At 39.7% G+C, this 72,089-nt stretch overlaps 2 protein-coding genes across 3 annotated transcripts in view; one reads left to right on the top strand and one right to left on the bottom strand.

Moving 5' to 3' along the window:
* Nucleotides 1–2,062, top strand: part of LOC103278669 (inner centromere protein-like) — a 5,082-nt gene extending 3,020 nt beyond the window's left edge. For both annotated transcript variants that reach the window (XM_062969731.1, XM_008109396.3), the window contains exon 2: nucleotides 1,977–2,062. In XM_062969731.1, the coding sequence (XP_062825801.1) occupies nucleotides 1,977–1,988 (12 nt within the window). In that variant the 3' untranslated portion in view covers nucleotides 1,989–2,062. The remainder of the gene's footprint in view (nucleotides 1–1,976) is intronic.
* Nucleotides 2,063–25,440: 23,378 nt separating this feature from the next.
* On the bottom strand, nucleotides 25,441–60,750 carry lrrn1 (leucine rich repeat neuronal 1). Its single transcript, XM_003217788.3, has 2 exons — nucleotides 60,478–60,750; nucleotides 25,441–28,537 (listed from the first exon to the last, which is right to left on the bottom strand). Exon 2 carries the CDS (start codon nucleotides 28,320–28,322, stop codon nucleotides 26,172–26,174), a length of 2,151 nt encoding a protein of 716 aa, XP_003217836.1. The 5' UTR covers nucleotides 28,323–28,537; nucleotides 60,478–60,750; the 3' UTR covers nucleotides 25,441–26,171.
* Between the last annotated feature and the right edge of the window lie 11,339 nt (nucleotides 60,751–72,089).

Raw genomic sequence — 72,089 nt, 5'->3', positions numbered from 1 at the left:
TAGACCCATCTCCCTCTTGAATATTGATTACAAATTATTTACGACAATCTTGGCAAACAGATTAAAAACCTTTTTGGAAAATTGGATAGGAAGGGAACAAAATGGCTTTCTTCCTGGAAGACAATTGCAAGATAATGTTAGATGTATTCTAGATGTTATAGAATATTATGAGTTCAACCATCAGAGAGAAGTGGCACTTCTGGCAATAGATGCAGAAAAGGCATTCGATAACCTTAATTGGAACTTTTTCAAATTACTAGGCAGAGAACTTGATTTGGGTTACAACTTTATGAATGCCATAGAGGCGATTTATAATAAACAATCAGCCAGAGTGATAATTAATGGACACCAATCAGAAGAATTTAACATAGAGAAGGGAACCAGACAGGGTTGTCCCCTGTCTCCCTTGATTTTTATTTTTGCAGTAGACATATTAATAAGAAATATTAGGCGAGATGAACAATTAAAAGGTTTAAAAATAAAAAAGGAGGAGGTTAAAATTAGGGCCTTCGCAGATGACTTAATCTGCGTAATAGAAGAACCCAAAAATAATCTAAATATTTGGTTAAAGGAGATTGAGAAGTTTGGAAAAGTAGCGGGATTTTATATTAATAAAGAAAAGACTAAAATTTTGACGAAAAATGTTACAAAAAAGAACAAGGAGCTTATTCAAGAAAAGTCGGGGATAAAAGTAACTTCAAAAATTAGGTACTTAGGAATATGGATTACTGCTAAAAATGCTCAACTATTAGAAAATAATTATTTAAGTAAATGGCAAGAGATAAGAAAGGACTTGCAACAATGGCAACATCTAAAAATTTCATTATTAGGAAGAATCAGCCTAGTAAAAATGAATGTCTTGCCAAAATTACTATATCTTTTTCAAAATCTACCGATAATAAGAAACCAAAAACTTTTTAAAGAATGGAAGAGGGACATCTCCAAATTTATTTGGAAGAATAAAAAACCTAGAATAAATTTTACTATTATGAAAGATTCCCCTAAAAGAGGGGGCTTTGGCCTCCCAGATTTTCAGCTGTATTTTGAGGCTTGCGCCCTACAGTGGATTAAGGAGTGGGTCACCTTGGAGAAAGAAGATTTACTAAATCTGGAAGGCTTCGACTTACGCAGAGGCTGGCATGCTTATTTAGGATATGATAAGAGGTCAATTGAAAAGAACTTTGGGAATCACTTTATTAGATCTGCTTTAATAAAAATTTGGGAAAAATATAAAGTTCAGTTCTATTACAATAAACTACCACTCTGGATCTCCACTTTGGAGGCGAATCAGAGAAAACTGTTAGGCTGGTCTGTGTGGCCTACATATAAAGATGTCTTAACTAGAATTCAAGGAACATACGAGTTAAAATCTAAGGAAGAAATCAAACAGAAATTCCCTAATATGTCCTGGTTCCAATATGCTCAAATAAAAGAACAATTTTCTAAAGACAAGATAAATGGATTTGGTAGTTTAAATAACGCATGGGACAAAATAATATCTTTAAAGGGAAAGATGATTTCAAGAATTTACACCATCGTACTAGAAGGGTCTACGCAAATGGTGGGAATTAAGAATTGTATGGTGAAATGGGCTAGGAATATCGGACGTCCTATAAGACTAGAGGAATGGGAAACAATATGGAATAAGAAATTAAAATATACTTACGCTTCAGATTTGAAAGAAAACTGGTATAAAATCTTTCATAGATGGTACATAACGCCGAAAAAATTAGGTAAAATGTATAAGAATTATGATAATAAGTGTTGGAAGTGCAAAACCCAGATAGGGTCCTTTTATCACACGTGGTGGACGTGTGATAAAACGAAAAAATTTTGGAAAATGATTCATGCAGAGATTCAAACCATATTAGATAAGCAGTTCCCGCTTAAACCTGAATATTATTTATTAGGAATAACGGACACAAGCTTGAATTTTGACTCAAATGATGATATTTTATTTACATACTGTATTACAGCCGCAAGAATGACTTTCGCAAAGCATTGGAAAAATGAGGAGACGCCGAAGAAAACTAGTTGGTTGAACAAACTGAATGAAATTCGAGACATGGATAAACTTACCTTTTTATTGAGAACGACAAGAGGAAAAAGTATTAGAGAAACTAACTGGGGAAAAGTGGAAGAATATCTTAACAATTATTAATTTTGTAATATTAACTATGTAATAGGTATGAATGAATTTATGCAAGTACGGTGACTTAAGGTATAGTTTAGATAGGGAAGTGTGCTTCCCAAAGAAAGACATTTCCGGGTATTTCTTTTCTGTTTATTATTATTTTACTGAATTGTACGTTTTCCTTGTCCAACCCTCCATCCCCCTCCCTCCCTTCCCAATACTTATTTCCCTCTTTTTCTTTTTCACCCCACCCTTATCCCCCCCTTCCCATCCCTTTGGTTCCTCACTATACCCCCGTTTTTATATGCTCGCACTGTATTTGGAAAATTTCAAATAAAAATTATTTTTAAAAAAAAAGAAAAAAAAGAAAATCATATTACATGAAGAGTCCTGGAATGGATCCCTTGCGTAATAAACAGGTCTACTGTACCACAAGTTGTCTTTCATATTCAGATTAAATAGTAATTTATGATGTTTACTGCTGCAGTGACTTTTAAAAAACCAAACAAATATTATGGGCCCTTAGAAAGAGAAAGAAAAGGAAAGAGAGAGAGAATATATTCTTAGAGGCCAGCTGGATACAGAATCCTATTAAATACAATCTCCACACTTTTCCCCTTCAATCTAAAGAATGCATTTTATGGAAAACTGGAATTGATTCCTGGGTCACTTTTGATTCATCAGAATGATTTCAGTCAGGGGTGGGGGTTGGTGGAAAGTAGAGAAATGATGATTCTGAAACTCATCACAGTTGTCTATTCCTAGATTTGAAGCAGTGCATGATGTTCATTCTAGCATGGTACAAATAGTTATTTCCTCTCCCTCCTACAGCAGTAGTCTCTTTTCAGTAAAAACCTTATAATTGTATTTCCTATCACATTGGCATGGAAGTCGACTCAAGGTTTTACATGTGTAAGGCAGAGTCAAATCCAGGAGTCTTTCCAAAGTGCTTTGAAAAATTTAATGTGCTGTCATAGCAGATCTCATGTTAAGTTGTAGTTTCTTACTCTCTGGCACTGTCATCAGAACATTTTCTCCAGTTCACAGGTTGCTGGATCTACTCACTCTACTGCTTTTGGCAAGAAAAAAAGGAGTGCTGTGATGAACTGGAACTCTACCGGAAGTGTGTCTTTTAAAATCAATCTAACTGCTACTTAACTTCTCCAGAGTCGATGGGAAGTAAAGGTTGGTTAATGGATAATGTCAGGAGGCTTTGGCATCAGCTTTGGAGCCCAGATGTCTTTTACACGGATGTTGTCTTTCATTAAGGCTGAATTTACACAATCATTTTTGACAGAAAGAAATCATCTTGTGCATATTTGCTGCTGTTCTCTCTTGATTTTTTTTTATAACTGCTTAATCTAAAGTAAAATAAGGTAATCAAAACTGAGCTTTCAGGAGTTGGTGAAAGGAGACATTATATCTACCAGGAACCCCATGGGAGTTGATGTCCCCAGAAGATGTTCTCATTCTTCTAGATTTAAACTGGCTTTGTGTTATATTAAGTGCACTGAAGTTGGAATCTTTCAAAAGCCATATACTACCTATTTGATCTGGCAGTTTCTCATGCAGATGCAGATATGGGCTATAACTGAATCAAGATACACAATTACCTGTGCATCAGCAATGGTTAATTATAGTGACTTATTTTATTTATTTATTTATTTATTTATTTACAGTATTTATATTCTGCCCTTCTCACCCTGAAAGGGACTCAGGGCAGATCACAATGCACATAGGCATGGCAAACATTTAATGCCATTAGACATACAACACATATAGAAAGACACATATAGACAGACACAGAGGCAATTTAACATTCCAGCTTCCGGCTTCATGAGTAAGTAAGTAACTTTATTTTTCTATCCCTCCACCATCTCCTGGCAGGGACTCGGGGCGGCTAACACGGGACAAAGGCCCGAAAACACCAGACAAAGTAGAACAATTAAAACATATTGCAATAAAAACACAGTAAAATCGACATTATACAAAACAATTACATTAAGCAAGACAGTACATTAAACCATAAAAACTCATTCAACATATATAAAGAGTTAAAAATCAGATAAAATAAGATGGACCACCAGGGTGGTGGAGGGGGATAGCGTGGAGGGGCCATTTGAACTAAAGTGCAATAGTATAGTTCTAAAGTCCTTTGGGGCCAAAGGACAAAGTGCAAACATTTCATGACCGAAGGGGTGGGAGACGGACATCCAGTTTATTATAGGAAAAAGTGACCTGTGTGAAAGAAGGTGTATTGATTTAAATTTCGGTCATGGGGACTGAATTATTCAAATGGGCAGCGAAAAAGCCAGGTTTTAAGCTGCTTTTTAAAAGAAGCAAGGGTGAGTGCCCGTCTGATCTTCCTAGGGAGGGAATTCCAGATCTGGGGGGCCACAACTGAGAAGGCCCACTCCCTCATCCCCGCCAACTGAGCCTGCAATGGAGGTGGGAGCGAGAGAAGGGCCTCCCCGGATGAATGACGAGAACATACAGGATCCATGGGGGAAACACGGTCACGAAGGTAGGCGGGTCCCAAACCGTTTAGGGTTTTATAGGTAAGAATCTGCACCTTGAATTAGGACCAGAAAATAATCGGCAGCCAGTAGAGCTCCTTAAACAGGGGAGTTGACCGCTCCCTGTAATTCGCTCCCATTAGCAACCTGGCTGCCCAACGTTGGACTAATTGTAGTTTCCAGGCCGTCTTCAAGGGCAACCCCACGTAGAGTGCATTGCAATAGTCCAGTCTAGAGGTGACTAAGGCATGGACCACCGTGGCCAAGTCAGACTTCAAGAGGTACGGTCGCAGCTGTTACACAAGTTTTAGTTGTGCAAAGGCCCTCCTGACCACCGCTGACACCTGAGCATCAAGCATCAGGGCTGAGTGCAGGAGGACCTCCAAGCTGCGGACCTGTGCCTTCAGGGGGAGTACGACCCCATCAAGCACAAGTTGCCACCCTATACCCCATTCAGACATACGACTGACCTTGAGGACCTCTGTCTTATCAGGATTAAGCTTCAGCTTGTTCGCCCTCATCCAGCCCATCACAGCAATCACGCACTGGTTCCATTTCCAAGGGGCTTCCTTGGAGTTAGGTAGAAATGAGTAGTAGAGTTGAGTGTCATCTGCGTAGAGATGGCACTGAACTCCAAAACTATGGATGACCTCACTCAGCGGTTTCATGTGGATGTTAAAAAGCATGGGGGATAAAATGGAACCTTGCGGGACCCCACAGGTTAATGGCCAGGGATCCGAGCAGGTATCCCCCACCTTCACCAACTGGGAACAGCCCTCCAGGAAGGACTGGAGCCACTGGAGCACAGTGCCTCTGAAACCCATCCCAGAAAGCCGTCCCAGAAGGATACCATGGTCAATGGTATCAAAAGCCACTGAGATGTCCAAGAGAACCAAAAGGGACACACTCCCTCTGATGAAAGGAGGCCCCCCGCAGACCTGCCCGGACCTCCACAGGCCTACTGCCTGCCAGCACAGCAAGATGACGACGCTGCAGAGAGGTCTCCTGGCCCGGAGCCGTCCGTATTGGAGGCCACTTAGAGGCCACATGGAGGCTGCTTGTGTCGCTCGAAGGCCCTCCAAAGGCCCTCCTCTGACCCTGGGGATAGAAGAGATGGGGACAGGAGGGGAAAACCACCCAGTTTCCCTGCGCCTTGATTCAATGGGCTGTGACGGCTCAGACTCAGGAGGTTCACGACGAGGGAGAAAAGCGGCCAGTGCGATGGAATGGCGGCCGCGTGAAAGCTTCCTGGTATTCCTCTTCTTCTTACAGTCCTTACAGCTCAGTCCAGCAGAGCAGACCCTCACTGGGGGGGGGGGGGCAACTCCCCAACTCTCAATATAGGGTTTGGGGAGACAGGGAGTGGAATGGGTGAGCTATTTTTTGGCAATTTTGATCTTCTAGCTATGGAGCTTGTCAAGGCTCCTGTTGCCGTACCGTCATCGTGGAAGCTAAAGAGGTATGCTTGATTCCGGCCACAGGGGGAGCTGCCACTTCACCACCCACTTGTGACACCAAGTCCATGATGGAGTACTTCCTCATTCTTCCACACGCCGCTGGAGATTTTATGGCATTGTAAATTAGTTAAATTAGCCTCCCCGCATAAAGCGGTACCTAAATTTCCTATTTGATAGATGCAACTGTCTTTTGGCTGCATAGGTCAACAGCAAGCTACTTCACATGTTTGTAAAATATGATGGCTTCAAAAATGTTTAAAAGTGGTTAATCACACTAGCGAGGATAGCTATTGAATACCTATACACTATTTTTTGCAGCATATTGGATTTACCTGTAGTCTTGAAAAATCTGACCTAAAGGATAAGATCCAACTTGAAGTTTACAGAATAAAAAGTTTCACCAGCTTAGATATGCTGAAATCCAGGGGGGTCAAAGATGAAGGGAGACCTGTGAAAAGGGAGAGCAAAGACAGTCAATTGGCAGAAGCCAGAGCTCTGGCCAGGGGCTGCCCAGTAACACCAGATATCCAGTAAAGATGTTGCATAGGTGGATAATTGGAACCTCTCTTCATTCTTGCTTATATCACCAACCTGTCATCTTTATCAAACTACAGTGTTATAGCAATATATGCAACAACCATGGCTGTATCCTGTGGACTTTTGTAGTTTAGCAATAGCCAGGAGCTTTCTGGGTGAGAACTCTAAATGCTGTCCCCTAAACTGCAAATCCCAGGATCCTGTAAGATGTTGTCATGGAGGTCAAAATGGAATATAACACTATAACAGTAAGTAGTGTGATAAGTCAATCAATCTACTATGGGAAAAATTATCAAGGTAAATGTTGCTGGCCGACAGTTCAATATCCATGACCTTTGACTATGTTGGATGGAACTGACAGGAGCAGGATAAGAGCAGCCTTCTGGAGAGGTACATGGTTGGTCTCGCAGACAGAAGTAGTGAATAGAGGAAAAACAGTTGTTCTTCTTTTTCTTCAAGTGTTCTTCTGGGTGTCCCCTTACAGCCAACTTTATCATCAAGAGAAGGTAGGGAACTGCTTTGGACAGTTGATTTTATGTTTTATTGGGAGGGGGCAAATTATTTGTTATTCAATTGATTTTATTGAATTTTAATGCTCTGAAGGGAGAGAACCAGATGTAGAATTTTCTGCCTCGGAGGGCAAAATAACATAATTAATTGTGAGCATATCTACCTTCATTTAGATGCATTGGCACTATTAGCTACTCTTTCTCAGGTGACAAAGCTTTTTAGGTCACCAGTGATTTGTATTAGAAAGTTGCTGTCTCCTGGGCATTTTTCCCCCATTCTATATTGCAATCAGTCAACAAGGAAACAATATGGAAAATGTTTATTCTATTTAAAATTGCAGCCTTCCAAATAGACTTTTCTTCATACTTTTAACCAGGTTATGGATCCCTGGCATAGTGACCTTTAAAGTAATAACATTTTAATATTATTACAGCGGAGAGCCTGATTTTTTATGTCGGTCAAAGAAAGGTCATTGGAATGGTGATGGAAATCCCAATGCTTTGTATACATTCATATGTTATGAATTGTATTTTTGTAGAAATAACAGCTGATAGGACCCATCATATAGTATCTGTTCAGAAAAATAAACTGACAGTTGAAAGATTTGATAGTTCAAGCAATGAAAATCTGTAAGGAATAAGAACTTGTGACTAATATCAGTCACTTTCTAAGTGCCATTTCAATAGCACATCCTTCTTTAGATGGCCTCAAGACATTCTGACAACCCAATCAATGAAACCAATATATAGCTATAGTAGAAATATATTTCTGAGATAGAGGGTTATTTGTTCATTGCAGAGTTGTTAGAAAAAAATGACAAGCAAGTGGACAAAAATATCCTGACTGTTGACTTTATTACACGGGACATTTCCCCCATCCTAGGATGCTGCTAAGCCACAGCCAGGACAGAGCCCTGCAGAGCCCCTCACATGACACAGGCTACTTCTGGAGGGGTCCCGTCCTGGCCGTGTCTCAACAGAATGCTCAGAGGCAGCCCTGAGAACACGGATTACTACCCATGTTCTCATTCACTAAGCCAGGAACACCATGGGAGGAAAACAGGGGCAGTTGAAAAAGTCATGTGATGGCAAGGGGAGAAAGTGATGCACTGCCCCATGGTCTTCCCCATTGCTGCACAGATTCCCCCACTTTCCCCTGGCTTATGGACCTCTGTGTGATTAGGTCCATATAGGATGGATTCTCTCTCTGCCCCACAGATTTTCCTGCTTATAAACCTTTGTCTGATCAGGTTCTGAGTCTATGTTAGTGTAACCCTTAGCTACACTACTGGAAATATAGGCCGAACTCCTGAATCATAGACTTGATCATAATGGGGCTACTTTTCTGACCATATATGTAACCCTGTTGTTGGTAATTGCAATGATGAACAACAGAGCACTGTGTAACATGTTCTGTTGTGTAATAGGATCCCCGCTGCACAACAAAAGGTGGGGAAATTTTACCAGTTGGGTACATGGGACCCATGACTTTCTGCTGTTCTTCATGCTGAATTATCAGTGCTCTCTGGCTTTGTTGGGGGACATTCGATTCTTTCTGCTGTGTTTGTGCATACTACCTGTTATACAGTGACCACACTATTCACTCTACTTGTGAAATGATCCTAATAGTGCAATTACAACAATGCTTTGCACACTGCTGCAATTTTAAACTGGAGTCATAAAATGGATTACAACACTGCAAATTCCCAACAGGAATTGTTTTCAATATGGAAAAGTTTAAACAATAATTATGCAATAGTTTATATAGGCAGTGGAATGACTGCCACATGGCAGCTAGCACAGTTGTTATCACTCTCCAACTCAAATGATCAAATGGCTACTGCTTGGCTGTGTGGATACAGTGGAAATTTCCTTCATGCTCTCCCAACTGCTGGCCGTTGTCCTCCCTCTCCAGCACCTGGACCACTGCATAAGTATGTTCACAGAATATTATGCTCAGTCAATTTCAAACAGAATCACAGGCATTATGGCTGCATCTGTTATCTCCAGTATAATTGTTTCTATATCTAATTGATTTAGCCATTGAACAAATCCCCTCACTTAATCAGCAGTTTCATAATGACAAGGAAAGCTTTCTGAAATAGAGGGAAATCTAATATCAGATCATTCAGCCCAGTTCCAGTGGATTTCTGTGTTGATAACTTGGAGAAGGGCAACCGAGGCCCCTTCCACACTCCCCCTGCATCCCAGGATCTGATCCTAGATTATCTATTTATCCCGGATTATCTGGCTGTGGGGACTTATACAATCCGGTTCAAAGCAGATAATCTGGCATGAGATCCTGGAATATAAAGTAGTGTGGAAGGGGCCCAAGATGTTCAAAGGTCTGGAACCAAGCTTCATGAAGAATGATTGAGGGAGCTGGCTTTGTTTAACTTGGAGAAGAGAAGACTGAAGGGATGTAATGTAGAAGATGGAGCAAACCTGTTTTCCGAAACTCCTGAGATAGAACACAAACTAACTTATTCAAATTGCAAGAAATGAGATTCCATCTAAACATTGCAGAGGTTTCATTACTTTAATAATGTAATACACTGACTCAGCTGGTGGTGTAGTCTTTATCTTTGGAGGTCCTTAGAGCAGTGGTGCCCAACCTGTGGGTCTCCAGATGTTTTGACCTTCAACTTCCAGAAATCCTAACAGCTGGCAAACTGGCTGGGATTTCTGGGAGTTGTAGGCCAAAACACCCGAGGACCCACAGGTTGGGAACCATTACTTTAGAGAGATATTGAATGGGCATATTTCAGGAGTGCTGTGGCTGTATGCTCCTATGTGGCAGGGATATGGACTAGATGACTCTTGTAGTTACTTCCAACTCTATGATTCGCCTCAGTAATGCTGGAGATATTACACAAGAGAGGGTGCAAGTGAAACTGAGTGTAGTATGGTGAAAGCAGAGTAGAAAAATGTAGGAAACTGAGATTTAAATAGAAATGTATGTTCTAATTAGAGTAAAGCCATTGAATTAATGAAACTTACAGAAGTGTGAATTTACTGTTTTATTTGATTCAACGGGTCTACTTTAGTTGGAACTAACAACTGGGCTTAGGTTGCAGGATCCAGTCTGCCAACCCCCTATAATAAATGTTAGACTACAGCTGAGATTCGTTTAAATGATTATTTTCTAATCTTGCTATCTAGAAATGAAGCAGTTCAACTGATTCCATCAGTGAAAGAGGTGAATGACATTTTTCTTCCTTTGAACGGCTGCTCAGGGGTGGGATTTTTCTCTTCCAGATTTATCTTCTGAGTTAATTGTTAGCAGTTTAGTCGCTCTCCCATCTCCAGCAATTATTACTTGCACTCCTGAGAGAGAGGTTATGGAGATTGCAAAGGTGTTCCAAAATATTTGAAAAATATTATGATTAATGAAGTCTCTTGAGGTATTTTTTCTCCATGGGGGGAAGAAAAAGATGAGTTGATAAGGCTTTGAAGATCTTTCCTTTTGTCCCTTTCAAAAGAGAAAAAAAAAACCCCATGGATTTCTTTTATGACTTTGGGCCTTGGGAATATTCCTTCTTGTGAAACTGTATGATGGTGATAGTTATAAGTATTCAAAGAAAAAAGAGAGAAAGAAGCAGGACATCGAAGGTACATGGACAAGGAAGGAGGAAAAAACCCCTATTATTAAAATATTCAACATTTATCAAATATTTTTCAAGTTTTCAAATCCAGATTAGGATAATTAGGGCTGTGTACATTGGCTATAATAAGATTTGAATGCCACTTATGCTTTCCCCTTAAACCTGATGGAAATTTTCCTTCTCTGAACCATTGCTAGGTCCGAACTGTATCCCTGTTGTTTTTAGACAGGAATGGCATCCATTCCTGGAATGCGTAAGTCTTTTTAGAAAGCATGTCCTTCTAGATACACTGTCATTTTTGGCAGATCCTTGAACAACAGATTTCCTGTAAAAGGTAGGCCAACAGTCCATTTTTTATTTTAGACCTCATCACATTGAGGTCCAAAAAGTGGGTGACCGTGGGGGGTTCACCAGGCAGTGTTACGGATCCGGTGGGTAGTGGGGGAAACCATCACCCCACACCCTGCATCACCAGCATGGCTGTTTTCCCCATCACATGGGGGAGAAATGCCGTTGCCCAGCTTCACTTACCCCGTTCTAATAAATGAAAACACAGGAAGCCTCCCGTCCTAGGATGCTTCCAGGACAGAGCCAGGATGGAGCCCTGCTTGAAGTAGCCCTGTGTCATGTGACCGGCTCCAGCAGGCTCTGTCCTGGCTGCATCCTAGGACAGAGCCAAAGCCCAATGTAATGAAGTCCTTAGTTTCTAGGAGAAATGTGCAGGTTGCCCAACAACATCCAACAGCATCAAGCATGTACATACCTGATCTCTAGCATTTTCATTGAGGGTTTGGGAGGGTGACAGGTGCTGTTTGATCCCAGCTGTAGAAGTACATGTGAATGCTGCTTGGATGCCCCAAGCCTGATTTATTTATTTATTTATTTCTCACATTTATATCCCGCCCTTCTCACCCGAAGGGACTCAGGGCAGCTTACAGTAATGGCAGCAATTCGATGCCCATACAAAATCAGTATCAAACAATGCGTAAAACAGTTAAAACTATTAAAATACAATATAAATTACAAAATATAAATTTCAAACATAAAATCAGATCCGTTCATCCTCATGCTTTGTCTGCAGTTCAGTCCGTGTCATCTTTGCCATTTATTGATTAAAAGCCTGGGCACACAGTCTTGTTTTTAGGGCTTTTCTGAAGCCCAACAAGGTTGGAATTTGTCGTATATCTCTTGGGAGGGTGTTCCACAGCCAGGGAACCACCACTGAGAAGGCCCTGTGGATGGAAGAGTGCATTCATACCCTTTGCTTGTATACTAAGGACTCAGCAACCACTGGAGCCATGATGGTGCAATGGGTTAAACCCTTGTGCTGGCTGGACTGCTGACCTGCAGGTTGTGTTGCTGACCTGAAGGTTGCCATTTCGAATCCCGTCTGTTGGCTCTAGCTTGCAGGGACACAAGAGAAGCCTCCTAGCAGGAAGGTAACACATCTGGGCATCCCCTGAGCAACGTCTCTGTAGACAGCCAATTCTCTCAACACCAGAAGTGACTTGCAGTATGTTCTCAAGTGGCTTCTGACATGATTTTAAAAAAGCAACCATTGTGCCACACATAGAATCATAGAATCATAGAGTTGGAAGAGACCTCATGGGCCATCCAGGCCAACCCCCTGCGAAGAAGCAGGAAATCACATTCAAAGCACCCCCGACAGATGGGCATCCAGCCTCTGCTTAAAAGCCTCCAGAGAAGGAGCCTCCACCACACTCCGGGGGAGAGAGTTCCACTGTCGAACAGCTCTCACAGTGACGAAGTTCTTCCTGATGTTCAGGTGGAATCTCCTTTCCTGTAGTTTGAAGCCATTGTTCCGTGTCCTAGTCTGCAGGGCAGCAGAAAACAAGCTTGCTCCCTCCTCCCTATGACTTCCCCTCACATATTTGTACATGGCTGTCATGTCTCCTCTCAGCCTTCTCTTCTGCAGGCTAAACATGCCCAGTTCTTTAAGCCGCTCCTCACAGGGCTTGTTCTCCAGACCCTTAATCATTTTAGTTACTCTCCTCTGGACACATTCCAGCTTGTCAACATCTCCTTTCAAATGTGGTGCCTAGAATTGGACACAGTATTCCAGGTGTAGTCTGGCCAAGGCAGAATAGATGGGTAGCACAACTTCCCTGGATCTAGACACTATACCCCTATTGATGCAGGCCAAAATCCCATTGGCTTTTTTAGCAGTCGCATCACCTTGTAGGCTCATGTTTAACTTGTTGTCCACGAGGACTCCAAGATCTTTTTCACACGTACTGCTGTCGAGCCAGGCATCCCCCATTCTGTATCCTTGCATTCCATTTTTTCTGCTGAAGTGAAGTATCTTGCATTTGTCCCTGTTGAACTTCATTTTGTTAGTTTCGGCCCGGCCCATCTCTCTAGTCTGTTAATGCACACAATGCAAAACAAAGTGTCAGTAAATATATGATACCTTCTAGAACAGGCATGGATAACTGCAGCATGATAGGGGTGCACATAGCCCTGCTGGAGACTTTGTGGGATGCATCCAAATCATGTATACACTTTGCTAGAAAAAAGTGGTTTGCATGTCCCCCAATGCCTTCTACCGTGTTTCCCCGAAAATAAGACAGTGTCTTATATTAATTTTTGCTCCCAAAGATGCTCTAGGTCTTATTTTCAAGGGATGTCTTATTTTTCTATGAAGAATACACATTTATTGTTGAACAAAAAATGTGAACATTTATTATATACTGTACAGTAGTTGTCATCACAAACAAGCATAACCAGATAAACTGTGAATCCTATCAAGAATTTCTTGTTACTACAATTATTTCCATGTACAACACTCTATGGTATGTACATTTACCGATCCTGCATGCTCTGGTGTTCTGTTCGGAGGTCATGCTTCCAAACAAAACCTTCGCAAGGTCTTACTTTCAGGGGAGGCCTTATATTTAGCAATTCAGCAAAACTTCTACTAGGTCTTATTTTCTGGGGATGTCTTATTTTAGGGGAAACAGGGTAGGAGCTTTGGGGTGGAAGCATAAAACAATGTTTTAAGGAACCCAGGGGCATTTGGGCCTTTTTTTTCCTAAATGAGAAGTGACTAAAAGTTATTTCTGCTATTAGGAAAGGCTTTCCTGGGTCTAAAATTCCCCAGCAGGTGCTAAAACATGGTGAAAATGTTCCATAGATTGTGTTGGGAAATATTTGGGTGTCAGAGTCTTGGAACATATGGGGGCATTTGATTCCCAAAGGCCAAAGGGATCATAAAAATGGCACTGGGGGATGCATGCAGTTCATTAGTCACACTCTACCCACACTTACTCTAAGTGTTGTTGAACTACAAGTCACAGCAGCCATAGATAGCATAGTGAAAGGTGAAAAAGGCTAGGAGCTTCATGTTGCCAGCCTTGCTTTATGAACATGGAGAGACCTTGTGTTAAGAATATGGAGAGCCAGAGACTATTGCTGACTGTACTTATGGAATAGCCTTGGTGCAGAGCAAGTGTAATATAATGTTTTGAACACAGCACAACAGCTCTGGAGACCAGGGTTTAAATCTCCACTCAGCCATGACAATATACTGGATGACCTTGGGCAAATCATACTCTTTTGGCCTCAGAGGAAGCTAAAGGCAAACTTGCCTCTAAAGAAATCTTGCTAAGAAAACCCCATGATAAGTTCACTTTAAGGTCTCCATGAATCGGGAATTACTTGAAGGCACACAATAACAACAACTTTGTTTGTTCACTGAATACATGTTGCTTAAGTAACATTGAGACATAAAACTCCTCAATCAAAGGACCATCACAAATTCATGAATAATAAAAATAGATATATGTACTGACAGAAACATCATTTACTGGAATACGTTGGGCCTGTTGTACGTATATTCCATGAAGTAACCTCTTCTGACCTGACTCTACTCCGTGCCAAATCTGATGAAAACATCATTCACCCATGCCCTGTCACTGGCAGAACGGACTGCTTTCTCTCCATGCATCTGGTTCCTAGTAAGGTAGTTTTGGAGGGGGGTTACAGCTGGGGCAATAGTGCCAAAATTATGACTAAGTAGCAATCCTGAATAGCTTTGGATGAGTACATCTAGGTAATTCTTTTAAATTCACAATTGCTATGTAGTCACAATTATGGCACTATTGCCACAATTGTAAAACTGCTCACAACCTACTTTACCATTAAAGTGTACATAATATTTAATATATTTATCTCCTAGTAAGTCAACTTCATTTGATCCTCTACAGTTACTAATGGCTTATTTGTACAAGCATTCAATGACCTTTAGCACCCTAGTCTAGCTAACATATTCAGTATCCCTACACCATGAAGTTTGCTGGCATGCTATTGATTTAATGAAGATGCTCTTGTCAAATAGATAATGAATAAAGTTTTTACATTTTTTGTTCTCTTTATCATACATCTTCCTTAGATTTTTTTTCAGGTGCTGAAATTCCGAACAATAAATGGATGGCCGCTGCACCCTGCTAGGATAAACAATTAACTGGAATTAACTGGCTTTAATTCAGAAAAATCTGCCACATCCCAGCCTCGTGTCTGCACATAGTGAATGCAGTCACTAAGCCACAAATAGATAGCTTTCAGTAAATCCGTCCTGTTACCATGCTGAATATTTATTGAAATGAGCCATTAGGGGCTGTAGGGCAATATTAAAAAAACATGTTCTGTTAAGAGTGTTTTAATAGTTTAATATTTGTCTCAAACAGCTGCTGCTAGGGAATAGATGGTGAAAAAATGTGAGTTTTATTCTCTGCTTTTGGACATCATATAATTGCAGTAATTCTTAGAATATTCAGATGGAACCTATAATTGCCATTTATATATATTAATCCTAAGCTGAAATGAAATTCAGAGGATTGACTGTTTCTGCATACATTCCTATTGTTGCAATTTTCCATGGTTGGACCTGTTGGACCTGCAATTTCCCATAAAACCCAATTCAGGAACCCTAACTTTTGAAGAAAAGTAGGTGATACCCTTTTAAAAAGATTAATGTAGCTGAAGAGTTGCATAGATGTAAACCTGCTTAAGATTTAACAGTTCAGATATTAGCTACTGATGGTAATACCGTATTTCTTCAATTCTAAGTCATGTTTCCGATACAAACATCTCTAAAAATTGAGTGCGTCTTAGAATTGCACGTGTATCTTATGTATTTTTGGTGGTAGTACTGAAATTAGGGTAGATCTTACAATTGATGGTGTCTTATAATTGAAGAAATATGGTACTTCCATACTAGCAGTTGAACTTTTTATGGTGTAGTGCAAGGGTTGATCCCAATTATAGCTGTACAAATGGCATTCTGCCACCATAACCACTGTGCAGATAGTTGTACCATTCAAAACATTACATAAGTGCATTCACTAACACACTTTGGCTTCAATCCTGTATGGCTCAGCATAGCATTGTAGTTCCACGTATATCACATTATCACACCAGGGCTTCAAAGTGGGGAGCCCTGCATTTCTGCCACCTGCAGAATTCTGGGAAATGCACTTTGGGAAGGCAAAGACCTTTGTAGCTGAGAATTCAGAAGCCCCCCCCCCCCCAAACTACATTCCCCAGAATTCTGCACACATCATAAATGTGAAGCTGCCCATTTTAAAGCTCTGGTGTTATGTCGATAGACCTATTCCAAGCTGAGCCATATATCATCCCCATGAAGCCTTCTGCCTGGGTGATTGTTCCACATCTCATGGGGAGCAGGCAGGATAGCTAGATGCAAAATCATTACATTAGCACTGAGAACTACCAAGGTCATGCTTTCATATCTGGCTACTGGGACATAGGTGTTTTTCAGATGTGCCCATTTGAGTTGGCACAGGATGGCAGTGAAAAGAGGGTTCAGGAGGTAGGTCTGGGTAGGTATTTTTTGGTACTGTGGAGGAAGGAAATTTGTGCATACCCAAAAAAGGACTTGGGAAAGCATAAGGGAAGCTTATATATATGTATTCCTGTCACAGGATGCCAGCCTTGCACAATGGAAACATGACTTGGCATGATGCGGCTTATGTGAACAAAACAATTTATTATACGAGTAGTGTAGCACAATCATGGCATGACTATGCCGGTATAACTTTCTATCCTGCAATCCCTCTATTGACTGGTTGTTTAAAAATACTAGATTCAAGCCTTTGGCAAGATTTACTGTGGGAATGAACATGAGATTTTGATGTTTCCTTAGTAAACTGTCATTCTGAATTTATTCACACATTCTGCTTCCAAATCTATGACTGAAATGGGACTTTTGCAGTAAAGGAGTAGAACATACGGAAGACACAGAGGAGCTGTCAACAAAGTATAATGGCTTGGGTAGGTTACTCAGGTATTGATCCATGATGTATGAATCAGGGCTGCTACAAAATCACATCAAATGCTGTCTTCACAATGTTGGAGGATATGGATGTGATACTGATAACATTACATTTCTGATAGGGGGCAGGAGTCATTTCCTTTTTACATTTGCATCATTTTTCTGTTTTCCATGCAAATTGACCATGAGCTGGTAGATAAGAGTCATCACTTTCTATTTTGATGCAGTACAGCTGAGGGCAGTACTGACTGAACTCGGCTTTATCTTCCTTCTGTTAGCGGAAATTAAATGTTGCTTTTCAATAAAGTTATGGCTTCTCTCAGGAGTGCCTCAAATTGCAAGCGAAACTACTGAAAAATGTGGTCAACTCTGAATTGCAAACTTAACGTTAGGTTAGAGATGGAGTGTAAAATGAAAAGGTTTGGATAGAGGAGACTTTTAACACTGTAAGTTCTGACCAGCAACATCATCCAAACAACAAATGCTTCCCATCCTTGCCACAAGACTAGCAGTTTACGAGAACTAGTATAATTCACAACATTATGCTTTTATTAATAACCCCCAAAACACTTTCCCAGTAGCTTTCATCTTTAACAAATCAGCTACTCTGTGGCATTTATGAGTGGCTCGATAATATATTCTCTGTATTTTAATAAGTGCTTAAAAGTTGTCAACATCAACTGCATGGCATTTTATGCAAGAAGCTCTGTAATTCAGTGGCAACAAAATAAGTTAATTCCAAAATAGGATTGCACTTGCAAAAAGATAGGAGAGAAAAGATTTGTGCATAAATATATTCCTTGCTCAGGGTCAATGTTTAAGATCACTGAATAGCCTGAATCCTATTGGTGTCTTATGCTTGTCTTCTGTAGGTTGATTTCTTCAGCTGGACAGTTCTGAGTCGGTTGACATGTTAGTGACTCTAAAAAGAACATTTTCTATGGCTCTGTATCTCAAGTATAATTTTATGACAAATTGTTCCATGTGTATTTCCTTACATTTCTCCAAGTTGAAATTAATTTTGTTACTTTCGGCTCAGCACTCTGATCTGTCAAGGTCACTTTGGATTCTGATCCTGTCCTCTGGAGTATTAACTACCCCTTCCAATTAGGTGTAATCTGCCAATTGGATAAACATAACTTCATTCCATTGTCCAAGTCACTGATAAAAATGTTGAATAGCACTGGGCCCAGAATAGACCCCTGTGGCACCCCACTGGTCACTTCTCTCCAGGATGAAGAGGAGCTATTGGTAAGGCTGAGCCTTTGGGTTTAGCCAGTTAACCAATTCCCAATCCATCTAATAGTAGCATTGTCTAGCTCGCTGTTAGCTCAGTGTTGGGGTTGTAAAATATGGCAACAGTAAAGGGTTTTTGAACGTCATCTAGTGTCTGTTTTTGACATTTACACAAATCTTAGCAACAACATGTAGTATTTACAGTGGACTCTGCAGAATATGTTTCAGATGTACTTCCAAACTGGAAAATCAGTCTGTTTAGCAAGTCTTGCAAACACCGGTTTATTATTAGTAAATGGTCTGATGTTCATATATCTGAAGTTACATAAAAGTTTCTTGGGCAGAAAGGGTCACAAGTGGATTTTTTTTTTAAAAAAACCCTGAACTATCTTACAGTTAATTAGTTTATTTGTGAGAATATCATGGGGGACCTGATTGAAGGCCTCACTGAAATCAAGGTTTGCTACATCCAAAGCATTCTCTTCAGCTACCAAGCTTGTAATTCCATAAAAAAAAAAGAAAAGAATCAAACTCCTATAACTTGGCTAACTGTACAGAGAAGCAGTTTGGTAGTGACATGTAGGGTAGGCCAGAAAATTACAGTATCACTTGAAGCATCTTATATAAATACACAATGTCCAGATAAGGGCTATAAAGCTTATTGTGTGTAAATTAGCCCTGTGCTTGAAAAGTTACCTCCACAACCCATTTGCTCTTCAGCAATCAATGGCCACTTCCAACACTTATGCTTTAAAGTTTATTTTACAGAGGGTTTTTAAAAATTAGCTTCAGGATAAATGAACAAAATTACATTGGACCTAATCTCATTTGGTGCATCAAATTACATTGTGTTAAAAGTGGTATTCGGGGAGATACCTTTCATTTAGTCCATGTTGAAAAAAACGTTGGTGGCAAGATAGATTATGGTGAAGGTTAAAATTAAAATTCCACTTGCTGTGTTGCTTGTGCTTGATTTGAATCATACTGACATAATCATCAGTGGTCATGGTCTCCAAAGGAGAGCCCTTGCAATATAAAGAAGGAAGTTGCTGAAGGATTAGAAGGGGAAACAATCTAAAACAAAATATAAATAAGTCATTAACTTTCTGTACCGCATGCTGTCTTGCAGAGCTGCTGACTAAATCCTGCTGGGAGAAGGTGCAGGTCTCCTTAAAGAATATAAGAGCAGGAAGGTCAGTATCACTAAAAACAGAACCTCTGTAAAATAAACTATTTTGTGAGTTAAAGGATAAAATGACAGTCTAGAAACAAAACATAAATGGTTCTCACTTTTGTTTCCTTGCTCCTGCCTGCAGCAGTCAACAAAACAAGCTATTGAATCTCTCAATGGTATAATGTCATCATTACTAGGCATTTAACAGCAAACCTTTTCCTAGTAGAGAGCACAATAAAATGTTGAATTACATGCATTGTTCTACCACAATGTGGATTACCTTTCTTCACTCCAGTGCTCATTCTAAATAAGGTGGCATCTATACCAGCTGAAATATTCTGGAGCAATCTGCTCTGCAGTGTTTCAGATACAGCACAAGAGTGTAGCTAAATCCTTTTGGAGTCCAGGCAGCTAGCTTGGCAGCCAGCCAAAAGTAGCTCCCTGGTAGAGCCTTATTGGTGATGTTACTTCTGGTGAGGTCACAACAGGGTTCCCAGTCATGTAACTCACTAGAAGCTACATCGCAAGGAGGGCTCTGCCAAGAAGCTGTTCCTACCAGACAATACAGCAGTGGGTCTTTTTTGACATATGGCTACTGGATTGCCATGGATAGATCCTGATCTAGCTATCGACACCTTAAAATCATTGTCAGTCCTGGGTTTCTTGGAAGCTGTGAGCAACCTTTTCTCCTTGTGCTAGATTAACTGCTGGAAGCAGTGCTTTTGCTGCAAAACCAGCTATACATCATGTGGACTACTTGCAGTAGTTCCAAGTTTTATTTGGTCCATGTAAACACAGTCTAAGACTTCTTAGATACATTTCAAACATGGTTCTCATCCACTTTTATCACTGAAATTGCTTTTGTTGGGAAGACATAGGAGTCTGTCCCAATTACTATTTCTTGATCTATCGCTGGCGTGTGATAACATTGACATCTTATCTTTCTACAGCAGTAGTTCTCCAGATGCCTTGGGTTTCAACTCCAGAGCTCCTAAGCACTGACCAAATTGGCTGAGATTTCTGGGAGATGACACCCAAAACATCTGGATGATCAAAGGATAAGGGCCACTGTTCTAGAGTCTCTCTGAGCTAACATAGCTATTATGTTCAATTGGTTTTAATTGCACCTATATGTTTATTGTTTTATTGTCTAATGCTTTTATTGCTTAAAGTGTTGTTTGTTTTTGTATTTATAATGCAGCACTGAATTTTGCCATAAAGCTGCTCTGAGTCCCCTTCGGGATGAGAAAAACGGGGTATAAGTATAGTAAATAAATAATAAAATAAAATAAATTTCCTTTGTAATTTGTAGACTTTTTAATCCATATATTGTTATACATTGCATGTTGCAATGGTGTAAATTGTTTTCTGGTTGCATAATAGGGGGCTCTTGATTTATTTATTTTTCCACTCCACATCTTAGCACATTCTCTAAATAATACCTAACTGGTTCCCACATCCACTTAATTGTTGTAACCTTTTCAATAATATCTATATTGTTTCATTTGCAATTTGTTATTTCCACAACATTAAGATTGAGATTGATATTGCAAATATAACTTCTGTAGTTTGCTGTAGACATTGCATGTACAAAGAGTGGAGTGTGGGAGTGGGATAAAACATTAAAACAACAATAAAAAAGCATAATAGGGGGCTCATAAATTTAAACAAATCATCACATATTTGGAACCCACTATCTCAACTCATAATAGTTACAAGGCAGTGTCAATAATTTCATTTTAATAAAGGGGAAGTCTTTCCCAAACAAAAATAGAATGGAATGTAAAGAAAAGGTATGGATTTTTAAGAAAAATGTATTTGGTTATAAATTAGGATTGAAAATGAAATATTATTTCAGTACATTAGGAATAGGAGGGCAGCTAGTAAAGATTACAGAGAAGGTGAATGAATTGTTTGCATCTGTCTTCACTGTGTTCAGTCGTGTTGTCGAAGGCTTTCATGGCTGGAATCACTGCGTTGTTGTGCATTTTTTGGGCTATATGGCCATGTTCCAGAAGAACATGGCTGTACAGCCCGGAAAATGCACAACCACCCAACATCAAAATCATAGAACTTATTGACAAACAAAATACCAAATAAATTACCAGCGTTTCATCCACACTAGATAACTATTACCATTTAATTGACACAGTCTGCAATTCAGTGAGGCACTGGAGCACTATAGCTGATAATTGTAATAACCTCCCTAAACAGCTAATCCCAGAATTACACAGAACACAACCATGGAAATTTAAACTGGAATAATATCAGTATAATATTACTAATGTGGACATTCTAGATCAGGGGTCCCCAAACTAAGGCCCGGGGGCCACATGCGGCCCATCAAAGCCATTTATCCGGCCCCCACGGCACAAAGGCAGAAGGGGGTTGGGCTAAATGACCCAAGGGTTCTCTTCTTCTCTTCCAACTATTATTATTATTATTATTATTATTATTATTATTACTATTTTATTATGACACAGCAAACAAGATAGATATGCTGGATTTCATATCACAAAATCACAAGTCGAACACTTCCCAAGTGTCTAGGACCCAAAATGAACAGTCACAGAAATATACAATGCCAGAAAACTGCACAATTATTATTATTATTATTATTATTATTATTATTATTATTATTATTATTATTATTATTAACATTGAGGCTGGGAGGCCATTTGTCAGGGGTGCTTTGCTTGTGCTTTTGGTGCCCAAAGACAGAAGGGGATTGGACTCAATGGCCCAAAGGGTCTCTTCCAACCCTATTTTTATTATTATTATTATTATTATTATTATTATTATTATTATTATTATTATTATTATTGCTTGGTGGCCAACTATAGACCGGCCCTCCAACTGTCCGAAGGATCGTGAACTGGCCCCCAGTTTAAAAAGTTTGGGGACCCCTGTTCTAGATCCTTGTCCTTTGTTATGTATTAAAAAAGCTAAACAGGAACTGACTGCATGGATTAGTAGTTAATGCCTCACCAAATGAAGGCAGCTAATGCCTGTGTAAGGCCTGTCTTACCCAATGCACTGGATGTTGCTGTGTTCATGTATGTGTTTTAATGTATATTTTAATCTGATTTTATTTTTAATGTTCAATCTTGTTTTACGGTTTATGTCCTGTTGATTTTTAATGTCTCTTTTGTAAGCTGGGAACTGGGCCTAGGTTCAGAAAGTATATATTGGAGAGTCCTTAAGGAACTCAAATGTGAAGATGTATCCAAAGCGATGTATTTAGCGAAGAATGACCCAATTTTTAAAAAGAGATCTGGGATACTACCTACTGGTCTGCACAGTGTCCGTTCCAGGTAAATTACTGGAAAACATTCTTATAATTACCACAAATCCTGACCAGGTCCTGCCATAAAAGAACAAATATGGCTCTCACAAAAGGGAAGCTCTGCCATTGACTTTGTGAGTTCTCTGGGAGAGAGAGCCAGTAAGCATGCAGATAGCAACTGCTACAACGTTTTTATTTTGAACTTGAAAACTTGCAGATAATGAGTATTTGGCATAAATTATCAGCTCTGTCAGTGAAGAGAATTTAAACAATGAGATTCATTTAGCATTAATGCTAAATTGTAAATCCTTATGAAATTAAATGGCCTTTTGGTCTGTTCTATTACTGTATATGCATGTATTTGACTAAGTTTCTGCGGGATCACTACTTGTATATGTGTGTGTTAAGAGAAAAACACCTGGTCAATTACAACTCATGATTGAGTAATTGGAACAATCAGGGCTAACAGGCTTGAGCCACTCCCTGAATGGGGTATAACTTTGGGAAATGTTTGTAATGTCTTTTGGGGGACTTACTGAGAGCCTACTATGAAGATGCATGAGTTTAATGCAAGGAACTTTATGTGAGTTTTGTTGCTGAAAGTTTTATTGTGTTTCTTTTTGAATCTGCTACCTAAGAGTAAATTTTTGATTTTCTCTTCCATTTTCGTGGCTTGTTTTCTTTTGCTCATTGTGGACACAGCAAAGGACTGGATAAGTCTGGACAGGACTACACGCAGTTTGTTTTTCAACAAACCCGTAACATGTTCTAGTAAAGTTCTTCTAACTATAGGCTGTATGCTATAATCTTTGTCTCCAAGAGTAGTTCCCAAATCAGGAGATTTTTGCCTCACTGTACATCAGTGGCATTACCTGTTTTGCTCTAAAAAGAGATCTTCATTTCATCATGTCACTGAATGACTTGTCTGCAATCCCTACTTACACTAGTCTTCTGCTTCATGTCAGGGTCAGGGAATCCGAGGGCTTTGCAGATGATGCCTGATTCCAACTTCCATCAATCCTTTCCAGAATGGCTCATGGCCAGTGACAATAGAAAGGGTTGATGGAAGGTGGATTCAAGCATCATCTGGAAGACCCTCCAGATTCCCCGACCCTGGAATACAGCATGCATTGAAGACAATTTCCAGGTCAATATAGTTTGGAGCACAGTGATCTAATGAGTACAACACAACTGGCAAGAGAAGATTACAGGACTATGTAAGGTTCTGAGCATGACTTGGAGAAATTTCTGAATTCCATACAAAAGAATATAGCTGATGTGCTATGAAAGAGTGTAGGCACTTGGTCATTCTGGACAATAGAGTACAGCATATTAAAACTGGGAATTCATTTGAACACTGAAGAATGATGGAGTCATAAGAAGGCCTAACTGGAATTTCCCTGAGCTTAAATCAAGAAATAATCGTAAAAGGCACAGTTAGAAGGAATATAACTAATTACATTTAAAATCTTCCAAATATCTTACTTTTAAAATGGCTTCAAATGTAATTAATTCGCATTTTTGCTTTTAAAATATGGTTATTTTCTACTCTAAATCTATTTATGCAGCATTTATGTGAAAAGTTTTTAAATTTACACATTTTTAGGCCAAAGTTTAGCTCATAGATATTTTTTATAAATAGACAAAGCACTCTCTTTTGACCCATTACACGTATCAATGAAAAGAATGACCCAATGCCCCCTTTTTATAGCACATGTGTCTTCATTCAATTGGGTTAGCCAGAAGCCTTCCTTCTAAAGGACCACCACGCCACAAATTAAAGCATTTAAAGCAGGTGTGGAGTTGTATGAGAGTAGTCCCATAATAAGTCTTTGTATACATGACTTACTGTCCCAACTACTGAAGAAAGAGTTTGAAAGAAATGGAATCTCATACATAACCCATGGGTTTATATTAAAAGGCTTCCAATGAGAAAATACATTCATTGTCCGTGAGTCATCAGTCCAACGTGCCTCATTAGAAGACAACTGCCTCTTAGTAAGCCACATTCACTTGCCCTCTGCTACATAAGCGAAATAACATGTGGAAAGATATTAGATCTCATAACAGATACTGGAATTTGAAAACTGCAGCACATTTATATAGAATTATGACATGTTTAAAACAAGATACAACTTGTGCCATGAAATAATTGCACAATAGTAGAAACAAACACTATTTATTTTGTTATATAAATGTGTAAGTGCAGAGCAATCCTAAACCTGTCTATTATGAATGAAGTTTTATTGGGTTGATTCCTTAACATGTTTTTAAGGTTGCAAACTGAAGCCATTTTTACTGAATATGCTTTCATCTTTAGGGATCTCAAGGACAGTTGGCACATTTTCCATGTGCTGCTTATTTCATAAACTATGGAAGTAAACCCTATAGTGCGGTAAGTGTAACATATCATATTTTGTGCATCTGACATAGATTTCTATTACTTCTCTACCTCATTCTAATGAATTTTCACCTACCATTTTTTTAAAATATAGAAATATTCTCTATTTTCATAACACAGTTTTTATAACACAGATATTTTAGGGGGGAAATCTAATTTGACCCACAATTTTGTATTTTGGAAATACTTTAAGTCAAAACGTAATCACGAACTAAAACTTGACAATGTAACTAAAAAGATATTTTCGGACACTTCTTTAAAAAGATCCAAAATAGAACAAAAACTATAATTTATTATATTTCTGTCTTCATTCTATGCCAAGTGTTGGTGGATTACAGGAAAAAAATCTAAGTTTTCTTTAAAAGTTTCTACTAAATATAATAAAAGAGCAACTGACATTTAGTTTGTTACATTGAAAAAAGATGTACATACTTTAATTGCTTTGTTAGCTTTACCTAAGTCTCTTCAACTATTAAAAAAGAAAGAAAATAGTTCATAGTCAAAAAAACAAACTTTCAATCAGTTGATACAACATTACAGTACAGCCAACTAACATTGTTCAAAATCTCGTCATTTTATCTCAAGTTCAGGAGTCCTTCGACTAGATTATGACAAAGCTGGTTTAATGTATTTTCAAGTTGGTATAGTTAGATTTTGCAGGACACTGTACTTTCTGTTGATGGCTTCAGAAGAAAGGGATCATGTGACTTGTAAATCAAAGGGCAATCCCAGCCTTTCCTTATTTTTTCATAGTTAGAACAGCATTGTTAAATTAAGCACAACTAAAAAATAATTGGAAGCTAGGTGAAGCTGCCATTTGTGTGTGTCAAAACAATTGCGATACGCTATACTAAAAAAAATTGAAATATCCACCTGTCCTCACCACTCTGCCACAAAACTAGCAAAGTCAAAAATTACAAAAGTCTTCAAACTTGTCACTTTTGCAGAATAAAGCAAAAAAGTCTTTGTGCTCCTTACTACCAGAAGCAAAATATCATCTGAGTTACCACATGTAATAGCTTCTGGATGTGTCCACTTGAGTTGGCTTGGTTTCTGCGGAGCCCTCCTTTTCTTTTTCACTGTCACCTTCCCAGAGGTTAATAAGTGGAGGATAGAGTTCATTCAGGGGAATAGAGGAGGTCTTTTGCATATACTTTTTCAATGAATGGTGATAGTTTTTCCTCTTAAACCTTTTAGCAACATAGACAGAAACCGAGGCAAGACTAATAACTGCAAACATTGATCCCATGACCGCAGCCAGGGCTGTACTTGTTTCCTGGTCAGTTATGTCAAGGGCAAATGCTGCATTTTTTGTTGTAACATTAACACAGGACTTCTGAGTTTGCTGATGGATGTTAGATACAGTGAGACAAACTTCATAATCTGTGGACGGCTGCAAATGTGTGAGGTTGTATTCATGCACATCAACTGGAACCCTAGCAGTATATGTAATGTGAGGGTTGTCAATTTTCATTGTAGCAGATGACCACTTTAAGTTGGATGTCATAACGTTAGAATTAACCTTCCAAGAAACTAAGATTGAATGAGATTCTGCTTGCTTGACATATATTTTCAGTACTTGAGTGCCATCCAGAAGTGTCCCGTTCACTCTTATTGTAGCTACTCTTGTATCAGCACCTTCTATATTTTGGGCTACACAGGTGTACCTTCCCGAATCCTCAGTCTGAATATTTGATATTTCCAGAGTCCCTTCGCTGCTAAGTTTGTATTTATCTGAAAGGGTTTCAGCAGTTATTTTATTCCCAAGTGGAGTTACCCAGTAGATTTCAGGTTCTGGTTCTGCCATAGCCCGACAATCCAGGAAGACAGTCATGCCAATGTCCAAATTCAAATGGTTAGGAAAGGTGTCATGTGAAATCATTGGAAGACATTGATCACTAGAATCCTGTATCAATACTTCCTTGACTTGCTGCCCTCTGTATTCCGGTGGCATAGCACAGAACATCGAGAGGGGTTCCATGAAACGGATATTGGTCTTGTTTGAGTTTATCCAGTGGATGACACAGTCACACCTGAGGGGATTACTGTGAATGCTGATTTCACGCAAGTTCGGAAGAGATTCCACTGTTTTTTGGTAGACTGCATTCAAGGCATTATTGTTCAGCATCAGGCTTTCCAAAGCAGGAACATTCCGAAAAGCTAAGCGATGAATGTAAGATAACTTTGGGTTGTTTGTTGCTTCAAGCTTGGTAAGTTCAGGAAGATTGTCGAGTGCATACCTGTCTACAGAGACCAGCTCTCCCATATTGTTGATTCCAAGTTCTTTTAAACGAAGCATGTTTTTGAAGTCTCCTTCTTGGATTTTATGGATTGGATTCTTGTTAAGATCCAAAAATTTTAGATTTGGGACCTTTTCCAGAGCAAGTTGAGGAACTTTAGCCAACCTGTTGTCATAAAATGACAGGCTTTCCAGGCTATCCAAGCCCACTAGCGCATTTCCAGGAATGTCAGTCAGGTACATCCCAGCCAGGACCAGACTCCTTAAATTTGACAGTGGCTTGAAGTTCATATCTAATATTCCAATCACAGGATTTTCGCCAATCATCAAAATTTCCAAATTGGGGGTTGAATCAAACCAATGGCTATCAATAACTTTCAATTTGTTAGAATTAAGATGAAGTCTTAAAAGATTCTTTAGGCCCGAGAATGCATTTGCAGAAATGGTGCTGATTTGGTTGTGGTTTATATAAAGCTCCTGAAGATTGCACAGGTCCTGTAAACAATAATCTGTCATCTCTGTAATCTGATTCTCCTCTAGGTGTAAAGTAGTCAGCTGAGTAAGATTTGACAGCCCCACATCTTTTATACTTGTGAAATTATTTTGTGAAAAATCCAATTCTGTCAAATTGAAAAGCTGTTGGAGCTCATCTGTGGTCTTGGCAATGTTGTTGCTTTGTAAGAGAAGAACCTGGGTATCGCTGGAAAGGTTACTGGGGATTTTTGTTAAACGAAGATCATTGCAGTCAACTGTTGTAGCTTCTCTATAGGTTGACTGAGGTGTAAACCATGGTCTTATCTCACAGACACACAACTGTGGACATTCATTACTTTGTAAGGAAGATGTAGTAAATGGAATTATGAGCAATCCCAGCACCAAATGGCAAACCAGTAAAGGAAAATCCACAGGAGCCATATTGGTTTGCTGTAGGCTGTGTTAATTAATCACTTCCAAATAAAAGCAAGTCAAATTTGTAGTTACTGAATATAATATGTTTTAAATGCTCAGACATCCAGAAAATGGGAGATACTCCTATGATGTTTTTTAAAATAGTTCAAAAGCCTTTTTTTTTGCCAAACTGATGCTTTTCACTCCGTGCAAGAAGTCTTCATTAATATATGTTGAAAGGTCTGAAAAGAAAGAGAGAAATGAAATTAATCTCATATCTTTTTTAAACTTAAACATTCTAACTCCTACATCTCGATACTATCCATTATACTAACCAACACACATTTTGGTGCCTCAAATGTTAGACTTGTTTCTGAGTATATTTGACCTACTGATTCCAAAAAAGGCATTTTCCTCTGTCAGCTCTAGTTTTTGAGATACAGAACATATGCCACCTACCAGTCGCTATCTGCTCGCCCATAGAAAACCATGATAACAATACATAAGAAACTAGAGCTGATGCAGTCTATCCAATGCAATTTTCTTAATCAGTCCCATGCCACTTACATTAGGATAATATTGGAAAATAGCACAGAAAATGCACTGTAAAATAAGCAGTCAATGTCTTAGTGCTCCATAGTCTGGATCAGAATATAATATACTAAAGTACAGTTGTTGTTGAGTTCTTGTTTTTATGATGTTTTATCTGTTTTATGTGTTAAATGCTTTGTAATGTAAGTGTATTCTATGGTGATATATTTTGAGTTTTGTTCTACTGGGCTTGGTCCCCATGTAAGACACTCTGACTCCCTTTGGGGAGATGGTGCGGGATATAAGAATAAAGTTATTATTATTATTATTATTATTATTATTATTATTATTATTATTATTATATAATATAGTACAATAACTCATGAACCATGGAGTATACAATGCATCTCCACATGTTTAAAGTTATGATCTATCATATTTCTAGGTGGTCAACAGATAACCTATTTTCTGGTCCTTACAAAGAAATACAGTTAATACAATGCAAAGAATTCCAGCAAGTTCCAGCAAGGGTATTTAGTTTCTTACACACAACAGAAAATGTGATCATCTTATGAAATCCCAGGCCTACCCACCTTCTATTTGATTTGGCCATTCGAATGTATGCAAATAATTTTCTCTTACTGATATGAATGTATGGCTTACTTACTTTATGAACTGTATATGCAAGTAAGAATTCTTATCTATATAATACAGTAAATCAAATTAGTGTACTACAGACAGCCTTCCACATTTATTGGGAAAAGTGAAAAATGTATGAATAAAAATGCTGGTTTTTAGCTGAAAAAGAGCTCTCTAGCAATTTCTAGGTCCTCCATCAGAATTTTACACTGAACATACTTTGAAAGCTGACTTCAAAATCCCACTGGAGGACCTAGAGATTGCCAGAGAGGTGTTCTCTCTAAGAATTTCTTAAGTCCTCCAGTGTGATTCAGAAAGTTGCACTAGAGAACCGAGTGATTTCTTGAGAGAACATTTCAATCCTTGAATAATGAAACTGCAAAAGTCAAGCCTGCAGATGTGAATGGACAACAATTGGTCTTAAAAACATGTGGCTAAGTTATAGTTCAAGGAAAGTTTTTATGAAAAGAAATGTTTCAAGAATGGGAAGCATTTGTGTGGTTTGAGCTCTCAGTCACTATCAGAAACCCTTGTTAAGCCACAAAGTATTTTCTTTCCTTCCCAAATACACCATTACTTTCCTGCAGAGCCGGTCCAACAATGAGGCGAATTAAGCGGTCGCTTCGGGCGCAAAACATACGGGGAAGCAGTCGAGACTGCTTTTTCTGCTGATTTGTTGTAAAACATGATGTTTTGGGGCTTAATTTGTAAAATCTTAATGTAATTTGATGTTTAATAGGCTTTTCCTTAATCCCTCCTTATTATCCAACATTTATCATATCCAACGCTTTTATTTTTCAATGATTGGTTTTTTTTGGGGGGGGGCGCCAAAATTCTGTTCGCCTACACTTGAAAAATACCTAGGGCCGGCTCTGCTCCCGTAATTGATTTCAGGAATTAATAGTCTTCTTATGAAAATCCCAAGGCACAATATAACCTTTGCGTAGCAAGAAGATTGATTATTTGAAATTATACGCTTAAAACTACTCTGGCTACGTCTGTTTATGGGGCTTACTTATCTTATACAGAGCTTATAGGAAAACATACAAACACAGCAAAATTAAGGATCAGCTGCAACTTCAAATATATTCCTTTGTTAAGATTTATATCCAATTAATTGCATGCTACATATGCCATTGTATATTTCTAGTTTTACTATACAGAATAGCTGATCATAAGCATTGTATGCATAATGTCTTTACATTTTGTTAGTTATTTCATGTTGCCAGGAATTCTGTATAAGTTATAATTAATGTAAAAATATAGGCATTTTGTATTAGATATATTAGAGATATTCGACAAGCCCCAACCCTACTGGGCTTCAGAAGAGCCCTAAAAACATGGTTATGTGCTCAGGCTTTTAATGAATAAATGACAAAGTCGACATGGACCGATTTATGGCTACAGCATGATGTTTCTTGGACGAATGAATCTAACCATATGTTTTAAATTTTTATATTGTATTTAATAGTTTTTAATTGATTCTATGTACTGCTATGATTTTTAACTATGTGTAGGCATTGAATTTGTTGCCTTTGTTGTAAGCCGCCCTGAGTCCCTTCGGGTGAGAAGGGCAGGATATAAATGCTGGAAATAAAATAAATAAATAAATAAATTACAGTTACAAGTTATGGATTCATAATACCTCCACATTAAGACTATGGAACCAGAATCATTGAGCTTCTGCAATGCAGTATACATTGGGCTATATACCAAGTTGGAAAACTCCAGTTGGTTCAAAACATGACAGCTAGACTGGTTACAGGAACATCCAGAAGTGAGCATATTACACCTATGCTAAAGTCACTCCACTGGCTGCCAGTTAGTTTTTGTGGAATTACAAGGTGTTGGTTTTGACCTTTTAAACCAGTGGTTCCCAACCTTTTTTAAATCAGGGCCCACTTTGACCAGAGACCACTTGACCAGGGACCACTGTCCAACATTAGTACCAAAAGGATTACGAATCAGTTTTTAGTCAACTTTAGATTCAGTTCAGTTATTTAGGGTGCTGATTCAGAAAACTGCATTGGATAGACCACATCAGCTCTAGTTTCTGATACAGAACATATGCCATCTAGTAGTCGGCATCTGCTCGCTAACAAAATACCATATTTAATAATCATGGGCTGGTGTAGTCTATTAAATGCAATGGTTAGCTCTGCAAAAAGGAGTGGAAATAAAATAAATAAATAAAGAGGAAGGAGGTTTGCGGACCAGATTTTCATTCTCGTGGCCTACTGCTGGGCTGTGGCCCACAGGTTGAGAACCACTGTTTTAAACTCCTACATGGTTTGGGTCCAAGTTACCTACGGGAACACCTTCTGTATACCGCACATTATTTTAAAGAAATACAGCACAATGTTTTTTAAAAAGCCCTTTCCCCTTAAAGAGTTATTTCCCAAAGGTCCATTGGGGGAAAAAGTTTTCATCTGCAGCCAGAAGAATACTATGGAAGGGCCAATCTAACCTCACTAGGAAGAAATGTTTAGAGCTAGGGAACAGCCACTAAGAAAGATTTTTTTTAATGCACATTTGGCCTTTTTATATAATGAGTGTCTACTTTCTCTGGAGTCTCAAAGAAAATAAAGATGCCAGTTAACCTAGCCAACACTCATTTAGCAATGAGTTTACTGGAAAATGGCCAGCTTTAAAAAATATATCAACGGTGATACCAAGTGAAGAAATTCTACTCAGCACAATACAGAATGAAATGTAATGCACGCAAGGATTCTGAAAGGTAGTGTAAACCTGTAGAAGAGTAAAGGGGGATTCCTGACATTTTTTCAAGAAATTATGTTCCTGTTTTAGTTTATTTCTCCTCCTCAGGCATGAATATAGCTAGGATCCTTCCACAGAAGCTGGGATGTAAAAGAAGATGTAAAAGGAAGCAAAGGAGGAGCCCTAATGCTCTCAACTTTATATATCACAAGTTTTGATAGTTTCTGATCAATTCATATGCTTTTGCCCCCTACCCTACTAATTATGATGGAATGAAGCAGCAGCAACTGGGGAAACGGTTACATAAAAGTCATTTCTTTCTGCTTCAGTTTACCCTTCCCAAAGCAATTTTAGTTTAGAAATAATAGTCATCAAAGCTAGAGTCCTATGCATGGACGCAAATATTCACTTAGTTCTTGCAGATAAAAATGAAAAATCTCAGAGCTTTTTTCTCCAGCAGGAGATAATACAAATGTTTTGTCTCTTTTCCAGTGCTCTTCCTCCACATTTTTTGACTTTGAATAAATATTTAATTTGTTTAAACATATTTTTGAGCAAATAAAATGGGTTTTGTTTTTTGAACCAAATAATCTCCCCTCACTCCGTAGAATTTCATATAATTCTCCAAAAGTACATATAGGCCATGGTCTACCAAAATACATACAACTGTAACTGAACAAATGCAAAATTTCAGATTTCATTACTGCCTCACTTCTGCAATGTTGTTGCAACTGCTCACCTTTCCTGCACTCTCTGCAATGAATGCTGGCAAGTGATTTGAAAAGCCTGGATGGAATGAGAAATGAATTGTTGTCTATGCTTATGGATATTACTGCATATCATTTTATGGCTGAACACAAAATAACTGTTAAAGACTCAGTGTAAAGCAATTACACAAAAAGGAACATGTTTTGCATTTGGCCTCATCAAAAATCAGGTCTCAGTTTGCAAAGGCTAATGGAGTTGTCTTGGGGAGAGGGAATCATCTGTGAAATTGTTGGTCAATTTACATGAATCATAGTGTATTATGCCAAAGAGTAAGAGTTTTGAGTACTCTGGACAACATGAAAATTAATGATATTGATTATGTATCTCCATATTTTATTCTTGATGCTCCTTCAATGCTCGATGATTTAAAGCAATTAAGAAATTGTATAATTTCATATACTGTACTATGCGGATATGTTCCAAGTTGCCCTGTGGACACCAGACAAAAGTGAATCCTATTTAGATTCTACTTAGGCCAGAAGTAAACCATAGACACACACTGGAGGACTTATGCCAAGAAACACTTCTAGGGATTGAATATTTTTTGGAGCATAAGTGAAACTGGGGGATATCAAATTCTGATACAAAGGCTATACTGTACATTTGTTTGCATCAAATTGGTTCATATAAACCAGGGGTCCCCAAACTAAGGCCCGGGGGCCGAATGCGGCCCTCCAAGGTCATTTACCTGGCCCCCACCATCAGTTTTAGACTTTGCCTTGCCCAAAGTTTGAAATGACTTGAAGGCACACAATACCAAAAATCCTACTTAACTTGACTATCTCATTGGCCAGAAGCAGGACCACACTTCCCATTGAAATCCTGATAGGTTTATGTTGGTTAAAATTGTTTTTATTTTTACATATTGTATTGTTCTTTCATTTACTAATATTGTGCTATGGTAATAACTGAATATATTGTGTATACATATAATATTGATACTAATATTATAATGTAATACAATATAATAATACTAATAATAATTATACAATATAATAATATTAATTATACATTATATATTAAATGTAATATTACTAATATTATGGTAGTGATATAGGACAATATAGTAATATATAATGCTAATATTGGGCTATGCCAATAATATAATATATTGTATGTACATACAACTTGTAAGCCGCTCTGAGTCCCCTTTGGGGTGAGAGAGGGTGGGGTATAAATGTAGTAAATATATAAATAAATAGTTGTTGTTGGGGGGGTTGGCACTACAAATAAGACATGTGCAGTGTGCATAGGAATTTGTTCGTATTTTTTTTCCAAATGATAATTCAGCCCCTCAACAGCCTGAGGGACCGTGAACCGGCCCTCCACTTAAAAAGTTTGAGGACCCCTGATATAAACATTCCCATTTTCTAATTTAAAGTCACAGATTTTAAATAAAATAACATTAAATAAAGAACCACATTTCACCAATATGACTCAAATATAGTGGACTCAGAATCAGGCAATATATAAAGATGTGTCTAGATTTTCCATCACGCAATAGTACTGAAGAGGTTGGTATCTCAAATAACCCCAGGGTAAGTGTCTCAAAGTGACACTTCTACTTGTAAAGAACCTTCTTACAATTATTATAGTAATTATCTGAAGGGCTGTAGCTCTATCACAGCTCTAAGATCTTTGGAGTAAGCTTCTCTTTCAATCCCATGACTTTCTGATGTGGATTTGGGAAGAACATGGGAAAAGGCACTCTCAATGGCAGCTACCATAGTTTAGAAAGTCATATCTAAGGAAGCTAGGGTGGCTCTCTCCTTGCTGTCCTTCTGCTGGCAAGTGTAATCTTTTCTATTCTGAAAGGCTTTTAGGTATTGACTGTAACAGGCTTTTAGTAGTGTATTGTTTTGTTATCTTCTGCTTTTTAGTTCTACAAAGTTTAATTGCATTGTAACATAACTGTTATATATTTATCTGGTGCTTATCTGTGTATTTTAATTTGCATTGGCTTTTTTTGTCTTACTCTAAAGGTTACAGATCCCATCTGATCATGGAAGGTAAACAGGCCTGGCTAGTACTTGGATGGGAGACTACCAGGGAAACATAGGTTCTGAGGATTATAATTCAGAAGGCAGCAATGACAAAGCTCCTCCATGGGTTTCTAGCCTAGAAAGCCCCATAAAACTCTTAGGGCGGCAATAGGTCAATATGTGAATTGAAAGCACACATAAACCACCTTGACTCCCAATACTGGGGAAAGGGGAGAGATGAATTTAAAGAACTAGTAATGATATTAACAATAATAATTGCAAGGGTGTAGAATTACTATGACGACCTTGCCAGCAGTTAGCTCTCCTGGGACTTCATCAGATGGAGAGCCATAAGCTAGGGGACAGTGAGGTAATCCGGGAGGCAGCAGGGGAAACCATGGGTCAGCACATCAGCCTCTTACCCTCACACATTTTCTGGCTGCCCTCTGGCTTCTTCCCATGCTGTCCCTGGCTTAATGAATGAGAACAAGGGTAGTCACTCGTGTTCACAGAGCTGCCTCTGACCACGTTGCCAAGGTGGAGCTGGGACGAAGCCCCACTGGAAGCAGCCCTAGGCTTCATCCTGGCTGCATCTCGGCAAGGTCCTAAGGTGGGGAAAAAGCCCTGTGTGATGTAGTCCCTGGTCTCATTCACATGCTGAGCAGCAGTTTCTGAAATAGAGATTGGTAGCTACAATGCATACGTTACAGGTTATCAGTATTCAGATTGAAAGAAGCAATTACCAGTCCAGCATTGCCATAAGCCAGTGATTCCAATCTTTTTGCCCTACTGATGGTTTTGAATTTCTAATTTCCAGAAAGCATAGATAACATGGCAAGTAGGAATTCTGGTATATAAAATCTGAAACTTCTGGAAGCCAAAGGTAGAATGCCAATGCTTTACGAGACTACAAATAATATGAAGAGAAAACTCTGTCTTTGAAAGACTATGAAGGAAATGTTTTTGATCCACTACTGACCAAGGCACCCCCTCCCCCAAATAAAATACAAGCAAAACTGAAATATCAGCTACCTAGCCCTCTATGCCCTGCCTTTTTAAGGGAGACACCAGCCTCAATAATGAACAGTTGATAAATACTATTTCATGCATAAGATTAATTGAGAGTGAAATTGGAAGCATAAGCTTTTGTATTTCCTCAGTTGTATCTGGAGGCTACTTGTTCAATTGCATTGCTGTAATGGTGAAAGTAGACTTTGTCTACAAAGTTTATGCTACTTTGCAATCTCGGTTTTTGAAATGCTATGAGATCCCTTTGTGTATTGATATTCCCGACTTACACAGCTATGTCTTTGAATATTATTTCACGCTTAATCTAATATAAAACTGAACGGGAAGATTGAAAACTTATCTGCCACCACACAATCACTTTAGCTTTGCTTTTATGTATGTTGTTCAACAATTTACTCTCATAAGTTTGTTTTCAGTGAACCAGTACAGCAGCCACACAATCACGTGAAAAACAAACACAAACTTTGCTAACCTGAAAGTTTTGCTTTCTTTCTGAAACTCTAAGTTTTCAAGAAAGCAGAATAAATAAAAATCACACCAACATTTCAGTAAAGCTAAAAGTGGCATTAGCAGCTATTGGCCCATGGAATATAGAAACACATCTCTATAGAAAGCTGTGTGGAATAGACTCTCACAAAATAAAAGAAGCTACAGTAGAGTCTCACTTATCCAACACTCGCTTATCCAACGTTCTGGATTATCCAACGCATTTTTGTAGTCAATGTTTTCAATACATCGTGATATTTTGGTGCTAAATTTGTAAATACAGTAATTGCTACATAGCATTACTGCCTATTGAACTACTTTTTCTGTCAAATTTGTTGTATAACACGATGTTTTGGTGCTTAATTTGTAAAATCATAACCTAATTTGATGTTTAATAGGCTTTTCCTTAATCTCTCCTTATTATCCAACATATTCGCTTATCCAACGTTCTGCCGGCCTGTTTACGTTGGATAAGCGAGACTCTACTGTACAATAGAGGCATTTCAGTTGTGAAGTAGATACAATAGAGAATTATACAGGATGTGGTGTAGTGGTTTGAATGTTGGGTTATGGCAGTGGGAAATCCGGGTTTGAATCCCTGCTCAACTAGGGTCACCTACTAGGTGACCCTGGACATGTCACATTCTCTCAGCCTCGGAGAAGGTAAAGGTAAACCCCGCTGAACAAATTCTGTCAAGAAAACTTATCGTAGGGATGTCATAAATCAGAAGAAACACAAGAACATGAAAATGTTTCCACCCTCTCTCATGAAAACCAAAAGATGATCAAACAAAATAAACTAATGGGAGATCCAGAACAGGGTAAAGTAAGTACATCCTTTCCTACTTGTGATATGTGGAATTTGCTGCTGAAGTCATTATGTTTGATAGCTTTAAAAACTGATGGGACAATTTCTTGGAGAACGTGGTTGTCAACGCCTACTAATCATTACAGATCTGGGAAACCTTCATGCTCAGGTCTTTATCTCCAAGTTATAGTTGCCTCAGAAAAACAGCAGGAATGATACGAAAGCAGGACATAGGAGAATTTTGGTTCGTTACAGGGGGACTCTTAGCCTACAGCTATTACTTTCATTGGATCATATAAAATAATTGCAATGTAACAATCCATATTTTGTGTTATTTCCTTCATGGCAAATGCTGTTACATTTTAGCCAGTATGACATACTGGAATCTACACAAGTCAGCCAGGGAACAGCAGCACTGATCCCTTCCGTCACCCTTCAGTTAAATGTCCTTAGCAAAATAAGCATTACCAAGCCATATTAGACACATCACAAATAATAGGTGCTTGCAAAGAGTGGGCTGTCGGGTGTTTTTACAGAACCAGAATGCCTTTGTTTTGCTTTCTATGGAGATAAAAGTATCTTTATAAGCATTTAAAAATGGTACAAAAAGCCTTGCAAGGCAAATAGAATTGGATAATACTTGACTTGGCAATGACAAACTAACTCCAGCTACTGCATTTCCCCCACTCCTTCCAGTCAGTCACTTTCTGGGCTCCCAAAGCTGCTTCTGAGCAAGTCAAGCATTTCACAAGCTATTCTACACACCACTGGGCAGAAACCTATTGATTGAAACAGTTGTAACATCACTTCTTTTAGACTTCAATGTTCCCTACACAGTACCGCACATCATGGCCACCCTAGGAGCTATCTTGGGAGCACCCTATACAACATGAAACCTTGCCATCCCTTGAAAGATATCCCAAGGTAGCTTAACAGTGACTCCTCTAAATGAGGTGATTTATTTCTAAATACCAGAAAAACCACTTCGACACTACCTTCATATTTCTGAGGTAACTGTTTCCTATGCACAGTCTACTTCACAGTTCTTTCCTTTTACATGCTGCCAAGTTCCTACTTTCATATTGCTGTCTTCCCAACTTAATTTAGGCAACATTGTTCAGTGGGCACCACATGGATGTTGTCTGAGGGCCTTCTGCCTCACCATGAGGAATGAGAGAGTATTACTGCTGCTATGGTCTTTTAAGTGAACAGTTAGCTTATTTCCATGCTCCAAGAAATAATACCTGACTGTTCACTGGAGGGAAGGATATTAGAGGCACATAATGAGAAGACAGGAAGTTTGGAGAAGATAATGATGCTGGGGAAAATGGAAAGAAAAAGGAAGAGAGGACGACCAAGGACAAGATGGATGGATGGTATCCTTGAAGATACTGGCTTGACCTTGAAGGAGCTGGGGGTGGCCATGGCCGATAGGGAGCTCTGGGGTGGGCTGGTCCATGAGGTCACAAAGAGTTGGAAGCGACTAAACGAATAAACAACAACAATAGCTTATGACATTGGAGCAACAGAGTAAATATGAAGTGCTGATCATATATTTGGACTGAATTCTATATTGTTACTGAAATATTCTATAGGGCAAAGCTCTTTCTCTTTCTCTTTCTCTCTCTCTCTCTCTCCCCCCCCCCCCCAGCATTATCACAATCTTGCACATTTGATTTACTCCTGTGAAGAAATGTCAGGAGAGGGGCAGTCTTTGAGGAGAATGAAAATAGATTGTTGGATGAATGACATGCAGTGCAATCCTGAACGTGTTTGATCAGACCAACAGAAGTTCTTCCTAATGTTCAGGTGGAATCTCCTAATGGACGCTCAGTAATTACAAGCAATGATTTTTGAGAAAAAGTTAGTTCAAGTCTAATCTAAGCAATAGGGAATATATTTGCTGATGGCATCTCTGTTCTGAGTCTGTATATAATGCAGAACCAGATGCTCCTTCAGTCCCATCCATTCATCCCACTTAGGGGGCCTGTTGCAGCAAAACTGAGTCTTGGGACATGAACTGGAGTTGTAGCGGAGTTCTGCCTATGGCATTCAGAAGCCACACTGGGCAGCATAGGATCTCAGCCAATGTATCCTAAGGTGGTTCCTCTGTTCCCAGTGGGAGAAGGTGAATTCTGCCAGCACTATTCAACATCACCCCTAAGGGTTCCTCAAGATGAACAGATTTTCATGGAAGAGCAGATGGAAGGGACAGGAAAGAAAAACTGTGAACGGATTCTTGAACATCTTTAACAGAATCTCTCCACAATGAGTAATTACTCCTTAAAATCAGAAATGAAACTCAGTGTAAACAAGCAGGAAAGTATGTGCACTGGGATAGAAAAATTACAGCTTCACATAGAGCAGTGACTGGGAAAAATGGATTTTGGAGTTACTATGGATATCATTGCAGCTGATGACAACCAAGGCCCCATCTACACTGCCATATAATGCAATTTGAAACGGCATTCTATGGTCAGTGTAGAGTAATATAATGCAATTAAAACTATATAAGAGTCTACACTGAACATATAATGTAGTTTCAAAGTGCATTATATGGCAGTGTAGATGTGACACAAGTCAGAAGAGTAGTGAAACACCCTGGGCTTTTATTTAAACTTTCAAGTAGGTCTCAAAGGCCCCCATTTTGGGGGTAGCTCTCACCGTTGGAGCAGTTTTTAAAACCTGGGCTAAATGTTAGAGCAGATTCATCACTTTACTGAAATGAAGGGCTCTATGAGATAGACGGTTCAGTGAAAATGTTGTTACATTGTGAGGCACCTGTAGAAAAGATGATTTCCATTTTCAGGGTTGATAGGAAATGGAATGAAATAAAATGTCCAATATTGCAAGGTATTTATTCAAATCGGTGCTACTACATTTCAAATAGTGTGTATAGCGCTCACTGCTGCACCTCAGCAGGATATTGTGGAGCTAGAAAATATAACTAAAAGGGCAAACAGAATGATTAGGGAAATGAAGCAATTCTCATCTGAGGCAAGGTTGCAATGTTTTTTAAGCATGGGGTGGGGAGGAAGTAATTAAGAAGGGACATGGCAAAATGTTACCGAATTATGCACAGCTGGAAGGATAGCAGGATATTCAGACCTGATAAAGAGATCTACTTTTTCCTGTTGTGCACAAGTGAACTATGGAATTTGTCACTTCAGTATACGACACAGTGATGGCTACAAATTTTGAAAGCTTCTAAAGGAGATTAGACATAGTCATAGAAGAAGGGAAAAATCCAGAAGTGACGATGATTGTTGTAAACTGCAGAAATCAGAAGCAGCATGACTTTGTATACCACCAAGAAATTTCATGCGAAATATATTCACTCACAGAACAGAACCTTCAGATTTGATTCTATTTTTAAGTCTTACGATTTGTTTTATTAAAAAGACCATTGGGAAATACTGAAGAAGATACCATTATTATGCTCCAGAGATTTCCTCAAGATCCCTGGATCTAGATCTAATTCATATAAGAATATTAATCCTTATATGGAGCAATCCTGCTTGTAATGGATTATATCCTTATTTTAATATGATCTATGTTCAGGGGGTTTCCCACTGTCAGGGAAGTCCTTTGCTACAGTGCAAGACTGTAAAATAAAAATTAATGATGGATTCTAAGTGTGCATTCATTAAATTAACATAATAATGACAAAGACTATTAGAAGAACATAAACTCATGGTAAGTACACATATAAACACTTCATTTATTTTATGGCCTTGACTCTTCAACAATAACATAGTAAAAATGAAACTATAACCAATATTTGAGGTCCAAGTTCTTTGTTATTACCCCACCTTATTTACAGATGTTCTATAGTAATGATTTTGTATAGTATTATAATCCAGTATTGAAAAATGGACAATTACATAAAATAATATTTGTTACTCCAGCTGGGTTTCAATGGATTGCATCCAGATTTTGTACTCTATCAGCACCAGTATAGATACACTGCACAGAATCAGAACTGACAGGAGAATGAGAGCAATTCCAGTAGGTTTTGTTTCTGGAAAGACAAAAGGAAGATTTCTTGTCACCATGCAGAGAAAAGCACAATTTCTGGGAAACACATATTCACCAACCTGTTCTATTCATCTATAGGTGCTGACATGCCTGCCAAAACAGCAGCCACTCACTCTCCCCCAGATATTTTGTAGTCTGCTATTCCAAACAGATATTATTGTGCTGCATTTTGGAATTCAGCAACCCTAAAATGGCAGAACCTCATATAGTCATGTATACTATGCAGCTTCCTTGTATAAATTCACTCTCCTGAAGCTTACTTCATTCATCTTTTAGATTACGATTTCCAGAATCCTCCTAGCCAAAATATTTGGTAGCTGGCTGGTAGCTGCTAGGAGCTATAGTGCAAAACAAATAATAAAAAGACAGGATACCCTGCTCAATATATACAGTATGTTTCCATGTTGTTCCTATGGCATGGTATTTATTCACGTCAATTTGTATCCTGTTTTCTGTTAACATGGGACACAAAATGTCTAGACATAAGCAAAACATATTATGACTATAATAATATTTTCCCAAAATACCTACATATCTTCCAGAATAGTTGTATGCCCAAAGCATACTTGTCATTGAAAATTCGCAAGCGTACACACTTATATACATTTTAAAAAATTACAGTATTCATGTCATAACAATGAGAGGTTTCAGGTTTTAAAGCACGAGTAGACTTGTATTGTCTAGGAACGGTACTCTTTTTTCCAGCTGACATCATCAGGAACTCATCTGTTGAAAACAGTTGTCACACATTCACCTCTCACCCTGAGAGTATTGGTCACAGCTCAGTAGAAGACAGCACACTTTGCATGCTAAAGGCCTTTGGTTGAATGCTCAATATCTTCAGTTAAGGCTAGAAAAAAATCCCCTTCTGAAACTAGGAAGGTAAAACTGTTCTTATCTTGTCCTTGCATATGGGAATAAAATTCCATCTCAATGCATCTTTCCTGAGTGACGACAAGAAATAAGTGAATACTTTCAACATTGACATCTGAAACCTGAAGATCTGCTGCTATGACTAATACTACAAACTAGAGTAAGAGTGGAACTCCAGATCTTAAATAAGTACTTTATAGGGATATGTTTTAGTGTGTAACTTATGTAGAGGTATGCTTTAAAATGTGTATTTCTGGTGTTTTTGCTGTGCTTATGTCTTTTGATTGTGCTTTGACCCACCACGAGCCATGAGGAGAGGCGGGTAAAAAATAGAATAATAATAATAATAATTAAATTGAAATATCAATCTTTATTATTGTCTATGCTGGCTAGGTCAGTTGAGAGTTATAGCTCACAGGAAACTGAGACCCCTTTTAAATTTCCATCCCAAGAGAGGTTTATTCGTTTTAATTAATTTACTTTATTTATATTCCACTTTTCTCCTGATATAGGGACTCCAGGCAATGAGATCCATGGTCTAATTTGGTGTAAATACTTAGATCTTCAGAACAAGCCCTTCTTTTAACCCTCACCACCATCATTAGTTGAGATGTATGATAGGATATTCTCAGTAGTTGTCTCTAAGATCTGCAACTTTTTCCTGGGAAGGTTAGAAAGGCAATAGGCTTTTGGAAACTGAAGAGCTTATAACAGTTTGCTGTACTGCTTTAATTATATTGTTTTTAAATTGCTTCTTAACATTTTAATTGTATGTTTTAAATGGGATCAATAGAATCCCATCATTTGGATCAAGCTGGCCAATCAGTTTTATTAAATCAGTTCTGTTCTGCTGACTATAACTTGGAGCACAGAAAAGTCCTTCCTCGTAAAATGTCTTGTAGAAAAGAATCAATAATAACATTGCCATTGTCTTGTAAGGGCTTCACGACCATGCTATGAATTCAGACTGTCTATGGCCCCTTCTATACTGCCCCTATATTCTAGGATCTGATACCAGATTATCAAATTATTCCAGATTACCTGGCAGTGGAGACTCATATAATCCAGTTTATCTGATTTAATCTGGGATATAGAGCAATGTAGAAGGGACCTATAACATTAGCTGGCAATATTCTTTGTTTTTCCAGTATGAATCTGCATTAACACACATAGCATCAAACTGGTCACAAGCTATATGCATTGGTAGTTTGTAGCTTCAATGTTAGTGGAGTGGTAAACCCACTCTGGATTTTAGTCTGAACTTTAAAGGAGCTAGCCAAGATGATGAATGCATTGTAGTGATGAAGTCCTGTACTGAAACCTGGAGTGGATTCACTACTTTACTGAGATGGGGAACACCAACCATCACTGTTGGATGGCCATCTGTTGGGGGTACTCTGTGCTTTTCCTGCATGGCAGGGGGTTGGACGAGATGGCCAATGTGATTTCTTCCAACTCTATGATTCTATGAACAAAAGCAAAAGCTTTATTATACTGTAATAAAACTTAATAAAGTTACTGTGGCGAGATCACTTGACAGGCTCTGTTTCAGAGGAATGAGAAATACGTTTAATACCAATGTCTCTTTCAGCTCCTTAATGTACAGCATTAATACAATTTTGGGGTATAATTTATGAAGTGGATATTTTAATAAAATTTCAGAGCAGGTGTTTCAATCCTCGTGCCCTCCAGACAAGTGGGCAGTAGGATTAGGGGATTTGTAGACTTTTGTTTCTGCAAAAATGACCAAAGGTTTTGCCCCAATCCTTTCAGCAGTGCAGCCTTCCTCAACATGGCTATTTTCATATTGCCAGTGAACAGGGGGAAATGGAAACACATCCTATTTTCTTCCTGTAACTGAATGTGGTATGACATACTGTCTGTTGCAGTGCATCTAGCTACAAAAAGGTAATAGGAGACATTTCTGGTAACCTTCCCCTTCCCCAAACTCTCTTGACAATGATTGTGTTATGCACAGTCGGTGCTGCTAAAAGGCAGGTTCTGGAGGATAATAGCATTGGAAGATGTACCTCTATACAACTCTATAGCTACATCTTGTGATGCAGAATCTCAGCCAGCTTTCTAGTAGGACAAACATCTTCAAAATAAAGGGGGAAAGCAGTTATATTCCAAGAAGCCTTTGTCATATTAGAATGTCTCCCTTCTTCAGAAAACCACAGGAAATTAGAAACACAGAGTTATTTCATTTTATCTTTCAGACAGCCCTGACAGATTGGCTTGTCTAAAAATCAGCAATGTAAGGCATATGTCAACTTAGGATCCCACAGCTCCACTATAACACACTAGTTCTCATTACAGCATGTATTCTAATAGAAGTGTCATTATTTGGAATTAATTTCAAAGAAATAGCCCATATTATAGCAGTAAACAAAGAGGTCTTGCAGCACCTTTGAGACCAACTGAAAGAAAAAAGATCAGCATAAGGTTTTGTAAACTCGTGTCTGTATCTGATAAGTAGATGACTTATCTAAATGCCTAGCTACAACTTCTTTTCTCTATTCATCTCAAAGGTGCGACAAGAGCCCCTTGTATAATTGAAATCAAAATAAGTTTTGTTAGCTGCTTCAAGCAGAGTCACAGTGTTCATCTATCTTTTGTTTATTCAATGATTCAAAACAACAAAGGCACACTGAACCTTTCTAACACTGAAATCTTAAGACACACTTAACTGGAAATAGGCTGATTGAAGTCAAGGAAGTCATGCAGTCCTTCAGATGTTGTTGGACTGCAACTTCCAGCAGCTCCAAACAATACTGAAAAATGATGGCAATTCAGCAACGTCTGGAGGAATACACAAATCCCACTGCTATTCTAAGCAGAAAAGCATAGGATTGGACCTTGATATACATGGACAAATGTAGACATGCAAACTCCATAGGTAGGAATGATATGGAAAGGAATAGCAGTATATTTACACTTAAAACTTTGTACTTGAAAAAGTCCACAGTTGGTTGCAGTGCTCATCTACAGCAAGCATTTGGGCCAAATATTGTCTGTCTTAGTCACAGGCATGCACCTATCTCAAGAAAACAGACACTCTTGAGTGAAATCCTCAACTGTTTTCCTGGCACAGAAAAATCCACATCTTCTTAAAATTTTGGGTTAGCTGAAATTAAGTGACAATTCAGAGATGCATGAAGGCTTCTTCCCCAGCAATTTGAGAAATTTATTTATTTATTTATTTATTTACAACATTTATATCCCGCCCTTCTCACCCGAAGGGACTCAGGGCGGCGTACAAATTGGCAACAATTCAGTGCCTGCACATAATTAAAACAGCAATGAAAATCCAATAAAACAATTAAAACAATAGAAAAATATAAAACATATGATTAAAATCCATTCCTCCAAAATCCTCGTGCTGTAGCCGTAAATCAGTCCAGGGTCGTCTTTTATCATTTAATCTTTGAAAGCCTGGGCACATAGCCATGTTTTCAGGGCTTTTCTAAAACTCAGAAGGGTTCGGGCGTGCCGTATTTCTCTGGGGAGGGTGTTCCACAGCCGGGGAGCCACCACCGAGAATGCCCTGTCCCTCGTCCCCACCAGCCGTGCCTGTGAGGCAGGCGGGACCGAGAGCAGGGCCTCTCCAGATGACCTTAGGGATCTTCCTGGCTCATAGGAGGAGATACGTTCGGACAAGTAGATTGAACAATTTGAAATGTTCATAAAATTATTTCCATCAGAATGTTGTATAGGCAGTGGGAAAGTAAGTACGAATTCTGATTATCTTATGGCACTATAATCTATGTGGTTAGCTCAAACCCTTCTTTACTATTTTTGACCACTCCACAGTGTGATGCCTCTCTGATTTACCCCTCTGAGTTAACAAAGATCATGAGCATATATACTACTGATCATACTACAGTAATCTCTCAACATGTTTTGAAATATTTTTCTCCTGATGACAATATTCAGCAGCCAATACTTTGAGAAGAACAAGTACTGTGATTGTATATTTGAGTGATTATTAGAAAGAAAGTCAACCAGACAGCCAGCCCAGCAGATTTGTCAATAGGTTTTTCATATTTCTCATGTTAAGTTCATGAACTTTTGAAATAAGACCCACAGACTGGGAGTCAATTTATGTTGAAGTAACAAGCTCTTAACATACACACTTCATGTTGTTGATGAGTGCCTTCTATTGTTTCTGACTTGTGGCAAGCCTTAGCCCATCCTATCATGGGGTTTGCTTGGCAAAATTTGTTCAGAGAGGTGTCTTTGCCTTGCCTCCTGAAGCTGAAAGTGTGTGACTTACCTAAGGTCACACATCGGGAATTTGAACCCTGGTCTCTCACGGTCTCATTCCAGCACTCAAACCACTATGTCACATTAACTTTCTTTTCATTTGAACAGTTCAACCATTTTTTTTGTATTTGTCAGTAACAAAACAAAACTTCAAGCCAGATTTATTCTTATTTAGGTTGCTCAAAACAGAACAGAGCCATAACTCACAATCTCATATACAGAACATGTACCCTAGGCTAGGAGTTGAATTTTAGAATAGCATTTTATAACCAGAAGTGTAAGAACTGATGACTAATCTTGATATAACTCATTCTAAGAGGCCTGAGTTCATCTCACACACAGCTGCTTCACAATCCGGTTCATTTATGTAGGTTTACAATATTGGAACATGGCTATATGTGCATGTACAACTGGAAGTAAGGCCCTTTGAAAATAGTGGGATTTGCTTTCAAGTGAAGGTGTACAGGATAGTATTTTGCCTTCTCTAAACTGGAGTGAAAAATAATTATGGTTAATGTTTGTAGCCATTATGGTAGCTAGCTATAACTTTTCATACCTCAAAACCAATTATATATTAAAAATAACTTTCCTACATCAGCATATCATTTGTAGGTCACACTATTTCAAACTCCTTGTCTAGATCCACAGGATGCACTAATTTAACAAAACAGGCCCATATAGTACACTAGATATACTCACAGGATTAATTGCAGTACCTATTATGTTCAAGTTGAGGTGAATTCAAGTTACACATTTTCAGAAAGTTTACCAAGCAAAATCGGAGAGAAACACCTTTTTTTCATTTAATGGACAATGCTGCAGAAGGCTATAAAGCACTCTGGCAAGCTTAACTAGAACTTACTGCACAGACACAACAGAAGCTGAGAAATATTGGCTCTTCGATACCATTACTGACATAGTGGGCCCAGTAATGAGCTCTCTTCTTACCTATGTGTAGACTCATTCACTAGAATTTTATTGCCAACTGTTTTCAAGCCATCTCTTCATGGTCCTGAGTCCTCTATGGTAAACCAGAGTGAATGGGTGCTAATAAGTTGGGGAGTGTGCTTCACTGTTATAAAGGCAGACAGCCTAAATGATGGGGTAACATAAAGCTCCACCAGCTGGAATACTATTTTGCAGGAATGTAACTGGATACGCTGCCCTCCTCACTAAATGGTCATGAGAGAGAGGTGGGCTCTGTAGCGATGGAGATGCTGTTCAAAGAAGGCAGTGAATGACAACAATCCTTCTATCTAGGACATAGGCAGGTTTATCTTTACATTAACCACTCTGAATCCCCCTCGGGATGAGATGGGCAGGGTATAAATATGGTAAATAATCTATATACATCTATACACATAATAAAAGTGAAATGTCCATGTGTGTATGTGGTACAGGTGTCTGCTCACACAGACAGAGTCCCACCTCCACAAACAGGCTATAGTTCCCACTAAGCAGGAAACACCCATGTCCCTCCCTCGAAGGACATGGCAGGTTATAAAGAGTGCCATGAACATGTCCAAGAGCCCTGCCAATGTCTTCAACAAACGCCAAACTGAAGTATAGGCTTTTATTTGGGGACAATTCCTTCTTGGATTTTCTGTTTTTCCTCCACCAAAGACACCTTCCAGGGTTCCTTTCTCTTTCCATTGGTGTGGAATTTGCATGACCCCACCCACTGCCTCTCCCTTTACCATTTCCTATGGCACACAGCAAACAAAGGAATTGATCAGCAAGTGAACATTCTGGAGGGCATACACAGGTAAACTTTCTAACTTGGGGGCTGGAGTGGGGTGGACGGGCCAGGGGAGGGAATCTTCCTAAGCCCACTCCCTGCCCTTTCCTCCCCTTCCTATTCTCTTTTGGAGGAAGAAAGTGAAGGGAAAGATGGGAAACGTTTGGATCCTAAAGGGTTTAGCCTTGGTCAGGATGAGATGGTGGATGGGAGAGAAAAAGTGTATGCACTAGACCCCGTATTGCCTATTCCTGATATAGAATCCTAGATCTGGAGGACCCCAAGGGTCATCCAGTCCAACCCGCTGCCATGCAAGAAGGCAGAGTCAAAGCACTCCAGACAGACAGCCTCTGCAGAAAAGCCTCCAGGGAAGGAGACTCCACCACACCCACAGGCAGCCTGTGCCACTCTGCAGGAAGTTCTTCCTAATATTTTCAACCTATTGCTCCCTTGTGGCCTGGTCTCTAGAGCAGAAGAAAAACAGTCCGTCCCCCCTCATGTTCCCTCTATGTCTTCTCCCAGATAAACATCCCCCAGGAGGAAAGGAGGAAGGAAAAAAGAAAGGAAGGAAGGAAGGAAGGAAGGAAGGAAGGAAGGAAGGAAGAAAGGAAGAAAGAAAGAAAGAAAGAAAGAAAGAAAGAAAGGAAGAAAGGAAGAAAGGAAGAAAGGAAGAAAGGAAGAAAGGAAGAAAGGAAGGGAGGAAGAAAAGGCAGGAGGAAGTGTGGAAGGGTGGAAAAGACGGGAGTGGAGATAGGGAGGGGAGGGAGGGAGGAAAGAGAGAAGGAAGGAAAGACAAAAGGGAAGGAAGGAGGGAGGAACAGGGAGGGAAGGAGGGAGGAAAGAGTGAAGAAAGGATGAAAGGATGGAAGGGAAGAAAGCAGGAAGGAAAGAGAAGATGGTGAAAGAGAGGCGGGCCTGAGAAAAAGAGTCCTAGGGGCCGCATCTGGCCCATTCCTGCTGTAGGGGGGGTTGGGGGACCAACTCCACAGGATGGAAGTTGTAGTTCCCCTTGCAGCTGTGATCCCCACTGACAATGGACATGAACCAAACTTGGCACAGGGAAGCCCCATGACCACCTGAACATACTGCAGGGGTTTGTGGGAAATAACCTTGATTTTGGGGGCTGTAGTTTGCCCTCATCCAGAGAGCACTGAACACAGCCAACACCGGGTACCCAAGCTAGTAAATAAATAAAATACTTTCATCAGAACTGTTCCCTTCTAGCTGCTTTTAGGAAGGATATAAAGATATACCTATTCAAACTGGCTTTTTAATCTGTTTCAGTTGCAATAAACCATTGCAACAAGTAAGTTTGATTCTGGTGATTTTTTTAGGTTACTTGAACACTTTTTAAAGTGGAAAAGTGGGATAAAAATATAAATATATAAATCAGGAACACCTTTTTGGCTAACTAAAGCATAAAGGTTCCACACTATAATCGAACGGACTTAACAAGGAGATCCAAAGTAAGAGATAGCACCTTTTCATATCAAAGTTCTATTTACACTACACAATTGTAGCTATGAGTCACCTTCAACTCTAGAATTTGCACTTTAAGGAGGAGTATTTAGAGCTCCAGTACATCACCAAACTACAAATACCAGTATTCCATGTGATGCAACCATGAGAGATGAATTGTAATCATAGCACTATAACTGTGCAATGTGAAAGACCAGTGAAAAGGTTCACAGGGAGTCAATTTATATCAATAACCTCCAAGACCATGACCACAATGTGCACCCTGCTCAATATGTCACATGTCAGGAGGACTTCAAATGATATAGCACCGGTTGCAGGAAGGAAGAGAACATGCTATGTGTCTCATCCTAACATGGCAATGTAATGGTAATATTCCCGAGAGCACATGATGTTCAAAATCTTTGAATGTTGATTTCAATTACATCTTTTAAAAAGCCATTGACTACCCTGAAAATATGATAGGAGCTGAGGAAATATTTAGGAAGGACATTGAAAATGTGATACCATGTTTTAATACCCTCTCTCATGGTTTTCCAGGATGGTAGTACTTCAGTTATAAAAACATGAAATAAACTGATGTCATACTAAGCCCCAAGGTGTTTCAAAAATAGGTTTTTCTCTTAATGCACTCAAGTGGTGGCCTATATCAGCAGCACAATAGGAGCACCAATGAAAAACAAACACACAGCACAAGTTGATAACTTTTCAGATTTGAAGGCACAAACATTTAAATTACTTTAAATCTGAAAGTCTTTTTTGGGGGGCGGGGGAGACTAGCTCTCCTCTTAGCACAACTTTGCATTAGATTACAGAATCACAGAAGTTTCACACTCAAAGGAAAAGGAAACATATACTACTTAAACATACCCATGAATATGTAATTCCCCAGATAGACTACATATGTAAGAGATGACTTGGTGGACCATACTGAGATTCATTTATGCACATAGTGATCCTGGCAATGTACTTCTAAAGCTTTCGTGTCATGAAAGGCATAGCAGCCCCAGCTGTGTATCTCCAACATCTGCTGCTCCATAGATATACTTCCTCTGAATGAGGAAATTCAACATTGTGTGCACTTAAGTAATTTTAGACACTTCTCTTAATGGTGTTCATGGGCAGGGTAGGTGAGGGGAGATGCTCATTAGCTTGTACTGTGCATAATTAGCTCAATCTGTTCAAAATGTGGTGAGCGATTTGGTGCATTAGGCTCATTCAGTAGAGAGGGACCCTGGGGTTTCCCTCTCAGAAACTTTGACCAAAGGCACCAGTAGCGTTTTGTAACACAGCTGCTTCCACTTTGCTTGTTAATCTTATAGCAGTGTGACTAGGCCAGTGACTAGGGTTGCTATGGGATTTGGAGAGGTGTAATCTTTTAAAAAGTAACTTTTTCAAGTTCAGTGTCCAATTGATGCTGGTTCTCCAAGGTTTCCCAAAATATTTTTGTACACTCATACTTGGGAGGAAGCCCCACTTAACACAGTGACATTTACTCTTGAGTAAATATGCATTGGATTCTGCCATCCAAAATCCTTTGAACTAGAGATGCTAGGAGCTGAACCTGGAACCATATTCAATCATTCAACTATTCAGTCAAAGTAACAACTGAGTAACAAAGTAACAACAAAGTATTCTCCATAAATTTGACATCCATTTTTTAAAAATCCAAGCTAGTACATATTGCCATATATTTCAACAGCTAACTGCCAGATAGAAGATAGATCAGGCTGACTTAACATTTCAAGAGGAAAAGAAAGAAGTTATCATAATTCCTTAACCAGCATTACACATGTAGCAAAACAGCCCTAAAACCAACTTTCAGCATTTTTGTAGTTGTTCTAAAATCTCTGTTAATCCTACCTAATCCAAAAATTTGTCAGTTAATTCTAACTCATTTTTCCACTTGTCTGTTATTTCATCCCAAAAATATAGTTAGAATTAATATTACTTGGGGAGGAGAGGGAGGAGGGACACACGCTGCCTGAAGAACAGATGTGTACTAAATCATTTCACATTTTTTAAAAATAAGAAGTTAAAGTTAATCTTCCAGCTGAGGCAACTAACAATTTCAGAATCACATGAGTATTTATTAGCTCTATGACAGAGTGACAGCATCTTTCTGTACAGCTGAATTAACTTTTTAGCCAAGTCACTCAATTTTGCATTTTTACTCATACTAACTGCAAAAAAGTATTCTACTTGTTATTTTGAATGCTTGAATTGACCTTTTCTCCCAAGGGAACATTTGTAGGCTATGATTTTGTCAAACCTCCTCCACACTGTTACCTTCCCTTTTCACTAAATGCAATGTTCCAAGTCTCTCAAGACCTCTCCAAAATGCAATAATAATATATAACGAGGAAAGAACTGGGAAAACTACCTGCTTACCTAAGAAAATCTTATGAAATTCATGGGGTCACCTTAAGTCAACTTGCAGGCACATGACGGTTAACTTCACTTGAATACAGTAATCTGGAGCCAAGGTCATCTGGAACTAAAATCACCTGGAAGACATGTTTCTTCTATATCCCTAAATCTTGCTCACCAGGTAGATTTTACTTTGGGATATCTGCATATTATTCAAATAGCAGACTCACAAGTATATGAAACATCTACAGAGAGAACATTGCTGACTGTTTTATTTGGCTAGTAGCTAGCAATTAGCTTTTGTTAAATTGAAAAGGAGCATTGTGAGAAGTTAACATTCTGGAGAGTGATTTTAAAAGGGAAGAAATGAGAGGTATGTGTGGTTTTTAAGTCCCTCTTCACATAGGTCCCCCCATTTCCTGGCAGACATTTTCTAGTCACAGAACTGAAAAACCCTTTTAGCTTAGAAGGATGAAGTATCACACATGTATTGTTCGTGTAGCTATGGTAACCTACAAATGACACCAGTGTTTCTATTTCATACACAAATGAGAGGACAGCTGTGGGGACCACATGCCTGCCAAAAAGAGTATTATTTGTGAACTAGGATGGCTGGGGTCTGAAAATTACAATTTCTTTTTCATTCATCAAAGCTCCATTTTTTTTAAAAAAAAAAGCAGCATCAAAATTAAATAAGCAATGGGGAACACAGATTTATTAATGTATCATCATTAGTTCTGTTCATCTTTTATCTCGTAGACTAGTTCTTTATTTCTGCTTTATCCTTTCTTTTTGGGTGGATGGGAATGAATGTTAAACTAATATCCCAGTGTCCTTTTGCAAAGGTTATTCAGGTCTATTCCTTGCTCTCTCCCCTCCCCAACCACCCTGAGGTATTATCTTGCCAAAACTAGAACCTATCCTCTCATCCTTTACACATGATACTAAATACATTTCCTTGAGAGTAATCACCATTGAAATAAATGGGTCTAAGTCCGTTAGAGTCACTAAATTGAGCCACCTTGCCCGAGGCTAGCCATACACACAAATGTTTCCATTGACCTTAGAAAATCAGACTAAGACACCAAAGAATAAGTTTATCAACTACATATGTCGTCTTTAAAGCGGGAAAAATAATTGCATAATTCTTCAACATAGCACAGATGATTTTTAAAGAAAACTTTCTGTATCTGAAACTCATTCTGTTAGTTTCTAAGTTAACTACAGAAAATCAAATCCTGATACACAATACATTCAGATAAACCTATATTTAGAAAATCTTCTAGTGATGGAATAATGGGATCTGATGGAGTAAATGGGCAATTTTCCTCTTTCCAGATGAGCAGATGAGACAAAATAGCTTTGATGAAAATGGTTTCTTGTAACTAAATCTGTCACTGATTATATTCGAATTAGACAGATGCCTGTTGATTCATTTGAATGCAAAATCTTTACTATTAGTCCAAGAAGTTTCAGCAAACATAAAGAGAATTCCTGCTAATCTGTTGTTACACAAACTGATTTCCCTTTCACTTTATTCATAGATTTTAACATTTTCCTTGAAGTTTTAAAGTCCTAATTATTTCTCAGCTATTGACCCACACCAAACAATATAAAGTATGTATAAAAACAGAACACCAAAAGAGAAAGTTTGTTAACTCTAAAGTTCCTACATTACATTAAACTACAATGCTACTCTTTTTTTCCCTTCAGTTTTAATGCTAATAGACACATTTTGGTTTCAATGTTAACAAAAAGAGTAGCTAGTTGCAATTGTGATCTGCTATACAGAAGCTGTCCAAACTTGCATAATGATTAACATTGGAAGCAGAGCCGGCTCTAGGTATTTTTCAAGTGTAGGCGAACAGAATTTTGCCGCCCCCCCCCAACCCAATCACTGAAAAATAAAAGCGTTGGATAAGCGAAAATGTTTGATAATAAGGAGGGATTAAGGAAAAGCCTATTAAACGTCAAATTACATTAAGATTTTACAAATTAAGCGCTAAAACATCATGTTTTACAACAAATCAACAGAAAAAGCAGTTCAACATCTTGCGGAGGCAGGCTGCAGGAGACAGGAGTTGCCTCGATGACGCCTGATGGCGCCACAAGGCAATTGCCTAGTTGGCCTGGTGGTTGAACCGCCTCTGATTGGAAGGGTATCTCTGCCCTACTAACACCAAAACCTTCAAGAGTTTTGAACAAACTGCTCCAACATAATATTCCAAAATTAGAACAGTCCATTAAATTCCACCTCTATGCAAGTCTCAGTGATGTTGGTCAATACAATATCTTTTTTAAAAAAACACTCTGGCTGCTCTTTCTGTTCTGGCTTCACTGGAGAGCTCACTCTGTAAACTAAGAGCAGAGACAGATTACAGTAGTCTGTCAGCTGTCATGTATGGGACAGGAGAAGTGGCTGGTAGCTGTCTGGAAATTTGATGCTTGATCCTGGACAGCTGAAAGGAATTATATCCATGTACAAGAATGGTATCAGTGAACCAAAAATATTATTTGACTTCTAACAAAGTATTTGGGAGGCAGGAGGATGGAGTAGCAAACAAGGCAAAGATGATTGACTTTTGCAGAGTAGATTATTAAATATATTTACTTCCTTCCACTCAATCCAGACAGCATTTAAAAAATTTTCATAGTATTTCTCCCACACAAACTGTCCACCATTAATTAGAAATTTATTTGTCCCTTTTTTCTGCTGGTGACCATGCTAGTGACAAGAGGATACACAAGGCAAACATGAACTGAACAAAGATGCAGTGAGAAAAGAGGATTCTGCACCAAGAAACACTTTAAAAAAGTGGGGGGAGACTACTGGTCCAGTGACTGATGCCAACTCTATTACCGTAAAGTAATTAAGATTGGCAGATCAGAATCCAAATATGGGATATTATAAATTTGCTCTGCCATAATGGCTTCCAAGTCTATCTTGGATGGTGGGTGATTAGATGGCTAGATTTTTAATGTAGACAATTTAACTTGGACGTCTTCTATTATGGTTAATTAAATGTATATCTGGACTATATAGCCATATTAGTTTCATTAACTGTCATTGTTCCATTCTGAGGAGCCCTGGGACATTAAGCTCCTGAAAAGAGAAGAATTAAGAATTAAATAAATTTAATTCTGTTTTATACACAGTTACATGGAGAATGTAGTTTAGGGACACGAGCCAACACAGTGCTTCTCAATTTCTAGCTGATGTGGGGATTGATGTGTGTGTCAGGGACTACCATATTTTTGTCAACTGACTACAACTGTTTTTCCTGGAAACTTGCTGCAGACAAGGAGCCAATGGTTCACAAACTAACTCTAGTCCATGGACAACCCCTTTGAGTAGCACAGAACTAAAGCTCAGTAGCAGAGATTTCTAAGTACTGTATCTTTCCCAACCTCAAATGCTATGATTCCTTAGGTTGTGGCTAAGACAATTAAAGTGACATGAAACTGAGGTAACTACATATATGTAGTTACTTCAGATCGATCAGGACAGGAAGGAATGGGCTTATGTGCACAATGAAACAACAACGTCCCAGGATTCATGAGTAATTGGTTGTTATGTGCCTTTAAGTCATTTCTGAATTATGTTGAAAGTATCCCAGGGCTTTCTCAGCAAGATTTGTTTGGAGAGTGTTTGTCATACATCGCCTTCCTCTGTGTGATTGTGATTTGCCCAGTAGGTTTCCATATCTGAGCAGGGAATCAAACCTTGGTCTCCCAGGGGTCTGGTTCAACACTCAAACTATTACACCACACTGGTTCTCTCACTAGTAGCATTAGTAGTACTGCCAGCATAACTTTCCAGTTCTTCATAAAAATATCACTCTTGCAATATGCCTCAAGGATGTACGAACACTGGCAGGTGGGAGAACTTCCCTTAATACGAATAGCCACCTCCAGAAATTGAGAAATGATTCCAGGTGCAAGGGCAACTTTACAAAAGCTATGGTAATTTACAGGTATATGTGGACAAGCGGACTAATCACATTTTCAGAATTATTTGCAATACCCATATACTGTATATTTGGTGTGTCAATGAACAAACTGGCAGTTTACTGTTGGAATAATGTTTCTCAGAAACTAGAAGAAGCAGCCTAATCTAAGAGTACAAATGGAGTTTATTTATTATGGTGATGGGGACGTTCAAGCTCCAAATAGGTCATAAAACTCCCTGGTGACCTTGGACCAATTATTCACTCACACTGTATGATCTACCTCACAAAGCTGTTGTAAGGATAAGCTGGAGAGGAGGACCAAGTATACTGCCTTTTGTTCAGTGGGGGAAAGATGTGATGTAATGCAATGTAGCTAATAAAAATCTAATGTATGATAATAAATAAGCTTTCCATCTTGCTGCAGTCAAGACTAGTAAGAGGATCTATATCTAACTGTCATGAATTACTGTATTTCTGCCTTCATAAAATTTATCCTCTAGATAAGTCTTTCAACTTATTAGGAGCTATTGTCTTCCTACTGACTGACGGTCTTCATTGAAACTAGATTGTCTTCCAAGATGAAGGACACCTTCCAATCCCTGACCTTGTAGAGAGACTGAAATCATACTTCTGAACATCTCAACATCAACTCTAGGATTTTGGCATCTTGGCACTCCATTCTCCTTACAGACTCACTGATTCATTTGTGAAAGTGGTCTTCAAGGGCCCTTCCACACAGCCCTATATCCCAGAATATCAAGGCAGAACATCCCACAATATCTGCTTTGAACTGGATTATCTGAGTCCACACTCAAGGATTTTCTGTGATTTTCTGCCTTAATATTCTGGGATATAGGGCTGTGTGGAAGGGCCCCTGTTAAAACAAGCTGGGACAGCGAAAGGCCTGGTTTGCTCTCCTTTCCTACCTGGTGTTAAGAAGCTGCATCAAACTTCTGAGAAGGGAGTGGGTTTTGTCCCGTAATGGTCCGACCGCCACAGACAGCAAGCAAGCCATATAATTTCCAGAGAAGGGGGGATACCCTCACACTGAGCCTTTATGCCATTTTCTTAAGATCTATTGTTAAACTGAAGACTCCTTGTCTTTTCAAATTCCTTCATGTGAATGGATGAGGCAAGACATCTGCCAGGGTGCGCTCCCATTTGCATGCAAATCAGAGGTTTAGGGGGACACACATGCCCACCACTGGACAGGCAGCAGAAGTCTCCTTCTCACTATACAAAATGAGAATAAATTTAAAAGGGGGGAAGAGGGGATGGGACCTTCAGCCCTATACTTTTCATGCTCTAAATTGTAAAAAAAAAAAAAAAAAAGAGGCAAAAAAGCAACTCTTTATTCCAGGGGTCTTCAAACTTTTTAAGCAGAGGGCCGGTCCACAATCCTTTCAGACTGTTGAGGGGCCGAATCATCATTTGAAAAAAAAAATGAACAAATTCCTATGCACACTGCACATGTCTTCTTTGTAGTGCAAAACAACAACAACAATGAAAGAACAATACAATATTTAAAAATAAGAACAATTTTAACCAACATAAACCTATCAGGATTTCAATGGAAGTGTGGGCTTGCTTCTAGCCAATGAGATGCTCAAGTTAATTAGGATTGTTGTTGTTGTGTGCCTTCAAGTCATTTCAGACTTTGGGTGAGCCTAAAAGTCTAAAACTGAGGGTGGGGGTCAGGTAAATGACCTTGGAGGGCCACATCCGGCCCCCGGGGCCTTAGTTTGGGGACCCCTGCTTTATTCCCTCCATGCAAGCAAATTGACTAAAAAGCAAAATGAACAAACTGGGTCTGGGTTGGGAGAGAAACTGTGAGAAAGGGGAAAGATTCAGAGAGGTATAACAGAATCCAACTGCGAAAATGATGCTAGAGGAGAAGGCATTCCAGCAAGGCTTCTTGCAGCAGGCACCGTTTTTCTTCTCAGAGATGGGAAAGAGAGAGTACAGCAGGCACAGCACCAAAGCAAGCCAGCGTCCGCCCTGTTTATCCTGGCCATTGTTGGACAGAGCTAACTTTCCCGACCGCAGCAAATCCCCTCGCAGCCAGCCACGCAATGGCCAAATAGGCCACATGGCTGCCTTTCACGGAAATCTTTCCAGCCTCTGCGGAAAGACAATGGGACAGGGCCGCCTAAAGCCCACAGAGCTGCGATCCGGCGGCTCCGCGTCTTCGCAGCCCAGCAGAAGGGAGGGCTTTCTCCCCACCGCCATCCCGCGTGGGCGGGCAGCACAAAGGAGACGGGGGGGCAACTTTCCCCACTTGCCCCGCAGCCCCAGCTCCCTTTCAGTCCTCCCACTTGCCGAGGAGAAATAGGGAAAGAGCGACTTCCCAACACTGCAGTTTGGCCCCACTTTAACTGCTAAGGAATCCTAGGAGTTTGACAAGGTCTTGGTCCTTCTCTGCCAAAGAGTGCGTGCACCTCTCCAAACTGCCAATCTCGGGACTCCACCACGGCAGAGGCAGCCTAAGGGTTAATGGCAGAGTTCATGCAGTTGGGCAGCACTTTAACTGCCACGGATCAAGGCTATGAATCAAGCGGGTTTATTTACTGTACTTCTACCCCGCCCTTCTCACCCCCGAAGGGGGACTCAGGGTGGCTTACAAACTATGGCAATACAGTAGAGTCTCACTTATCCAACTTAAACGGGCCGGCAGAACGTTAGGATAAGCGAATATGTTGGATAATAAGGAGGGATTAAGGAAATTAGGTTATGATTTTACAAATTAAGCATCATAACATCATGTTATAAAACAAATTTGACAGAAAAAGTAGTTCAATACGCAGTAATGCTATGTAGTAATTACTGTATTTACGAATTTAGCACCAAAATATCACAATGTACTGAAAACATTGACTACAAAAACATTGACTACTAAAAGGCAGACTACGTTGGATAATCTAGAACGTTGGATAAGCGAATGTTGGATAAGTGAGACTCTACTGTAATTCAATGCCAGTTTCAGACCGTACCATAACAGCAATATTATAAAACTGTCAAAAACATATACATGTCCTTTATAAAGAATATTTCCAATAATTAAAACATATCAAAGGTTTAGCACAGTGGTTTTCAACCTTCTTAATTCCTCATGTTACGATGACCCCCAACCATAACATTATTTTCGTTGCTACTTCAAAACTGTAATTTTGCTACTGTTATGAATCCTAATGTAATGATCTGATATGCAGGAAGTATTTTCATTCACTGGAACAAATTTGGCACAAATACCCTATACACCCAAATTTGAATACTGGTGGGGTTGGGAGGGGGATCGATTTTGTTATTTGGGAGTTGTAGTTGCTGGGATTTATAGTTAACCTACAAAGAGTAATCTGAACTTCACCAGCGATGGAATTGAACCAAACTTGGCACACAGAACTCCCATGAACAACAGAAAAGACTGGAAGGGTTTGGAGGGCATTGACCTTGAGTTTTGGAGTTGTAGTTCACGTACATCCAGAGAGCATTGTGGACTCAAACAATGATGGCTCTGGACCAAACTTGGCATGCATACTCAATATGCCTGAATGTGAACGCTGGTAGAGTTTGAGGGAAATATACCTTGACATTTGGGAGTTGTAGTTGCTGAGATTTATACTTGACCTACAATCAAAGAGCCCCTTGAACCCCACCAACGATAGAATTGGGCCAAACTTTCCACATAGAACCCCCATGACCGACATAAAACACTGGAGGGATTTGGGAGGAACTGACAGTTATTTAGGGAGATGTAGTTCACCTAAATCTGGAGAGCACTGTGAACCCAAACGATAGATCTGGACCAAATCTGGCACAAATACCTGATACGTCCAAATTTGGATATTGGTGGGGTTGAAGTCCAAAACACCAGAAAGGCCGAAGTCTGCTCATGCCTGATCTAGTGCCTCACCACACTAGAGCACGAATCCATTTTAAATCCGCTTTCTGCCTCCTGCAGAATTCTGGGGTTTGTAGTTTGGTGAGGCCCAGGACCTGTCTGCCTGAGCTCTTTCCCTAAAGTGGATTTAAACTGGATTTAAAGTAGATCCAAGCTCTGGTGCGATGAGGTCCTTAGATGCAGCCCAAGTTTCCCCAGCCCACAAAGAAGAGACCTTGGGGGTGGATGAGGGGGCATCAACCAACTAAACCGGGCAGAAAAGAGCCACGAAGTTCCTTCGCCATCCAAAGTGACCCTTCCCCGCCCGCCTGATGGGGACAAACCAAGAGGCTCTCCGTCCTCCTTCCCTCCTTCTGGGTCGCCCCCATCCCCTCAAGCCTCCTCTTTCCATCCAAACAAAAGCCTCGGCGCCCCCTGAAGAGCGCCTTCCTTCCCTCCCTCCCTCCCTCAAGAAGAGCCCCACTCCAACCTAACTCTCTTCTTCCTCCCCTCAGTCTCTCCATGACCTTCTTCTGACTCCGCAACTGGGCTGCTTTTCATTTTCCCCTCCAGGTAAAGCCAAGCCGCCGCCTCTCCCGCCCCTTTCCCTCCCGCACAAGCCACAGCACTTACCTCGGAAACAGACCGGGGGGGGGGGGAGACCAAACTCCCCGTTTTTTTGTCTTTTAGTTGCTCAGGTGGAACCGAAGCAGAGCCAAGACCTCACGAAGAAGCAGCAGCAGCAGCGCCTGTAATGTCCACTCCGAGGGGAGCTGGGAAAGCCTCCTTTCCCGCTTCTCCTCCCGGCGTTGCCTTCTTTCCTTCCTTCCTTCCTTGCTTCCTTCCTTTCTTCCCTTGCCTCCCTCCTTCCCTCCCTCCGCTCCGGCTTCGCACCTGGCGGGTCAGCTGATGGGCCGCCTCGCCATTGGCTGCTCTGGCGGCTCTTCTCCCCCTTTTCTCCTCCTCCCTCCTCGCAAGCAGGGCACCAGCTGGAGGGCCTGGAAACAAAGGGAGGGGGAGGAAGGGGGCAGCCCCGCTCTCGAGGGGCCAGGCAGGTGCCATGGCAACGGCGCGGGGGGAGGGGGGCTGAGGGGAAAAGAAGAGCGACCTTCCTCCTCCTCGACCCTCTTCCTCCTCTTCTCGTGGCTCTTGAGGCCCCTTGGCCGTCAGGGCGCTCGCTGCCTTCGCTCCCCTTCTCCCCTCGCTTTTCTGGCTTTCCTGCTCCTTTGTGTCGGGAGGCAGACCTGCCTGGGACACACAAAGGCCATCAAGCGACAACAGCAAAAGGATCAGCCAGGAGGAGAAAGAAGGCGCCACTTCTTCCTTGGCCCGAATAGCGAAGGACAACCCTGCTCAGCCTCCTTGGTCCTGGCAGGATGGAGTCCAATGGGATCTCACAACAAAGGGTGCATCCACTTAGGCGATCCCTCGTAGTTCGAGGATGATGGTCCTCCATTTCTTGGAAGTTCTTTTTTTAATGTGTGGAGGTCGGTGCACGGCTGGTCAACACACAGTCTTCACAGAGTGAGGTCCCAGCAGTGGTGTGATTAACACAATGAGAGTGGCTTCTCAGTCTGGCTTCTGCCTTCACAGCAATTGTAACATGTTATTCTCCGCCTGCTCCGCCGTTGAGGTCTTTGGGTCTTCCTGGTCTGGATCCTCCCCTGTGGCCACTCCTGGGAGTGTGTGACTCCCGTGGTTGTGCCCTCAGGTTCATTGGAACACGCAAGCCCCCTCACCACGTCAAGGTGACAACCCACACACCGGAATCAAAGTGGGTTGGCACCGCTTGAACTGCCATAGCTCAATGCTGTCGGAGTTGTAGTTAAATTACTGTTTTTGGCCTTCTCTGCTCAAGATTGCTACTGCCTCACCAAACTAAAAATCCCATGCTTCTATAACAGGTGTGGGCAAACTTCGGCCCTCCCTGTGTTTGGGACATCAACTCCCACTACTCCTAACAGCTGGTAGGCCGGTCAGGGGGAAACTTAGACTTGAACTCCTAGTATTCCTAGTATAGCCAGGAGGCCAGGCATCGGCAAGTTTCAGCCCTCCCGGTGTTTTGGACTGCAATTCCCACTACTCCTAACAGCCGGTAGGCCAGCCACGGGCAAACTTCGTCCCTCCCTGTGTTTTGGACTGCAGTTCCCACTACTCCTAACAGCCGGTAGGTCAGGGACAGGCAAACTTTGTCCCTCCTTGTGTTTTGGACTGCAATTCCCACCACTCCTAACAGCCGGTAGGCCAGTCGGGGGAAACTTTAGCCCTCCCAAGTGTTTTGGACTGCAATTCCCACTACTCCTAACAGCCGGTAGGCCAAGCACGGGCAAACTTCGTCCCTCCCTGTTTTTTGGACTGCAATTCCCACTACTCCTAACAGCCGGTAGGCCAGGCACGGGCAAACTTCATCCCTCCCTGTGTTTTGGACTTTAATTCCCACTACTCCTAACAACTGGCAGGCCAGGCACAGGCAAACTTCAGCCCTCCAGGTGTTTTGGACATCAACTCCAACTACTCCTAACAGCCGGTAGGCCAGGCACGGACAAACTTCGTCCCTCCCTGTGTTTTGAACTGCAATTCTCACTACTGCTAACAGCTGGTAGGCCAGGCACAGGCAACTTCAGCCCTCCAGGTGTTTTGGACTTAACTTCCACAGTTCCTAACAGGCAGTAGGCTGTTAGGAATTGTGGGAGTTGAAGTCCAAAACAACTGGAAGGCTGAAGTTTGCCCATGCTTGCGGTAGGCTGTCGGGAATTGTGGGAGTTACAGGTCAAAACACACGGAGGGCTGAAGTTTGCCCATGCCTGTTCTATAACATGGCAGGTAAAGTAATGTCAAACTGCATCAATTCCAGATGCACCTTCCATTCTGGATCCTGGAAGAATTGAGTTCAGTGGATGCCAGGAGGAGAAAGGAAGAATATCAAACAAAAACAAAGGGTGAATCTCCACTGTAGTAGTAGTAGTACTACCACTGTAGTAACGTGAACACAATTAAAAGAATAAACAATAACACAAGAACTTGCAATTCAAGACAATCCAAAAAAGTTAAAATCCAGTTTCAATATGCTCCATCACCAGGTTCAATCAGGGCCATAGCCATAAAAAAAAATTCATGAGTAAACCAGTTTTTTTTTAAACCTGAAAAATTTTGTCAGAGGGGTTGAACCCCTAACCCTCACCCCCTTGGCTACAGCCCTGGATTCAATATTCCAGTGACCAGAACTTCAGAGTGGACATGGCCAACTATGATGGGCTAGGCTGGGACTAGTGCATTATAAGGGATATAACATCCCTTATCCAAAATGCTTGGCAGCAGATTTTTGGATTTTTTTTTTGGATTTTGGAATACCTGTATTTGCATGTAGGTATATCATGGGATGGGAGCCCCAGTGGCAAAGTGTGTTAAAACACTGACCTGCTGAACTTGCAGACCGAAAGGTCCCAGGTTCAATTCCTGGGAGCGGAGTGAGCGCCTGCTGTTAGCTCCAGCTTCTGCCAACCTAGCAGTTTGAAAACACGACAATGTGAGTAGATCAATAGTTACCGCTCCAGTGGGAAGGTAAATGCAGTCATGCCGGCCACATGACCTTGGAGGTGTCTACAGACAACGCTGGCTCTTCGGCATAGAAATGGAGATGAGTACCAACCCCCAGTGTCAGACATGACTGGACTTAACGTCAGGGGAAACCTTTACCTTTACCTTTATATCATGGGATAGCTTGTAAATGGGACCCAAGTCATTGATGTATCATATACATTTTATGTGGAAATTGGTTTTAATGTTCAGACTGGCAAAGAGCTTAGAATAGATTCTCACACACAGTGATCACACACATAACTTTCTTTTGTACACATGGCAGCAAACTGTTAGCTCAAAAATAATTATTGAATTTATGTTTAAATTAAAATAAAAGTAAATTAGGATTGTATCACACAATGGTATCCAAGGTAGTTATTAATGTGTCAGTGGGCTGTGGAATGTGCTCCTTGTTTTTGTCTGGTTTTAAAGGCGTTATGCAAGATGCTGAACCCAGCCACCAAAATAGGTTCAGAAAATTGAACAGCTAATTTAAATTTTGTACTAAAACTTGGAGCTGATTGAACACTTCACTGAAATTGAAGCCTCCACAATAGAATAATGAGACATCCCTTACGGTATGTAAAACATTATGTAAATCAAACAGTTCTTCTGAGAAAGTTTTGCGCTTTTGCGCTTTTGTTAGTGGAGAGACATTGAATAATCTATTTGTTGTTGTGTGCCTTCAAGGCATTTCAACTTATGGCAACCTTATGGTGAACCTATCACAGGATTGCCTTGACAAGATTCGTTCAGAGAAGCTTTTGCTCTGATAAGAGTGTCAATTGCCCAAGATGATGGCTGAACTGGCAATCCAAATCCTGGTCTCTAGATTTGTAGCCCAATACTCAGACCATTATACCATTTGACAGGGCTAAACAATCTGGACCCTTCCAAAATTTGTGTAGAAAAGGCATAATGAGGAGGTGATGGCATTATGTATTTTAACTTCTTGTTCCCCAACTCAACTCATTGGGAGAAGCAAAGAATGAATAATAATGATAATTAAAGGGAACAATGTTATGGATGCCTGACTTCTGACTGCAATTTTTCCTTTTCTCATTCATGAGACTAATGACCAATGAGGGTCTATTCTAACAAAGCACATTTCGCTTTGCTTGAAGGAAAAGATGGAAGTTCAGAACTAAACTAGGTTTATCTTGATTACTTTTTCTAGTCTCTTTTCTGTGTCCTTTGTTTGGCTGTTGGCTTCTGCTAAGACCTCCTGTTAAGTCTCTTTTCATCTTTAAACTGAAGACATGGTTCCTCAATACTTCAAGCTTGTTTCTCCACATCTTAAACTTAATTTCTTCAACCTTTGGCTTCTTAAACTTTGATTGAGTTTCCTGAACCTTAGAATGAGTCTCCTTAACCTTAGAAGTGAAAGATATTGCAGCCTCTAAACTCCTTGGCACCCTTAGACTGACTAACTGCAAAGGAGTTGCTGAGGAGGACTGAAATCTCTGCCTCTAAAGGGGGGGATTCTTAAAGGGACAGGGTCTAATTAAGGTTATCTTCCACAGAAAACTATACAAAAAATAACTGAAGCCATTCTAACTAGGAACACCTGAGGCTCAAAAAAGAAAACGGGTCTAAAGGTTTTATGTTGTGTCTGCGATTGTTATTATGGTTTTATAGTTTAATGGTTTTAATCTATTGTTATATATTGTTGATTTGATATGTGATGTCTTATATATGTCAGGCATTGAATTTTGCCATTGATTATGTTGGTATATAATGGAATATATAAATAAACAAAATAATAAAAACCTCTATTGTCTCTTCTGACTCTTTAGTTACCTAGAATTAAATCTACCCTGCTATCTCTTCTGTCAATTTAGATATACTCTCTAAGTGTTTAGAACTAGATTTATATTACTAACTCTTCTGCCAGTTTAGTTACTTAGAACTACATCTATCCTACTTTTCTGTCTGTGTTTTTTTTATCTTAATAAAGTTTGTTTCCTCACTTAAACAAGAAAGCGAACTCTGTGCAATTGCTTTCCAGGGAATCGGACAAGCTTTTTAACAAGTTTAATATTCAGAAGGGAATCAATCTACATACACACATGCTGTGAATTCACATTCTGCTATCAGTAACTAAGGCTTAGATGACTTTTATGACTGTTGCCAATTTAGGTCAGTGCAAGAAAGGTCATCGCTGGTGGGCTAAACAGAGCTGTGGTAAGTGCTTCTTGCCATTACAGGCCAGAAACGGCAGAGTGAAGGAATTCTCTAAATCAATGAATCCTGCTGGTGGAGTCAACTGCTTCCAAAATAGGTTGAATCTGCCTGCAAGCCATTAGAACTTTTAATTTGTTAGGGCTTAGTTAAAGCTTGTTGATCTGCATCCAACCCATTGCTAAAACCATTCAGTTTTCAAGAGTATGTATCATTACAGCCATTTTATCGTGGTATTTCAGATATTCAATGTGAACAGTCTTGCTGCAGAAATGGATATCAGTGGTAAACAGTTTCATCTTTTTTTACATAAATGATGTTTACTGCTCATACTTGAATCATAAATACAAATCATTCTGTTTCTTTTTACCATGCCCTCTGTTGTAATCATGTTCAGATAGTTCCCTTTTCACATTTTTCTTCTGTGTTTTTAATGCTCTGAGCATGTAGTCATTTGTTTTGCTAGGCTGCAAGGTGATTTTACAATATTCTTGCTATACATTTCCTTTTTTCTTCATTGGTCAGCAAATTCTTCCTTTATTCATCTATCAACATATTTTCTTTGTTCTCTTTGATACATTCAGTAAAGGATCTTTTTCCTTTTTTCCTTTTTCTTCACTTGTAGTAACCTCTGCCTACCAATATTATGTGATAGAGTTGATTGATATCACTCTGAGGATGTAAAACAAGGTTTACTGTTACACTTTTCTGGTTCCCCCCTATCAAATTGTTAGGTTTTTTTATTACTACTACCACCATAAACCCCACCTTTTTAAGATGGCTTACTAGTTAAAGCAAATGCAACACAATTGTACAATTAAAACATGCATAATGATAACCACAGGGAAGACAAACTTTTGGGCCCAACTGAAGAAAAACAAAAGCAAGAGGACATTTCAAATGGAAGAGGGTGGGTCTGTAAGACCCGACTGAGGTGGTAAATTCCCTGAAATGATCTGGCAAAATTTGATCAACAGGACTGCCCATCTCAAGCAATATCAATCAGAGGTATGCTAAATGACTCAGTACTGCGAAATATTGCAAGCAATGGTTGTTTTTAAGCCCTTCTAGGAGGAACAAAGGGTGTTCACAATTTAGTCTATTCATACCTACATGGGAATCAAGTACATGGAACACATGGAAGGCACTTCTAAGTACACCTTGTGCTTCTAAGAATCATTACATTTAAGAATATTTCAGTGCCAGTAGATGGGGAAAGGAATTTGCCTCCTATAAGTACCTGAAAAGTAAAATTAACAAGAAATTGCCAGTTAATACTGACCCACGCACCAACATAACAATTTCCGAGGTAATTTCCTTGATTGATCTCAAGATCTGGGCAGTCTTCTACAAGCACAAAAAGCTGTTGTCAAGAAATAGATGTAATGCAGAGCCGTCCTTAGGCAATTTTCCAGAGTAGGCAATCAGAATTTTGCTCCCCTCCTGAGCGCTTTGCTGACGAGAGAAGCGGGCACCACTTCTCTTGTCAGCAAAGCACCCAGGAACGTCTTCCTGGCTGGAAGGAAGACGTTCCTGGGCGCTTTGCTGAGGAGAGAAGCAGGCACCGCTTCTCTAGTCAGCAAAGCGCCCAGGAACATCTTCCTGGTGAGAAGGAAGTCGTTCTTCGGTGCTTTGCTGAGCAGAGAAGTTCAGAATGCCTTCCTGGTGCCCCCAACAAGATGGCGCCACAGGCAAATGCCTAGTTGGCCTGGTGGGTGAACCGCCCCGATGGAATGAAATCAAAACTCAGGCCTTTTGTATTGAAAACCAGCATTTGGAAATGGGCTTGGAAATAAACAGGCAGTCAGTGCTTTACCACATGCACACTTTCCTTCCATCACTCTTGTCTGTGTTCATGTGATTCAAGTTGCCTGTTAGTTCATGGTGACCTCCTGCATTTCAAAGGGATTTAAAAGGGAAATTCAGGTGGTTTTGCCAGTTTTTCTCCTCTGACACATAGTTTACAGCATCCAGCATTTGTTGATGGTCTCTCACCTGAGATCAGTTTAGCTTCCAAGATCAGACAGAATCTGGTGCCTTTTAGCCATTTGAGCTGTTATATCATTCTTACCTACAACAATTTTCTCTTTTTCTATCTCTCGTCCATTAGACCATGTAATTGACTATGCATAAGTAACTTGTAAGTAAAGCTAATTTATATGTTTTACAAAAAAAGACTGAGCTTACTTATTTCTCTGATAAACTGTGAGGGAGAGGTGTAGAATTGGTTTTTGTTCAGCTTCTGCCTTGTCAATTTGACTGTTCTGCTAGTGAAATTCCCTGCTATCTCATATTTCCCAATAGTTGCTTGTTCATTTTAAACATGATTATTTTAAAATATGATTTAACTGGTATTAAAGCAGCTGCAAAACCTTCATTTTGGGGGGGGAAACACTTCCAATTTAGATTGAGGGTGTCAAGACCCAGGCTGCAGAGCACCAATAACCATGCGCAGAGACCAGAATCTATCTAATATCTTTATTAAAGGAATATATAAAGTCAATAAAAACAAGTGGAGAATATAGTTCAGAAGTAGACCTTTCAGGAAAGGTCAAATATAGTCCAGGAAATTAATGTCCAATATGAGATATTAGAGTCCAAAGTTATAATCCAATAACCGAAACACACACTCTGCCGAGCAAAGTGTGGGGAAATGACAGGGTCCTTTAGTCCAATAGAGCTTGACAACAAGGCTGGAGAGCAAACTAGATTCTTGGCAAACTAGGCTTGATTCGAGGCAACAAGAAGCAAGAGACGAGAACAGGGTCCGTGGCGAGGTCCGTGGCAAGGTCCGGGGAACAAGGCAGGGTTGGAACAAGAACAAGGTCCTGGAAACAAGGAACAGGAGTAGCGTAGTCCACACACGATCTCACTCCCGAAGCTGACGAATTGACTCCGCAAAGATTCCCTTGCGGTTAAACACCTATATAGGATCTTGTTTTCCCGCCAAGGAACACTTTCCCTGGGAAACAAGAAGTGAAACCCATACTGTGTCCAGATGCATGACTCCTTAAGATTTCCCAAGGGAAACAGGCTTAATCAGCTAATTGTCTGGCAGCAATTCTGGCGCTTCTGCGATTCGCCTCCCTAGCGCCTCTATCTCGATTATAATTATTCCGGCGAGAAAACGGGGGAGATTTCTGCTCAAGGCTTGTTTGGCTGACTTCTTGTGGGCAAACATCTTGCAGGTGCAAGGGCTCCAATTCTGGCTGAAACGGTGGGAAACCCAAGTTTTCCTCTTCATCTGCCACAATAGTACTAGGAACGGGACTACATGGCCCATGAGTCATCACAGAGGCTCTACCCAACTGGTAAACATGACAATGTTGTTCAGGCTTGCCTGCTCCAATTGGTTCCAATCAAGACATACAGAGGTGAGGGCAGAGTCAGAGATCGCTTTATTCTTTAGTTGGCCAAGGAAAAATGCTAGGAGGAAATCCCAGATCTGACATGCTTTCCGTTTACAGATGCCAATGTTTTATAGACATTCAAACATAATAGACATTGCCCTAATTGGTACACATTACGATCCGCAGTCTTATTGGTTCATGGTACATCCATTGTTGTCAAGCTTTACAGTTCATGATTAATATAAAGTGTATGACAGGAACTTAATAACATTTTTATTGGAGGAATTCTGAGTCCATCTCTGTATTTGGGCTTGTATTTGGGATTAGAAAATTTCAGCTGATTCAAAGTATAATGGACCACTTTAAAATCTTTTAAAAATATTACTTTTATGTGTTATTTCACCTGGATCACCAGTCTGAAAAACAAAAACAAAATGTGCACTCTAATCCAAGTGAAGTATTAATTCACTGCTTCTGTGTTCCATAATAATATGCAACATAGCCCTATGTATTAGTTACTTTTAAACCTCACCTGTTTTCCAACAAACTCAAAGTAGCATACGTGGTTCTCTTTTGCTACTTTACCACACAACCACCATCACCTTATGTGGTAATTCAAGATGGTCACCTAGAGAGTTTTATGGCCCCAGCAATTAAACCCTCACTGGCTCTCAGTGGTCAATGTAATGATCTTAAAGATATCTTAAAATCCATAAAATATTAGCAATTTCATCTACGCTTGGAAAGACATGCAACCTATGTGACTCGGAACTGGTTATCTTGCATGTCTTGGGGCTTGTTTGGAATGTGTATGAAGACACAACTTTTCTGTGCAAATATAAGTCGCTCTAAGAAAAGATGTTAGGGAACAGATGGCCGCCAACTGCCATACATATTCATGAATGCATTTATTTCATTATGCCTTCCCCTGGGAAATGCCATGCTTCAGCTTTTATAAGTTTGTATGGCCATCAAATTGAGCAGTCAGAAGCCCTCTGTCAAAAGCTGGGTTGCCATAGAAATTGGAGGAAAGTATGTGGAAAGCCTTTCCCACTTTTGTCTTGACTTTTATGGCTCCAACACCTGTTATTTTGGGGGCTCAGACAGAGATTTTTTTTAAAAAATCAGGCATGTGTTTTTTAAATAGATAAGCAGAAATGTTCATTTTAATGGCATTTTTCTATTTCACAATCAAGTGACTCCTTTAATTGGGCCCTGTTAATGCTTTCAGGGTCCACAAATACAGAGTTTGACTTTAAAACCATTTAACACTGTTTTCCAATAAAATAAAATTGTGTGTGCACAGGCATGAGAGAAAGAGAGATAGTGCATTTTATGTTTGCATGTTTCTCCACTATGATGCCCCCCATAGACAAATAGCCATTAGTTACACTCTGTACCTAAGGAGATAATAGGATGCTTTAAAACTTAAACACAAAATAGATGAAGCTAAGTATGAAGGATCAAAGCAAATAATTCAAACAAGAGTCAGTGTAGCAGACTCATATCATGCAGTTCAGTGCCCTGAACTGCATGATATGAGTCTACACTGATCATATCATGCAGTTTCACTGATCATGTAATGCAGTGCAGCTGGGACCAAAATGGAAAACAATACTTCCTTGATTCCTCTGCTCCTCAAAGCCCTGCTAAGCAAGGGAGATGGTGTCTATAATACCCCAAACATAGGATATGAGTAGGGAATGCTTGAAGTTTTGAGCTGCAGTGAGCAGAGCTTTGCTATGGGGATGCTCTCAATGGAGGCAAATGAGGGAGGTGATTTTATATGGATGCATCTTCTCCTCAGCAACCATCCTTGTCCCTCTAAAAATCTGTCTTGAGACTTAAGGTCCTTATGGGACACCATGGAAACAATGCATTGCAGGGAAAAGTGAGGCACTGGCAAAAAGTACCTCTTCCCCATCTTATTCATTATTTTATTTATTATTTATTTGCGGTGTTTATATACCGCCCTTCTCAACCCCGAAAGGGGACTCAGGGCAGTTCACGATGTTGGCAACAATTCAATGCCCTCGATAAAAACAGTATAAAACATCAAAATTGACCCTACCCTGATAAAACATTAAACATTCTTAAACACATCACATAAAATAGCATCATATATCACACAAAGACATAGCCGTTGTCCGTAAACAGTCCTGGGCCATTGCACTTTCAACTTTAACTTTAACTTTAAATATTCTTATGATGGGCTGAACGCCTGGTTCCACCAGGAACCTCTTTTGGGTATTTGTCATTCCCTTAGTGGACTCTGGAATAAGAATAATATTTTACGGATAAAGCCCTAATTAGTGTAAAGGCACCAGATCCCATCTGATTCATAGGGTTACATGATCAGATTCGAGTTGAAAGTGTGCGCACACTCACAAAATTTGTAAGTTTAAAAAAACCAACCTGAGAGAGATGCTGCAATAAATACAATTTCTGTCCCATGCCTTAAATGGAATGAAGATTTGTGTGTGTGTGTTTGTATTCATTCATTCACTGGTTTACGTTTATCAGTGCTGTGAAGATTCCTATAGTCTTTTCTCTTTCTTCTATTTGCATATTCTCACACCAGTTGACTATTTACACAAACTGTAGGGGCTTTCAGTAGAGCATGCCCTATGATTGCCAGATGTCTCTCTTCTAAGAGACTGCCCTCAGTCCAAAGGGTTGTCAGATGCACAGGCCATAATAAAATATAATGGGTGCCCCTTATTTCAGAGCCGCCAATGCATCATCATGGAACAAAGCCTGCTGCTCCATGGTGTATTTTAATTATGAACTTCCAATCTGGTAACCTTAATTCACACACAAAAAACTGTGTGCTGTAGACTATAGCCATATCATACGCACTACTGAATCTTCCTGAATTAAAAAAAAAATCTCTAACAGAAACAAAGAAAAAGCTATTTTACTCATTTAACTTCTGAAAAGTTTGCAGCTTAATATAGCAAGCATTGATATGGTTATTATTTCTCAGATATGTGTGTATTTTGCACAATTAACAAGGACAACATTAAGTTTGTTTTCTTAACTTAATGAGACCCTGGGACCGCCTAGAACCATTAAGACTAGAATAGTAATGGATTTCTCTGGATATTTATTTATTTATTTACATCCTGCTTTTCT

This window comes from Anolis carolinensis, chromosome 2 (assembly GCF_035594765.1).
Source record: "Anolis carolinensis isolate JA03-04 chromosome 2, rAnoCar3.1.pri, whole genome shotgun sequence".
In the NCBI taxonomy this organism is placed as follows: Eukaryota; Metazoa; Chordata; class Lepidosauria; order Squamata; family Dactyloidae; genus Anolis; species Anolis carolinensis.
The sequence above is the reverse complement of the archived record's forward strand: the minus strand, read 5'-3'. Positions and strand labels throughout refer to the sequence as shown.

Coding starts and splice junctions, on each gene's coding strand:
- lrrn1 (XM_003217788.3), bottom strand. CDS start 28,322: ATGGCTCCTGTGGATTTTCCTTTACTGGTTTGCCATTTGGTGCTGGGA.